Source organism: Dipteris shenzhenensis, chromosome 23 (genome assembly GCF_047967505.1).
Source record: "Dipteris shenzhenensis isolate YYH24624 ecotype China chromosome 23, Dip_SZ_1.0, whole genome shotgun sequence".
Taxonomy (NCBI): Eukaryota; Viridiplantae; Streptophyta; class Polypodiopsida; order Gleicheniales; family Dipteridaceae; genus Dipteris; species Dipteris shenzhenensis.
The window spans coordinates 27,257,413-27,329,501 of record NC_141618.1 but is presented as its reverse complement, the minus strand read 5'-3'; the positions used below and the strand labels follow the sequence as shown (position 1 = coordinate 27,329,501).

General features: G+C 42.2%; 1 protein-coding gene across 2 annotated transcripts; it reads left to right on the top strand.

Moving 5' to 3' along the window:
* The first annotated feature begins 16,847 nt into the window (after positions 1-16,847).
* Positions 16,848-54,580, top strand: LOC147887194 (uncharacterized). Of its 2 annotated transcripts, XM_087394532.1 has the most exons (8): positions 16,848-17,138; positions 26,412-26,544; positions 31,642-31,745; positions 36,359-36,530; positions 36,645-36,785; positions 36,867-37,019; positions 53,531-53,965; positions 54,071-54,580. In XM_087394532.1, exons 1-8 carry the CDS (start codon positions 17,095-17,097, stop codon positions 54,410-54,412), a joined length of 1,524 nt encoding a protein of 507 aa, XP_087250658.1. In that variant the 5' UTR covers positions 16,848-17,094; the 3' UTR covers positions 54,413-54,580. The 2 variants fall into 2 exon arrangements, with proteins under 2 accessions (XP_087250658.1, XP_087250657.1); XM_087394531.1 differs by having other exon boundaries at positions 53,531-54,580.
* The last annotated feature ends 17,509 nt before the right edge of the window (positions 54,581-72,089 follow it).

The following is a 72,089-nucleotide window of genomic DNA, read 5'->3' as shown; positions in this document are numbered from 1 at the left end:
ATACATCGGGCAGATCTGTGATTTCTGGTAGGTCTTCAATCATTTCACTTTTATGCATCTCCTTTAAAGAACTAAGGTTTAGATGACCAAACTTCTCATGCCACACTAAGAGTTCATAGATGTTGTTGCGTCGTGTATCTTTACCAATGACCTTCCCTTGAAGATCCAAAATCTGTGCGCCATTCTTATCGAAGTGAACTTTGAGGTCCTGATCCGTGATCACAGAAATAGACAACAAGTTTCTCTTGATATCTGGCACATAAAGAACATCCGACAACTATTTTACAACTCCATCTAACTTGAGAGCAATCATACCTTTTTCTTTTGCTTTACATTTTGCATCATTGCTGACTACTACTAGGATGTCATTCCCTACTAGATGTAGAGAGGTATACCAATCCTTCCAACTGGTCATGTGACGTGATGCACCACTATCAATAATCCAAGGTTCCGTAGGTACACGAACTGCCTCCATGCAAATCTCCTCAATTGCTACGAATAGCTCTACTGGTACTGCCTGCGCACTGTTGCTAGACTCTTTCTTTACTCCATTCTTCTCATCTGCAATCTTCTTCCAACACTCATTCTACTTGTGCCCTGCCTTGTTGCAATAGAAGCACTTGATCTTCTTCTTTCTCATTTTATCATCAGAAGAAGATGGGTTACCAAAGTCCTTACCCTTACCTTTCTTTGATCTAGCCGAGAAAGCTGAATCTTTTCCAGTCCTCATCTTTTGCTTGTCTTTTGACACATCTCCTCTAGAAGCATTGCACTGAAATCCTCAAAGTTGAGGGGTGGATTTCTGTTCTGCGTATTCAGCACCGTAACAAGACTGTCATACTTTCATGGAAGAATCCGTATGCACCTTCGTGCTAGATTCTCACTGGTGATGGTGATGCCAATTGCAGTCATCTGATTGTGCAGGTTCTTCACCCTAGTGATGAACTTCTCTGCCGTTTCAGACTCAAATAGTTTCTCGTTCGTGAGTTGAATCTCCAGATTTTGAATCCGTGTCGGATTCGTGGTCTCGTACTGAATTTTTCAAGACCGTCCATGCCTCCTCTGCTATGGTGACATGTTGAATTAATGCCATGACATAATCACTTACACTGTAGACAATAGAACACAGCGCATCTACATTTCTTCTTATCCATGCAAGAATCTGATCCGCAGTTGGTACTATCTATTATCCTACATTGGCTAGATTCGATCTTGCAAATGGCTTCACATCCACCCCAATAGCAGTATCCCAAAGCTTGTATGTGCTTAGGATGGTCTTCATCTTGAACTTCTAGAGTGGATAGTTAGTGCCGTCCAACTTTTCGCTTTCGTCGAATGATGGGATTCGCAATCTTGCGGGCTGGGCCATCTCTCACAATCTGCTCGCAAACAAAAACACACTACCAAATCTTCTTACTAGAGCCCTAGCTCTGATACCATGTAAGAAAATAATAATACATCTATGCTCAACAAATAATAGGATCTCGTATGCAAGAGAGAAAAGCAGATAGTATGGAGAATCAAAAATTTGATTACTATAAAACTGATACAATAGATGGTGCTGCCTCCCAGCCGTGCACTCCTATGTGCGAAGCTTTGATGGTGTGCTAGAAACAGTAGAGGGGGAAGACAAGAAAATAAGGAATCAGGGTTGTTGTAGCCAGTGATGATGATGGGCTTCACGGGCTTGCTCTTATATAGCCACCAGTCATAGTCGGTTAGACCCAATTAGGAGACCAACCCAGTCGGCCCAAAACGGTCGATTGGAGATCGGTCCCGAAATAGGCCACTGACCACACATTAGAACCATGGTGCAGAATAAAGCAACCAACCTATGTTCGCCGTTTAGCCCTAAGCCATCCAGGATCATCTGGGGCTGCCCCGGGAAATGCTCTGTCTACCCTTAGTGCGGTCAGTCATGGGACGCCTTCCCGCACTTGCATGTAGCCTAGTTGGCATTGTGCCAACTCTATCTGAAGCCGTCCAGCCATCAGGCCACACATGGCCCCCATCTGGTGTCCAAACCAGGACCTACCGGATAACCAAGCTACTCAAATGCCTTCTCCTCATATGGGGGGCTTACAAGGAGAGTTAGCTGGTTCTCGCGTAGTAACATGAAAGTGGAGCATTGATATCTAACAAAAGAGAAGGAAATAAGAAGGGAAGAGAGGAAAAGATAGGAAAAGAGAGAAGGAAAGAGAGGAAAAGAGAGAAGGAAAGATAAGAAAAGAGAGGGGGAAAGATGGAAGGAAAGAGAGGAAAAGAGAGGGGAAAAGAGAGGAGGAAAGGAGAGGAGGAAAGAGAGGAACAAAGAGGGGAAAGAGACAGCTAGTTAGTATATGCCGATGTCCATACCGATGAAATAGGGGTTTTCTAGGGGTTTAGGATTTAGGGTTTGAGGAATTGGGTGTTTGGGTGTTTGACTTGTCTTGGGGGGATGGTTGTGGATGTGTGCAAGTGGAGAGGATGAGTAGTGACAGCTCATCAGATAGGGGGCCACTTCTCAGGAGTTTGGAGTGGCTTCATGAGAGATTGCCTTGTCCTTGCATGCATTGCAGGCTAGAGGTTCATCATCAATGAGAGGAAAATGAGGGGCAAGGACAAGAAGGCAAGAGGAAAATTTGAAGGGCAAAAGGGCAAGGGAAAGAGGGCAAGTGGGCAAGGGCAAGAGGGCAAGAGGAAAATGAAGACCAAGGCAAGAGGGTTGCATATATTGTTTAAGAAGAGGAAATTTTGAAGGGTAGGCTACACGCAACACATATAATGCACCACTTGACTTGTAACATAAGCATTCTAATTGGCTGAGTGTCATTTTGTGACTGCAAATAATTGACACTATTAGTGACTCTCATAGTTCCTCAATTTCAAAATTTTAAAATGTGCATTGTTTAATGACTCTTTTTTATTTTTTAACAAACCAATCATGATCTAGCATCATTTTGAGCCCAATTTGTAGTATTTAGTCTAGTGGACATCAATATATTAGGTGGAGACAAAAGTTGTGTCCAGGAAAATGGTAGCATAGAGTCTATTATACACTTTTCCACCCCTCAAACTCCCCTCAAACATATACAAGATGAAAAAGTATACAACTATTAGACATGTAAATGACACTAAAGAGGTGAGTTTTGACCTTGTTTCATAGTTTAAATCTTTTTCAAATTGGTAGAAATTGGTTTCTACCAATTAAAACTTGTCCAGGATAATGGTAGCATAGAGTCTATTATACACTTTTCCACCCCTCAAACTCCCCTCAAACATATACAAGATGAAAAAGTATACAACTATTAGACATGTAAATGACACTAAAGAGATGAGTTTTGACCTTGTTTCATAGTTTAAATCTTTTTCGAAATGGTAGAAATTGGTTTCTACCAATTAAAAGTGTAGCTCCTTAGAATGCTTATACCATCACAACTCTTTGCATTGTCTATGACAATCTTTTGCCAAAATACTTGGTATGTAAACCCTAGATTTTCTTGAATTCTTTGAATCCATGGAGCTATGAAAGGACTCTTTTTTGAGTTCATCACATTCCTTAATTTAATATTTATCCATCCATAAGAAACATTTGTACATCCTATTCTATGTGAGAGTTGAAGAATACTATGGTTGTCTACAAGGCCTTATAAGTAGGAGACTTGAAAGTCACACCATAAAACATGATGCAATTCAATGCATCTTGCATGTCTATGTTGTCCACCATACTCAATGAACAACCAAGGGACAACTAAAAAGAAAGACTTAATTGACCAAGAATGTATTAATAATCTCCAAGTCTTGGATCCAAATGCTCTTTCTAATTGATGGTTGCCTCATGCTTTGAATTCCACTTCCAGTAGCAACTTTAATTCTGCACAATGGAAACATGTGTATTTCTTGATTCTACGCAATGTAAACATATGTATTTCTTGATTCTACATTGAGATGCGCTTGCACTAATACTATAGAAATAGGCTTGGATAGCCTCACTATTTGTGTGAAGTTATTTGGAGATTGGGTTTGAATGATGGGAGATGGCATGTTAGAACTATCGCTCATAACTTCCCAAATCTCTACTTTATCTTTTAATTATTGTGCAGCTGTATTTGCTGTTAGCACATAGCAAAGTATAGTAAATTTAATAAGGAAACCAAGTAGGTCACTCCTTATATGAGGGCTCTCCTAGGTTTCTCCTCATAATAAATTTGCATTTTCATTCAAAATATTTATGCAAATTGATTGTAAACTCTAATTCTAGCCCAACAGGCTTATGCTTTTCACCTACACTATTCTTTATTATCCAGTGTGGTACTTGTCAAGAAGCCCTCAACAAAGGCTCAAGCTGTTCCTTGACTAGAACTCTCATGAGAATAATAAAGGATATGAGCAAACAAGACCTCTATTTTTTTTAGCTACATTTATAACTTGCATCCTACTTTAAGTAGCTCGTTCCATTGCTACGAATGGCTCTTTTGTTATACTTTAGTACCAACACAATTTATCTAGATCCTATTAGCTCATTACATGAATATAAAGCATGGTGCATGCAAGTCACATCCGGAGTTAGACCTAATCAAAAGGAAAAATACAAATTCTTGGCAATCTCGTTACCTACCTCTACCTTGCTCTCACCTATAATGTTAATGTCATTCACTGGATTGTGATTATTGTATGCCTTGCTCCAATACGATCAATCTTGGAGTAGTCAACCCTTCTACAACCACTATTAATACTCTCTCCCTCACCTTTGTTGTATCAGCCCTCAAATGTGGTCCACCTTACCCCATCATGCTAGTATGAAAGGCTATGGAGTACTCATGAAATGAACAGCACTAGTAGCTCTTGCAAGACTCTGTAAAGTAAGAAATTGGTGGAAAACATAGAATATTACTATCAATAAGAGTCACATTACTAGTGGTATTATTGGTAGTAATGAAGGTACTATTATTATTATTATCGATGGTAATATTTCAATAGACTACCAGTACGACGCCAGTACGAACCATATTACCACCAATTCTGAGGCCTTCTCTCTCTCTCTCTCTCTCCATACCACACACATGCATGCATGCACACATGCACACATGCACGAATGCACATGCACATGCACATGCACGTGCACACACACACGCACGCACGCACAAGCAGATGTAAATGCAGGTGCAGATGTAGATGTAGATGTAGATGTAGACTCACAAGCACATGCACATGCATGTATGCATGCACATACATACACACGAACACACACATATAGATGCACACTACCACAATACAAAACATGTCCCACCGACTACACAACAACACACATACACAAGCACATCTTCCTTTTTTGCACTTACCCTCCTTGGGCTAGAACATCCCTATAGGGATGGTTAAGTTATGGACCATAACAATAAAGCTGGCCCATCTCTTATAAGTAATGTGTGCTAGTAATTAACTATAAGTTGTGTAACCTATAAGTTGTTAGTGACCATTTTCATTAAGAGTATTTTGATAATAGTCCTTGTTACTCCCCCTTATTTTGATTTTTGAAGTTTACTTACTTACCCCCATCTCCCCTTATATTCTTTTAAAGGTGGTTATTCTAACTTAATGAATGATCTTCTATCTAATCCTAACTTTCCATAATTGATTACATGTATGTTTCTCCCATCAAACCTAGTTACTACTATTTCTAAAACTCCTAAGACTCAACCAAACCCATAAATACTATAACTATACTAAAATCACCCCAATTATACTCTAAACCCTGAGTCACCTTACCTTTGCCACCACCCATGTTTAGTATGGTGTGCTTCTTGTATTACAAATTCTCTCCCCCCTGTGCTTTACATACTTCGCTTCATGGGCATCTGTATGATGGTTGCATGCCTAGCTATGATAGCAACAGAGGTGAGGCACTCCATTTACTCTGCTTTTGGCCATGATAGCATTAGCAAGCTCTCAAGTTGAGGGTGTCTTCCTTTCATGCTTTTTTGCTCATATACTTACACTGTGAGATGGTTCCCTCGCAGTTTCATGGTAGCATTAGCTCATTGATGTAATGTGCCTCGCTTCTTTTGTCACATTTCTTCTTGCTTGGCCTTCATGAGAGATCTTCTTACGGTTACTGCCCCAGATCTATGATTGTTTGTCACGATTTTGGCTCAGTGACTAGTCATGCCTCCTTTCCTCTGTCACATCCCAGCTTGCAGTATTGTTTTGATATCTGAAATGGAAGCCAAACATGGCCATGGAAAACTGGCATCTTGGGTGATTAAGACGATAAATGGACCCTAAAACAATGCCCATAGGTTTTAAAACTTCACAACCCATTTCATGCTATCATCTTACCCACTTTGTGAAGACCTGGAACAGGGATTTGCATGTAAATTTTGAGATTAAATCAAAAAATCCCAAAAGATTATGTAAACTCATTTGCAACGCTTTTAGCAACGCTAATATCGATGCTATGGGAACTAAAACCCAATCCTGAATCACATCACTTTCATTCTTCTCTCCTTCACTGGTCCCTCTACAACTCGTTCGGACCTCCACAACTTGGACGCACCTCTCTGCAACTAGGGATGACCACCACACCTTGGAAGCATCCATTTCTACCACATACATGTGTTGATTCTCTTTGGTTTCCTCAAGTTTTTATTTCCTTTCCCCTTCCGCTTTCCCTTTCCCTTTCTTTCACTTTCCCTTTCCATACCTTTTCCTTTCCCTTTCCCTTCCCTTTCCTTCCCTTTTCCTTTCCCTTCCCTTCCCTTTCCCTTAGATTGAGGCCCACGAAAAATATCATGGCCATCAAATCCCATTTGCATGGTCAAGAATTAACATTTCCATGTTTTTGTCCATGCATCCCCTCTTCTTATTCAAAATAATGCATCCCTTCTTTTGGTGCAAAATAATTCCTCTGTGGTATTCCACTCATGCAAATGGATCCCGATGGCCATGATACTTTGTGAGGGACTTAAACTCACCAAGATTGAGGCCTGTACAAAACATCATGGCATTGTATCCCATTTGGATGGTCAAGAACAAACATTTCCATGTTTTTGCCCATGCATCCCCTCTTCTAGTTCAAAAAAATGCCTTTGTGGTATTCTAGTCATGCAAATGGGATACTATGTCCAAAATATTTACGTGGGACTTAAAATCACTTATATTAAGGCCCATACAAAATATCATGGCCATCAAATCCCATTTGCATGGTCAAGAACGAACATTTCCATGTTTTTGCCTGTGCATCCCCTCTTCTAGTTCAAATTATGCCTTGACGGTATTCTAGTCATGTAAATGGAATCCGATGGCCATGATGCTTTGAGAGGAACTTAAAGTCACCTATATTGATGCCGATGCAAAATATTATAGCCATCAAATCCCATTTAAATGTCAAGAATGAACATTTCCATGTTTTGGCCATGCATCCCCTCTTTTGCTTCCAAATAATGCCTCAATGTTATTCTATTCATGCAAATGGGATTAAATGACCACAATACTTTGTGAGGAACTTAATATCACCTATATTGAGGCCTGTACAAAACATCATGGCCATCAAATCCCATTTGCATGGTCAAGAACAAACAATTCCATGTTTTTGCCCATGTATCCCCTCTCTAGTTCAAAAAATGCACCAATGGTATTCTAGTCATGCAAATGGGACCCGATGGCCATGATACTTTGTAAAGAACTTAAAATAACCTAGTTTGAGGCCCATGAAAAATATCATGGCCATAAAATTCCATTTGCATGGTAAAGAATGAACATTTCCATGTTTTTGCCATGCATCCCCTCTTCTGGTTCAAAAAAATGCCTCGGTGGTATTCTAGTCATGAAAATGAGACCCAATGGACATGATACTTTGCAATAAACTTAAATTCACATATATTGAGTCCCTTTCAAAATATCATGGCCATCAAATCCCATTTGCATGGTCAAGAATAAACAGTTTCATGTTTTTGCCCTTGAATCCCCTCTTCTGGTTCAAAATAATGCCTCGGTGATATTCTAGCCATGCAAATGGGATACAATGGCCATGATACTTTTTAAGGGACTTAAAATCACCTCTACTGAGGCCCATGCAAAATATCATGGCGATCGGATCCCATTTACATGGCCAAGAATGAACATTTCCATGTTTGTGCCCATGCATCCCCTCTTCTGGTTCAAAATAATGCCTCAGTGATATTCTAGCCATACAAATGGGGTACAATGGTCACGATACTTTTCAAATGGATAGAAAGAATAGAGCATCGTCCCAAGTAGGCTTGAAGCCTAAACACTCAATGATAGACCACACAAGAATCCACAAAACAACAATACATGGCTTTTCTATTACTCTTGACTCCCTTTGCCCTGTAGCTCTTTGGTACCCCACAAAAAATTGTGGGAAAGGATAGAAAAGGTAAATTCAAATACCTAAAGAATTGAGAGCTCCTGGAGCACACAACAAAGTTAAGATGCAAGAAACAAAGTACGAGCATCTCTGCATTCCAAACGAGAAGACAAAGGGAACATTGTCTTCTCTACTTCTAGAACATAGTGTGTCCACATGTCTTCCTTTAGCCATGTAGCTAGCTTTTGAAACAAAGGCTTGCTCACCAAGAAGAAAAACATAGGCCTCTTGTTCATCGTATGCACGAAAATCAATATGGAGGAATGCATTTACATTCAAGACAAGAAACAGATTTAGAAGCTAAGGACGATGGATATTACACATTTCATAGTCATAGGCATATGCTCTCGATTTTCTTTAGTAAACCCGTATTGTATCTTGTTATGAGTAATAACACGCATTGCCACCTCCAAGCCTTGCACCTAAACATAATGTTCCAACCAAGTCAAGCAAGGTTCTACAAATTCATGGCAAGAAATTCCAAAAGCAAAGCATCGGAACCCATTTGAATGGTCGAGAATAAACATTTCCATGTTTTTGCCCATGCAACCCCTCTTCTCATTCAAAAAAATGTTTCCGTGGTATTCTAGTCATGCAAATGGGACCTGATGGCCACGACATTTTGTGAGGGATTTAAATTTGCATTGCGCAATCACACAATCACACACGACTCATTGATAAAGATTTGCACTTCTAGTCTTTTCTTCGGACTTAGATGAGCTTATCTACAAAGGTCACACACGATCATTAAAATACCATAATCAATACATGAGAACACAACATGCCAAAAAGTGAACCCATCTTGTTTAATCATTGACCGTTCTCTATTCCGTCAAAATTTTTGTTAAAAAATGTTTTAGAAAATTTACCATAGTCGATATTTTGGTCGTTGATATCAACATCGAAAAAAGTGTCAAAAATGTTCTTTATAGACAGGACATTGAGCACTGGATTTTAAAATCCAAAAAAAAATTAATCTACAGAGATACCATTGAACGATGAGGTAGAAGTCATGTTTTAGCTTCTTTATGAGTGAATTCATTAAATTCATTTCATGAACTAACCTGCCGTGCTTCTATGCGACTTATGTGAGACAATTAACTAAATTATATTCATGCAGGGAGATGAAATTGTTTTGGGAAGTTTGAGAGCACATGCCTTGCACAATCATCCTCAAGAGTCGATGTTGACCCACAGATATCAAAACACTCTAAGGAAAGACAAAGAGCTACAAGAGCAACATATTAGAAGTAGTGAAGAGTGAAATGCCCTGAATGAGGACGAAATGATGCAGGACATGATAAACACTTACTTTGATGCTCCTTCACCCCAAATGAGAGAGATGAAGATGTGGAATTGAATAGGGAGGATAATGTGAGTCTTGAAGAGGAGATCTTATGACGTGAAGCAAGCACCATGTTGTATGAAGGGGCAAGCCATTCTCTTCTTGCCTCCATTCTCTTGATCTTGAATTTACAAGCAACTTATGGATGGTCAAACATTAGCGTTATGTCCCTTCTTCGGTAACAGTTTTGATGTAGTCTAAACTATAGTTCAATGCATGTACTTTCAAAGTGTTGCTTCAAATTTATTGAATGGGTCAATGTCCCAGGTTACTCCAAAAACTACTTTCAAAAGGAAATACAATGCTCGACTCAAGAAAGGATGCAAAGAAGATGCTGGCATCATTAGGAATGGATTACAAGTCAAATCATGCATGTCCCAATGATTGCATCCTTTATAGAGGAACATAGAAGCACTCTACAAGTTGTCCACAATGTGATGCATCTCGATACTGATAGGACACACAAGGAGACAAGATTCCGAGAAAGGTACTATGACACATGCTAATTCTAACATGAATAGCACACTTGTTTCATTGTGGATCATTAGCTGGACTTATGGGGGACTTATGGATTGGCATTCTCACAACCGCTTGATGGATGGAATATTGCGGATTCTGTAGATGGAAAGGCTTGGAGACACATAGAGAAGAGGTGGCGAAAGTTTGGGCTTGAGCCTCATCATTTGCATCTTGGCTATGGACGGTGTTAATCCCTTTGGACATTAGTCCACATCGTGGTGCGTGTGGCCACTAGTAGTAGTCACAATATACAATATTGTCACGTGGCCAGTAGTAGTCACAATATACAATATTCCTCCTTGGATGACCATAAAGAAGGGACATTTTATGTTGGCATTCATTGTGCAGGGCAAGCACAAGGTGAAAGACATGGATGTGTATCTAGCCCCTTTGGTGGACTAGTTGCAAATTTTATGGAATGGCATGTAAGTTTAAAGCCTTTGGGTCAACATCATTTTCAAATTAAAGGCATTCTGATGTGGACCATGCATGATTATTATGGGTTGCATGATTGTTCAGGTATTGAATTTCTATTCCTCTCAATTCTCGTCTACCTATTCAAATGCAAGATGTAACTTCTATCGATGCTCTTTGCTTCAGTGGTCTTTTATGTCTACAAGATGTAACTTGTGTCCTTGCATTTTAATAGGTCTCCAAGTGTCTGGATACTTTGCATGTCCAAATTGTGGATACAATTTGTGCAGTCGGCACTCAAAAGATCTAAACAAGGTGGTATATGAGAAGCACAGGTGGTTTCTTCCTATGGACCATCCGTATTGTGTGGCTCCATCTTTTGGGGAGCCAGAATTAGCTCTCATTCCTCAGGCCATCAATTATGGAGATTGGGAGCGACTTTGGCATGATCCAAAATTCGAAACACCTCCACCTGGCATGTAATGTCTCTCCATATTTTATACTCTCCTTGCTGGAGACAACACAAAGTCACATATCTTTTGGACCCAATGCATATATTCAAAAATGTGTCAAGGTTTGTGGAAACATATGATTGGGGATAGAGACAACCCAAAGGCATGAGCTAACTTGAAAGTGATGAAAACCAAAAGAGCCTTCTACCCGAGAGAAAATTGTGCTGGCAAGGTGATTTTACCAAAGACACCCTGGGTTTTGACAAATGCAGAGGAGACCTAGGTGAAGAGCGTTATCACGGGTATGAAAACCCTAACCGCGTACATGCATAGCTTAAAGGGTGCCTTTACTTCCTCCAGAAAACTAAGTGGTCTAAAGTTGCATGATTGGCACAAAATGATTCAAGTAACATTGCTTCCACTTCAGTTCGATCCATTTTTGACCTCTTGTTTGAATTTGATTGACAGAACATTTTTTCTATAGTATGTACTTCCAATTGCTTTGCGGGGATGTAGTACTAAAGATGCATTGCAGGCCATCAACAAGCTCAGTGTATTCGTAAGGTGTGTTAGAGGCTATACAAATGCATGCCTAATTTTTGTGATCATTGTTGCAAAAGCAAGTTCCATTGCTTACCAACATGTAAATGCAAGTGGATCTCATCAAAAGAGATCAAGAAATCATCCATTTCGCAAATGAGACTTCTCACAATAAAAGCCATATGTTTGATTGAAAAGGCATTTCCAACGAGTATCATGGACATCCAATTGCATTTGCTTGTGCACTTGGTAGATGAAGTGGCATATGCAAGCACTTTGCATTGCCAATGGATATTTTTCTTGGAATGGTTTATGAAGGTGTTGAAAGGGTATGCAAGAAAAAAAGCTAGACCAGAGGGAAGCATGGTGGCAAAAGACTAGCTGGTGCGAGTCAATGTTTTACATTATGGAGTTTCTTGTACAACTCATGCCAACCATGCATGAACTTTGAGATGATAGCGATGGCCCACGTGTTGTAGGAGAGATCATACAAGGGAAGGGAAAGCAAAAGAAAATGAGTATTGCCTTGCAACAAAAAGTGAACACCTTTTGCCTTGACAATTGTGGACAAATGGAGAAATGGTTCATACAATATGAAGAAGAAAGACCTAAAAGAGAGCAAGATAGAAAAGCTTGGCTAAGGTCCAATAGAGGTAAGAAGTATCCCATAGAGTTATCAGACATGCCAAACTAAATGCACGATTGATTGGTTGGAAGTCGCTCTTGAAGTTGCTAGTCAAAGAGGGGAGATTGTGATAGACACTTGGAGGAGAAATTTGCATGAAGTTGTGATCTCAAGATCATTTTGCTTTTATTTGCATTCATCTATAACCTTTTTGTAAAAGCTAACGAGAATCCATTACCTTTGCAGTGCCATTCGTTCAATGCAATGTGGGCATATGGTAATCAATACTGAGTAGAGAAAATTGATGTAAGGCGTTGAAATGTGGTCTTTGACTGCCAATGTGGTCTTTGATATCTCCTAGGCTAAGCTATAGTCTCTCAAGCGAAGAGAAATAGAATAGAGATTGTACCTCTCTCTCTCTCTCTCTCTCTCTCTCTCCCCAAAAAAGGAAATAGAAATCTCTCTTATAGGAAACAACTCTCTTCAAAGAGAAATCCAAAATCTCTCTCATAGAAAAACAACACTCAACATTAGAATTCTCTCTCTCAAATCCCAAGGAAGGAGCAGGACTTTCAAGAAATCTCTTTTAAAAAATGAAGAGAATGAATAGAAATGTAAGGATGGAAATATTTCACATGATCAATAAATTCTCTCGCCACAACAAAATGAAAGAATGATTTCAATCTCTCAATTGTATCTAAACTTATTCTCTTCGGAAATGCTCAATGTTAGAATTCTCTCTCTCAAATCCAAAGGAAGGAATGGGACTCTCAAAGAAATCTCTCAAAAAGAATGAAGAGGACGGAAATATTTCACATGATCAAAAATTCTCTCACCACAATGAAATGAAAGAATGCTTTCAATCTCTAAACTATATAACTTACTAATCTAGGAGAGCTAGACCTAAGCTCTAATACCATGTGAAAACAATACCAATTTGAGCTCTCCTAGTGGCAAGGCAATCATCTAATCTAACACTAATCTAAGGCAGATGAAACCTAACTACACACATGATGAAGAGCTAAACTACATAAGCACAGACTATAGTTCAATTAGGTTACAAGATTGAGACTTATACTCAAAAAGAGGCTTGAGACCTTGCTTGATGTTATTACTTGAAATGAACCTCCCTAGGGTAGGTACATACTTGCATATATGCTTGCTCACATGTTGGATAACTCCATGCCATGTGGCAACATGCCCTAGCCCCTTGCTTCATACCTTGCTCTACTTATGTGCTCATGGCACCACAATTCTCAACAGTGCCAGATTAGGAACCTAGATTGAGCAACCATGGAAAAGGAATTCCTCAACACTGAAGAAGGTACTCTAGTGTATGACAAAAACACAAAATTTGTGAAGACAAACAATTCGACGAACGACCCACCAAATCATTCCAAAAATCCTCATAAGCACATTGAATAAGAAGAAATGCTTTGCTAATAAACCACCGATGTGTAATCTTCCTATTAGAAGTCACACTCAAAGGCCAGAAATTGATCCTAGCTCAAGCATGGAAAGAGCCCTCCCAGTAAAGAATAAGTAACACATTCTCTCGCCAGCTTCTTGAGTTCCAATCTAACTTGGTCTAGCCAGATTTTGTATGTAACCAAATGTCATCTTCCAATTTTTTTCCATTCATTATGCTCAACCTCCTTGGTTCTATGAGCCACATCAGCTCGAAGGAGGCTTTATGCTTCATCCTTGGACAATGGGGAGAACCCCCCTTGCAATTTCTTGATACTGTCTCTGCATATGAGTGAGGATCAGCCTTCTTGTCTTTATCACCATTCAAGAAATCATCTTGTGCCGATTGTCCTACTTGAGATTCAGTCTCCTCCAGATCAAGTCTAACTTGGTCCCAACTGGATCTCGTAGTGACCAAATGAGCACAGCCGCCTATGATCTTATCCAACATCAAGCCCCAAATCAAAACAAGATTTCAACCAAGAACGACATGTGAGATGGAAAGTTTCCATGCTCGTAGTACTGTCGATACATTGTAATGGTTGTATTTCTAGTTGAGAGATGTGTTGTTCTTTGAACATCTTACTTTTTATGTAGAGAGGAATGTCATGCTAGTGAATAAGATTCTAGATTTTTCTTTACCACCACTGAGTGAACCTTTGAGCATGGATTCACTTATTTTACAATAACATTAGTTTCCATTTTTTAAATTTGTTTTTATTATAGAGTTTACAATTGAGTGAATTTTGAATTCTCTTTATTTTGAAAGTGAAGTTTAAATTCTCATGTGGTTTTATGGTATTTAGTTCCTGTAATTGTTAATCTGAGTTTGTTGGTTGTATGGCAAGTTGAGTTTTTGTATTCACTTGAAGGATGAAGCTAATGTAAATTATTGGCTGCAACTGTATCTTTCAGACCATCACAAATGAGTTGTAATTACAAGATTCTGAATTCATCTTTACACTCAATTCACCTTTGGATTGTGAATTTACTTATATGAAATTACATCATTTTGATTGAGAGTTGTATTTAACTTTGAAGAACATACTTTTCATGTAAGGAGCCTTTTTGTGAGACAGAAGGGCATTTCATGAAATGAATAAGTTTCTCAATTTGTCTTTATCATAGAGTTTATTTTTTGAAAATTTTAAATCCTCTCTTATTTGGAAAGGGAGTTTTAAATTGTTCTTGTGCTTTTCATGCTATTTATTTCTCACAAGTGAACATCTTGCTTGTTGAACAATTAGTTGAATTTTTACTCAATTGAAGGGTGGAGACAATGTGAATTACTAGTTGGAGTTATATCTTTCAATCCAATAGAGAATAGTGTTAGTACATACACACATATTGTATCCATACTCAATTGAAGGGTGGAGATAATGTGAATTACCCGTGAATTACTAGTTGGAGCTATATCTTTCAATCCAATAGAGAATAGTGTTAGTACATACTCAGATATTATATCCATACTTGTTGCACTTTTGTGTGAACATGTTCAGCTTTGTTTTCCTTTATAGTTTCTTTCCATTGCTTATGCTCATCATCCCTCGGTCCTCCCTTGTTCTACAAGCCACATTAGCTCGAAGCAAGCTTTGTGCTTCATCTTCGAACAACGGGAGAATACTCCTTGAAATTTCTTGATGACCATCTGCACATACGAGGGAGAAGCAGCCTTCTCGTCTTCATCAACACTTGAGGCACCATCTTCTGCAACCTGTCCTGCTTTGAATGCTGTCTCCTCCCTATGACTCTTCACTCATCGACGAAGCCTTAGAAGCCACACAACCTCACTCACCTCCCCCTTATGTCTCTTTAGCCCTTTGCTACCCAAAGACCCCCCATCACATGCAAAGGTGGCAAGCATGCACAAGGGCTCAAACTCGCAGTTCTCTATTCTTCTAGTCAAGAAGTAGAAAGATAAACCAACCGACCTCAAATTACACTTGAGGAGAAAGAATGATCCTCTTGTTTTGGGTGTGGCTACCAAACACTTTTTGGGAGGATGGTTGCTCTTGAGTGATGTTTGTAGATGATGGCACATTTCGCTACCTTGTTGTTGCAACATGCAAACCATTGGATGCCAATTCTTTAGATTTGATGGAGGGAGGATGGCTGGTGCTTGGGGGGGGTGACTATTAGATATACCTTCCTTCTGTTGGCCACATCTGTGAATGAGTTGTCTTTTGGCTCATCGATCAAGGCCCCTTTTGCTTTTGGCATTTGTCCGTGTATGAGCCTGGCCTTATTGACAAGTCGGAGTGAAAGTGGTCCTTTTAAGAAATCGTTCCCACTTGGCACTCAAGGAATATACATGAGCAACATTTGTTATTGATGTGGTTCCCATGAATGCTAGCTCCTGCAAACCAATTGTCAGTGACCAAAAACCTCATCACTGATTAAAATCTTGCAATAGGCCAAATATCAACTGATATATGATAATGGACTAGCTATAAATGGTTTGGGCATCGAAATGCCCAATGGGAGAGAGCAAAATCTCGTCTCTAGTAGGACGGTGCGACACTCGCTGCAAGCGAGCATGGCGTGGGAACATTGGTAGCATTGGCATTTTGTGGTAGTCCCACTCACATAGCCACTGTGAGTGTAGAGCTCATTGTTGCTCATGTAGTCATGAGCAGGTGCAGGTGTGAGCGGGAACAAGCTCTAAGGCTAGGTGAGTTGTAGAGTTCGTTGTTGCTCATGTAGGCGTGAGCAAGAACAAACTCTAAGGCTAGGTGTAGGCAACCCACCCGACCATCCTTTCAAAATGTGGCTTGGCTGTAGTCTGGGTGTTGCAAACCATGTTGATTCGTGGAGGCAAGGCTCTCACGGAGTAGGGAAAGTGAGGAAGGAGGCCTTCCACCTCCTCAGAAAACCATTTTCCGAGGGGAAAGGCCGACTTCCTCAGCTTTCCTGGCTTGGGGAGAATGACAGGTGTCGACGGGAAGCTGAATGTTAATGTCGGGCAGGTGAGAGGCGATTACCATTCTGCACGATTTGTGATCGAACGGCCAAGGTTCATGTTCCGGGTGATGAGAAGTCCCATTGGAGGAGGAGAAATTGAGACAAGTCTTAAAAGACTTATGAAGGGTAAGGCGGTAGTCCTAACGGGAATAACGGGAATAAGCTCCCAACGTTCATTTTGATATTTCCTGTAGATGTAGATGTATCCTTAGTTCTCTGTCTCCGTCCTCATCGCCATCGCCATAGCCAACCCCTTTTCCCCTCGATCTCATTCATCATCTGTCTCTCTTCTTGGATTTGCTCCTTCCTCATTGATCCCCTCCTCTCCAGCTCCAAATTGCTCTTCTGCCCCTCCGTTTCGCTTCCCAGCAAACATCTTCGAGGAAGCATCTCTGCTCCTGCAACCATGTTCGACTCCGTCTTCGGCAAGTCTTTCAACGCCGGAAAATGGTAACTTTTATGCATCCCTGCTTTTCCTACACCGAATTTCAAAATTAACTCCGTCAAATTTACTTTTTGGACGGTCACACATCTGCCTGCTTCCTAGCGTCGTGATCCGTCGCTATTATTTTCACCGATCTTGCACTTATCGTTCGAGTTTGAGCCTTGTTACCGACTTTGAATGTAGTTTCCCCTCTCTACCTTTAGTCGCATCCATGAATATTGCGGAAGCTTCGCACCGAGTTTTACTTCATGTTGTTGCGTCCATAGGGCATTTCGTTCTTTTCCCAGTATTTAAAATGCATTGGTATGAAAGATGCAAGTGTGGTTTAAAAGATGAATTGTCTTGGTCAGCTTAAGTAACAGCAACCGTGTGGTGGATGTGAAAAAAGTGCTTGAACACTATTGCAGTTGATAATTAGGTCAAACTAGCCAGAGGGAGTCCAGCTGGAAGTTGCCTGTTACATGCGTTCGACTTTTACAGTCAGGGGCGTTCAATGAACGCAAATGCAGTCGGGAAGGTTACCATCAAACCGTAGTCTGCAGAAATTGTGAAGAACTGGGAGGCCCCTAGGACACTTGTGGAAATCCCTTCCCAAGAGCTTGGTCCAAGTAATGGAAAGTCGTCAACAGCTTGCAATACTTTCTGTTCAAGTCTACTCTTGGGGTAAAGGCACATTGCCACCCCTTTATTAAAGATATGACACCTATGACTGTCTTAAGACAGTCATAGGGTAAAACCTAATCCTAATAAAACATAAGAGTTTGTGGTGTGGCTCATCACTTCACACCCGCACATTTGGAGTCTCTCTCTCTCTCACTCTCTCCCCGTTGTTCTTCTTCTCCCTTCCTTCCCCTTCAACTGGTATCAGAGCCTCTTCTCCCTCTACCCTTGCCTACCCAACCCCTCGACCTCTACCTATCCTCTGCTAGGGCAGCAGATCGGTGCAGCGCACCGGCAGCCAGCTGCAGCTGCAGGGCAGCGCGGGCCAGCGGGACATCGCGGGCAGGAGCGCAAGGCGAGCTGCAGCAGGGCGGCGTGGGCGCAGGTAGCGCGTGGGTGTAGGCATCGCGTGCGTGGGCGCAGGGAGCGCGCGGGCATCAGTTGGGCTTCGAGCCCATTCGTCGTACAGTCGCGTTCGGACGTACGGTCGTCCGTACAGACGTACGTCGACCGTACTGTCGATCGTACTGTACGGACCACCGTACAGACTGCGACAGTAAGGTGCCCTCTTTCGATTGGGAGCAGCGTCAGGGATCTGCGTCAAGGAAGGCTTGTTTTTTCGAAGAAAAAAAAATTTGTACCTTGCACAAGTACACAGGTACAGCAGGTACTACAGTGCTGTCAGTACAAAGGTACAAAAGTACAGCAGGTACAGCGAGGAGATTTGGACTTTTCTCGAGGTGCATTGTATTGCGTGAAGTACAGCAAGTACTTTCTCTTTTATTTCCCTCTTGCTTGGAGGAGGAATTTTGCACAGATATCGGGATTTATGCATCTGACAGTGGATATATGCTTTTACTGGGTTTGAATCTCAGTTTACGGGTGAGCAGATCATAGGGCTTTTGCCTGGCAGTTGATGCTTTGTATGCCTTGAGGTAGTGTGGTGCCAGAGTGCACACATTTGTCTCGATTTCCGCAATGTGGAGGTGACATTTTCTTGCAGGTCACATTTCTTGTGCAACACTCAGAGAACCTCAGTTGAGCCACACTTGGCCAGGGCGCATCGAGTTTACTCGGTCCCTAACTGTCCATCGTTGACAGTGCTCAAAAGGTTCCTCATTGAGTGTTTGTACGTTGGGATCTGTGTATGCCACTTTTAGACAGGGCAGTATTTGCATTTCACTGTTAGTTGATTTTGTCAGAGAGATTTGCACATTGTATGCCTTATCCCTCATTTTTGAGGTTGTTTTCACTTGGTACAAGTGTCAGATCAAGGGGCTTTTGCCCAGATTTTGCTTGAGAGCACTTGGGTTACTGTCAAAGATCTTCAGATGCCTTTTATCCCCTTGGCAGAAGGGTGATTGCTTGGGATTTATCCCATTTTCTGTTGCAGGTTTTGTGACAGGTTGAAGTGTCTGAACTTTTTTTTTCAGTAAAGTGTATGCCAAGTGGTTTATGCATATTAAATCAGTGCAATACCTCATCTGAGGTGGGAGAAGTGATCAGGACAGCAGTGTTTTGTGCTTTGTCAGCTGATGATGCACTGTTAAAGCACTTGTGGAGCAACTGCAGCATTCTGAAATTACTGTTTTTTCTGAGAAATCAGAATTTTATGCCTATTTGAGCACGGTACAGTGTGTCAGAAGGTACAGTAACTGGAGGAAATTTACTGTTTTGCTGCAGATTCTTTTGACAGTAAAAAACAGCACTATTGTGAGTGCTTCTGGCTCTTGATAGAGCAGGTTTTTTCTGAGAAATCAGAATTTTATTCAGTCAAATACTTTCCTTGTCTGATATGGCATCAGGGGGAAGTGAATCATCAATTCTGAACATAAAGAAATTGGAAGGAGCACACAATTATGCATTATGGGCAGAACAGTGTTTGAATGTACTTCTGTTAAAGAAGATTTCTAAGCCCATAAGGGTGAAGGGTGTCAAGCCATCTGACATGGCAGATGATGAATGGGAAGAGCTTGATTTGTCGGCAAGGGCAGCTATCATGCTCACTATTTCTGATACTCTTGTGTTCAATGTTCAGGCTGAAAAGACCTCTTATGGCTATGGCAGAGGCTAGCAGAGTTGTATGCCCAAAAGAGTTCAGCCAGTAAGGTTTATTGGTTGAAGAAGCTGGTTGATCTTCGCATGAAGGAAGGTACAACTATGACCTCACACTTGAGTGAGTTCAATGCCATCTTTACACAGCTGATTGCACAGGGGTTGAACCTTGATGATTTCAAGGCTACTTTCTTGTTGTGTACCCTCCCTGAGAGTTGGGACACTTTCAAGACCACCCTGTCAAATTCAAATATCATTCTTATGTATGCTGATGTGGAGAGCTCTCTCCTTATGGAGGAGATGAGCAGGAAAAATAATATGGGCAGCAAGTCTTCAAATGCTTTGCAGGTACAGGATAGAGGCAGGACTCAGCAGAAGGGGAGATCTGCTAATAAGTCCAAATCCCGCAGTCAGTCCCGTGGCAAAAAGGATATTGAATGCTTTTATTGTGGCAAGAAGGGACATGTGAAGTCTAAGTGCTTCAAGTTCATACGGGATCAGAAAGCCAAGAAGGCTGAAACAAAGGATGCAGGCAGTGGAAGCAAAGGCAAAGGCAAGGCCAAGGCAGATGACTTGGATGCAATGAATGTTGCAGCAGAGGATAGTGACAGTGACAGAGACAGACATGATGTTTTATGCTCTTCTGCTGTAATTGCACATACTTTGGTTATTGATGGCCATGACATGCACACCTGGCTCTTGGATTCAGGTGCTTCTTTTCATGTTACTCCTCATAGGGAGTGGTTTACTTCCTACACAGGTACTCATGGAGTTGTTCATCTTGGGAACAACTATGCATGTCAGATTGCAGGGATTGGCAGTATACAGATAGTATTCCCTGATGGACGCATATTTATGCTTGATGGTGTCCGCCATGTGCCGCAAATCAAGAAAAATCTGATTAGCACTGACTTGTTGGATGACAGTGGTTACCACACCACATTTGGGGATTCCAAATGGGTGATTACTGATGGCCAGGTTGTAGTGGCTGAGGGTTATAAGAGTGATACCTTGTACCCTCTTTATGTTTCCAGTGTGGGTAATCATGTTGTTGCCATAACCAAGCTGCCAAAGGTTTCATTGTGGCATAGCCGGTTGGGACACATGTCTGTTAAAGGAATGCAAGAACTGTCACGTTTGGGTTATCTGCCATCTCTTTCTTTTTCAGATTTGCCTACTTGTGATCATTGCATATTTGGCAAGCATTCTGTGACTCCTCATAAGAGGAGAACTCCCCTGAATAGAGCACCGCTTGATCTAGTGCACACTGATTTGTGTGAGATGCCACAGTTATCACTAGGGGGTGCAAAGTATTTTATTACTTTTATTGATGATGCCACACGCAAAGTGTGGGTCTATTTCTTGAAGCATAAGGGCGATGCCTTAGATGCTTTCAAGAAGTTTGTCGCTCAGGTTGAGAATCGGACAGGTCGTAGGCTGAAATGCCTCAGATCCGATAGTGGGGGTGAGTATGTGTCACATGCTTTTGTACAGTTTTGTGAAGCTAAGGGCATCAAACAGGAACTCACAGCCCCTCATAATGCATCTCAAAATGGTGTAAGTGAGCGGATGAATCGAACTATTCAGGAGAAGGTTCGGTGTATGTTGTCTTATGCTGCATTGCCCCATGGCTTTTGGGCAGAAGCCGTGCAAACAGCAGTTCACATTATTAACAGGTCGCCAAACAAGGCTTTGGAGTTGAAAGTGCCAGAGGAGGTGTGGTCTGGCAAGCCACCTTCATATAAGCACTTACGTGTGTTTGGCTGCGAGTGCTTTGCTCATGTACGCAAAGAACTGCGCACCAAACTGGAGCCAAAGTCTTTCAGATGCATCTTTATGGGTTATGGTGACGAAGGTGAAATGGGGTACAGGTTATGGGATCCCGTTAAACGGAAGATTATACGCAGCAATGATGTCATCTTTAAAGAGGATAGTGTACACAAGGAACCCGTGCAACCTGTGGAATACAGGAGGGTTATTTATGATGATGTTGGACAGCAAAGAATGCCCATTTATATGCAGCAGCAGGCTGCTGCAGATAACCCTGTTCAAGAGGGTATACAGGCTGAAAATCAGCCAGATAATTTTGCCAATGATGCACCACTGGATATGCCAGCAGATGGGGCTGTAGAACAGCCAGATATGGTGGTACAGCCACCCGTCATGCATGAAGAACAGGCTGGACAGCAGCCTAATCCGGAACATTTTGTTAGGAGGAGCACCCGTGTACAACGGCCTCCTACCAGGTTTGTTCCAGGAGCCAATAATGTGGCTGATTTTATCATGCTGACAGATTGTGGTGAGCCTTCCAGCTTCAAGGAAGCTATGGGAAGAACAGAGAAAAGGAAGTGGGAGAAAGCCATGCAGTCAGAAATGGACTCCCTACTTCAAAATGATACATGGGACTTGGTGCAGCTACCTGCAAGCAGAAAGGTTTTGCCATGCAAGTGGGTTTACAAAGTCAAAGTGGATTCAAATGCTTTACCGAGGTATAAGGCCAGATTGGTTGCCAAGGGATTTAAGCAGGAGAAGGGCATTGATTTTGATGAGATCTTTTCCCCTGTAGTCAAGATGACTACTTTGAGAGCAGTGTTAGCTCTTGTTGCTCATGAGGACATGGATTTATGTCAGATGGATGTGAAGACTGCTTTTCTTCACGGAGATCTCCATGATGAGATCTATATGAGTCAGCCAGAGGGATATGCTGTTAAAGGGAAAGAGCAGCTTGTGTGTAAGCTCAAGAGGAGCTTGTATGGACTCAAGCAGGCACCAAGAGAATGGTACAAGAAGTTTGATGCCTTCATGCAGTCCCAAGGGTATCATAGGTGTGAGACCGATCATTGCTTGTACACCAAACGGGCAAAAGATGGCAGTTTGATGCTACTCATTCTATATGTGGATGACATGCTGATTGCCAGTAAATCTCAGCATGAGATTAGTGCTTTGAAGAAACAACTGCATAAGTCTTTTGACATGAAAGACTTGGGTGATGCAAACCATATTCTTGGCATGCGGATTACTCGTGACAGGTCCAAGGGACTTTTGTTTCTGTCACAGAAGGAGTACATTGATAAAGTACTGCAGAGGTTTAAAATGGAGGGGGGGAAGTCTATTAGTACCCCGTTGCCTCCACATTTAAAACTCAGCAGTAAGGACAGCCCCAGATCAGATGATGATAGGCTGAAATGGCCAAGGTTCCGTATGCATCTGCAGTTGGTTCTTTGATGTATGCCATGGTTGCCACTCGTCCGGATATTGCTTTTGCGGTGGGAGTCATCAGCAGGTATATGGCAAATCCAGGCAAGCGGCACTGGGAAGCAGTGAAAGGTGTCTTGAGGTATCTCAGGGGTACCAAAGACTTGTGCATATGCTATGGTAGGCAAGATGCATTGGTGCATGGTTTTACAGATTCAGACTATGCAGGGAATGCAGATAACCGGAAGTCTACTACCGGTTATATTTTCACATTTGCAGGAGGTGCTATATCATGGGTGTCGGGGTTGCAGAAATGCGTTGCACTGTCAACTACTGAAGCTGAATATGTTGCAGCCACTGAGGCTTGCAAGGAAGCAATATGGCTTACTCGGCTGGTGGGAGATTTGGGCATTACAGGAGATATGCCAGTTTTGCATTGTGATAGTCAGAGTGCTATCATGTTGGCAAAGAATCCGGTCTTTCATCAAAAGACCAAGCACATAGATGTGAAATATCATTTCATCAGGGAGGTACTGGAAGACAAGCGACTTGAGCTTGTGAAAGTGCACACTGATGATAATCCTGCAGATTTGCTCACTAAGAGCTTGCCTACAGAGCGGTTTGCACATTGCCGCCACATCATGGGATTAGGATGAGACCATTCTTATTTTATGGTCTTGTATACAGTAACTGTATATTGCTGTAATTTTTATTCTTTTCTCCCCTTTAGGCACATTGGCCTTTAGGTGGGAGGTTGTTGGGGTAAAGGCACATTGCCACTCCTTTATTAAAGATATGACACCTATGACTGTCTTAAGACAGTCATAGGGTAAAACCTAATCCTAATAAAACATAAGAGTTTGTGGTGTGGCTCATCACTTCACACCCGCACATTTGGAGTCTCTCTCTCTCTCACTCTCTCCCCGTTGTTCTTCTTCTCCCTTCCTTCCCCTTCATCTACATCATCAAGGGAAGAATGGATGGCAAAGTAGAGGCTATGGACTAAGGCTATAGGCTTTTACTTTCTTAGGATTTGATTCTTATCCATGACAGTTAATATCAGGGTCCTTCGTGGGATGTGAGAGACAACACAGTCACCCCCTTTGCCCTTACTTTTGGTTATGTGAGGTAGAAGGATCAAGTAGGTCGGCATGATCCTTTGGGAAGACCACATCCCTTGAGGGATGCCCCTTGCAGTGCACTATCTGATAGTTCACTATGTCCAGCATTGCTTGCTGCTTTCCTGCTCCCTATTCCGTTTGTAGACAAAGAGGATTGTATTTGGTTGGGTAGCCCAGAGTTCTACTCCTGCTATGTGTCGCATTGTCCATCCTTGTATTTGAAGCCCACAACATATATCCATCTGTTTTATGGATTTTAAACATTTGCTACCTTTGGTTCCTACCATACAATCACCTCTACACGGGTCTCTTGTATCTATCAAGGAGGAGCCTAAAAGACATTTGGCATTCCCACAACTTGATCATACTTTTTTCCTTTTCTGATGCAGAGCATACCAAACTCTTTTTCCTTGTATTCACCCCCCTTGTGACTTCTGAGCCTTGAACTCTTTGACAGTTGGAAGGCTCTCAATTTTGCTCGAAAAAGTATATCTAAATTTTCTACGATAGGGAAGCATTTTCTATGATAGGCAAGACATGCTTCCCGAAGAGAGAAGGTGTCCACGTGTCAAACAAGTGAAGATCAAGTGGGACATAAATGGGTGAGCTGGATTCAAGGCATCTGACATATTGATTCTTTGAAACACACAATGACTCTTCTCGCGTAGGATAGTCATATCCCAAGACATGTGCGACAAATTGTGGCTGTAAGTAGACACCACTATCATGAAGCGAATGTACAACCTGAGCTAATTGCTCTTCCATAGGCGCTGCTACTTACAAATGTTCGTAAAGGGACATTTTGATAGATCAGTACTTTTTTGTGACACATTTGAGGTATCCCAGACTGCATGTTCATACCTTGATTATCTTGCATTCTTTTTTGTAGTGTATTCCCCAATAATGTGATTCCCCTTTTTATAGCTTGCAAGACTTTGATCGCACTGCTATTTACAAATGTTCGTTAAGAGACGTTTTGATGGATCAGTACTTTTTTGTGACACATTTGAGGTATCCCAGACTGCATGTTCATGTTGTTTTCTTACCTTGATTATCTTGCATTCTTTTTTGTAGTGTATTCCCCAATAATGCAATTTCCCCTTTTTATAGCTTGCAAGACTTTGATCACACTATGGGTGCGTTGCCACTGCTGCCTGGGTGCTGCCTTAACCTGTGTTAGAAACAGGCTTGCACATGAATATGTCTCTATCTTGGCTGTGAGACACAAAAGCACGATGATTGCCATCATACTTTCCCATGTTTTGCATCAACTGCTCTTCTTGGTACAGAATACAAATTATTTTTGGTTCTTTGCATTGCAAACTTGGCTTTTATATCGAAGCTGAAAAATGATGCTTCCATAATGAAGTGCCAAAGAGTATAGAATGATAAGGATATGTTTCTAATCTTCTTTTGTCTCCTTTGTCACAACCAAATATCTCTCTGAGCTTGGTGAGATAAGTAAAGGAGGAATCTGCCTTTAACAATCTTCCAATGAGCTTTTGCTATTCAACATCGTGACTATGAACTTTCACATAGCATACGATATGCTTTTTAGCTTCTCGTTCACATGAGACATACCATTGTTTGAGGCCATACTTGCAAGGAAAATCCTACCCTTATTCTTACTAATGAAATAAATGCAGCATCACAATTGACAATGTAAACATGAATTAATTGCAAACATAGTACAATACAAAGAAATGTAGGGTTTTGTAATGAAACCTTAAAACGTAATCTAGATTAAATTTAGAATGATGTGGCATAATCTAGTAGTATCGCCAAGCAACATATACTAGAGGACCTTGGACCCTATGTACCTTAGCTTAAGTAATTTTAGATAATGAGCTATGAGATTTTAAAGGTTACTTGCACATCTCTAAGTCCTAATGACAAAAGTAAACTAGTGTTAACAGTTGAGTAAATGATTACAACCAAAATATGGCATTATCTCAACATAGTGTGAGTTCAGTTTAGTGCAATTGTGCCATTTGTTCAAGGTTGTAGATTTTCAAGGAGTGGGCTTCAGTAGGAGTTGGACGAGCGTTTACATGTTATGTGAGCATAAATTTGAATGCTTTACAAATTTTTATAGAAGGATGAGATAGGTTCATTAAATTCTTGTGTGGGACATATGTGATTTAAATCAATGATTATCCTTTTCTTTTTTTGTTTTTGGTAGTGTTTTTCCAGCTCCACATTTCTATCGATAATTGTTTTACTCTTCTATATGGATGGGTTTTGTAGTAAAACTTTGTTGAGACTCGCAATGTCACGTATCAAGTTGTTAAGGAACAAGAGGGACATACAGCTGAAACAAATGAAGAGAGACTTGGCGCAGCTAATGCAGAGTAATCAAGAAGCAAGTGCGCGCATTCGGGTAAAATGAAAACCTTGCATTCTCGAGAGGATTTTATTTTATTGTTTTTGTTGCAGCTCACATTACAAACATTCATATGTAGGTATCATATGGACATACGTAGATACAGACTCTCTTTCTTCTCCCCCCCCCCCGCCCCGGCTCTTTCTTCCCTTCTTTTTCTTTTCCTATCTTATCTAGATTTGTTGTTTTCTAGCTTTTTGCCCTTTGAAAGCCATTGATCTGCTAGAGGATATATATTAATTCTGTGAAGATATATTATATGCATGCATGTATTCATTTATGTGTTAGAAATGGTTAGTAGTAAACCTCGTGGGAGTCCTTTGTCTTTGTAGACATGTGGCTTCTATGCATGGCAATCTAGACGTGGTCATCCTCTAGTCGGTTGTCTGGAGCGTCGCTTTTCTTTCTCTCCTACTCTCAATGCACCTTTCCATGAGAGTCGGGGCTAGCGGCAGCCAGAAGGTGACCTTTGGCATCATAGTTGGCTGGTCGTGATATTGGAAGTGTTGCCGACATAATATGATAGGTGGACAGTACATGATGGTGGATGTTCTTGCAGGTGGATACTATAATTTGCAAGAGGTGCTCTTGTTTCGATTTATCATGTGAAGAGCCTATGCAGTTCTCGTCTTTGGAGAGAGAGTCTTGTAGTGAGCTTGTGTGGCTTCTAGCTGAGGTCGACTTGTGTGGTTGTCTCCTTCATTGCACATTGCTTAGTTTCGTGCTTGGAGATATCCCATACCATGAGTCTGCCCCATTGTAAAGGTTACCCAGCTAGTTTGAATACAAGAAGCTCCTGCTCACTTGTCCCCTTGGTGTTGAGTTTGCATGCTTCCACAGGGAACCTCGGGCATAGTATTATTTCCATCAAACTCTGGCCATGGTTCTATTGAAGTGTTGTATTCTTGTTCTTCTTCATCCAACTCTCTCTCTCTCACACGTTCCAACTGTCACTTTTGTCAATGAAAAGCAAGGAAGTAGAGAAGCCTCGTATATTGTTCCTGCTATACTGAGAAGGGAAAAAGCAAACCAGAAGTCAAATTTTGACCACTTTGGGCCATTTTGGACATTTTAAGTCTAGTAAGAAAACCAACTCTTCAAAGGGTCTTGTATAAAAGGCTAAAGTCTTGATGTTTGGTCTTCATCCTCATTTGAAAGGAATACAAGCTCTCTACTTTCCTTCTACGTATGTTGTGGATTGTGAATGCTTTACTTCCTCCTCTTTGTTGTTACTATGTCTGTGAACATATCATCAATCCTGGGCTGTTGTCCGTAGCCAACTCTATACTGAAATGTAGAGCCACTCGTCTGATGCACGAGCTGTTTATGTTTGTAAGTACTCACCAAAAGCGCAATGGGAGCATGAATCCCAAACTACGTATCCTTGCAAAATGCGTCTCAATGCTAGGACTGCATACTAGAAGGCTGAGAGGAGGCTGACATCTCTCCTCCCTTTGCTGTAGACTGCCATGTGAACCCGAAACAAATCCAGGCATGCTGGCATGATAATAGGACTAACTTTGCTCACTTCTCTACCTTCTCCACCTTTTCGTGCTGAGGGCAGCGACCAAGGCGGTGGATGCTATAGGAGGAGGGTAGTACAAGCAATTCAGCAGATGAGCATTATGTGTGCCAGACAATCTGTCCTTGAAGCCTGCGTGCTTATGCATGTGTCTATTTGCACATGACTTGCACTTGTCTCAAACAAGTCAGCTACAAATTTGTCGATGTGCCTAACGTTGCCCTTGCTATATGTTAGCATGCCACTTTAATGCATAATAAAGGATGAGAGGGGGAGAGCAACGGTGCTAGAGGTAGCTTTGATACTAATGCAGAAAGGGTTAGGGAAAATTAGAGAGAAGAGAGAGAAGGAGCGGAAGGGAGACAAGTAGTAGGAGGAAGGAGGAGAGTAGGATAGGATTAGATGTCAGATCCAATAAGTGCTACATGAGTGGTGGGTTTCGACTCATATAGTGCCCCCTCCGCTATCCCCTCCAAATCTCATTTAAGTACCCCTAAATTAGACCCTTTTTCGAAGTACAAGCCTTTATATACTAGACACACACACACACACTCTAGTACCAAGTGCATATGGGATAACTCCCATGTTGACACATGGCACTCACACATGAACCACTACTAGATCTCCTAGTACAACACATCACACACACTCTCATCACACACTCCCTCCCTTCAAATCAAAGAGTGTGAGACCCAACATGTAAGGAGGAGAACGATCCCCCCTCCACTGCAATACTGCAAAGAGCAAGTCCAACTATCCAACACCTCCCTCGTGATAGTGACTTCTCAGTCTGCTTATGACCGGCAAGGGTAGAATCATCACTCATCACCCCCCCCTAGGTGGTCAATGCCATCATACCAAAGACAATCATTTTTGGGGACAACCTAGGGCAGAGTACCCATATTGACTCCAAATAAATTCGTTTTGGAGGGACTACTCAAGGCTGAGAACCTTTATTGACCCAACACAAAAAAAAACTAGTACCACTAATCATCGTCTACTGCCTCAGAGAGGGATAGATCATGCAATATAGCAGATAAAGCTTGCTCCTCAGGTCTAGTAGATGTGGCGAAAAGATTCTCGAGCTTGTCCAACGTCTCCTTGGCTGAACTATTGAGGTCAAGATGATGGAGTAGATTGTTAGCCAGCCTCAAACCAATAAGCACCAGTGCCTTGCCATTTTTCTGATCCCAAGCTATGACTTCTGCTGATTGATCTTCACCATGAGGACGAGGCTCCATGTGTGCAAGCTGAGGTAACAAACTCGTAGCATCAAATGAAGAACCAGCAAGTATGGCGGCTGATCTGGGATTCCAAAACGCAATAGTAGACTCCTCGTGTGCAAGAGGGCAGATATAGGTAGCTGGTCCATGGCTATAGGTGCTCCAAATGCAAACCTAATCAAAATGCAGCAAGAGGATGCTCCGAAATGCAGAACTGAACTAGAAAAGGAGCTCTTGTGGTCGTTGTAACTGCTCGAAGTGGTGCAGCAAGTCCGAAAGGTGCAAGGCGGCTCAGCATGACAGCTCCTAAATGCAAAGGCAGGTCACTTATGTGAAAATTGGCCAATATTGATGTGCTGGAAGCTTCAAAACAGCTCAGAAATGGCTCTGTTGAAGGCATCTATGCTGCAGCAGCACATAAAACGTGATGAAATGCTCCAAAAATGTCTACGTGTGCAAAAAAAGCCTTGGGAAGTGAGCTGACCAGCAAGCAGGGAGGCTGCCAAGAGCACCTAGAATACTCGAATGGAGGCGGCCTTTTGAAGGCAGGCTGTGGAGAGGCCCTAGCTGATGTAAATGGCTGAGAGAAGGAGGTGGCAAAAGAGAAGCAAATGGCCGCAAGAGGAGAGGCGAAATGAGGCAGCTGCATAGGAGAGAGCTGAGCAAAGTTAGGGGTAGGGCTTGAAGATGATGATGATGTGGCAAGGGGGATTAGGGCAGGGCTGACCTGCTTTGATAACATGAAGGAAACATGGTGAGAAAGAAAGAAAGAAAGTTTATTAAAGTCTTGGAAAGATCGATGGCTCTATGAGACTATGAAAAATCCTGATGCAAACAAGCTGTGTGGGTGGAGCTACTAAACGAGCATCCACTCCAATGCATAATGCAAATGATAAGTGCTGAGTGCTACATAGTCAGAATGATGATCGTCTACACAACACTAACATCCTCATCATCAGAGTGTCGAGGAGGATGAGGTAGTGAGGGCATAACGTCATAGATAGCGTGCTGGCGGCTGCCCGCGGATGTGGTCCTATGCCGTCTCGTGGTCGTAGCTCTGCGTTTTATAAGGGCTACATTGACCCATGTCGGTGGAGCCCCAACTGTGAACATGGAAGGAGTATCCCCAAGTGTAATCTGTGCATCAACCCTCTGTTTGAGCTGTTGTGTCGCTAGCTCTGTGTCACGATTGTGGGTGGGGGGAAGAGAGAGAGAGAGAGAGACTCAAATGAAGACATCATGAAAGGCTTTCATTCATTCACAAAGTATCATCAAGCATGATATGACAAGTGAAGTACAAGCCTTTATAGGGTAGACACACATACTCTAGTACCAAGTGCATGTGGGATAACTCCCATGGTGACATGTGGCACTCACACATGAACCACTACTAGATCTCCTAGTATAACACATCACACACACTCTTTGGCTACGATTTCTCCAACAACAAAAGGGCAATTTGGTATGTATCAAGGAGTATGAATAAGGACAATGGAAGTATGGAAATACTTTCACCTATATATTTTTGATTTGTGGAGATTTGCGTGTATCATCTCATCTAATTTATTAAGCGGGGAAAAGCTTGCTTGCCTAGTCATGGAACATGTTCTAAAACAAATACAATCATTCGCTATCCAATAGGAAAAATCTATTTGCACTATCATGGCATGCATAAATATGAGATTAGTTGTAGCTATTGGAGTTGTCACTTGCATCCATCACTAGCGACCATTTATCCAAGGATTAACACATTGTCACCTTCTTGTGCAGTTATGATGAACGAATAAATCATCTCCTTTTATGCAGAGCAAGGGCTATTAATCCTTCTTGTAAAGATCTAATTATGTAGGAATTGTAGCTAATATAGAAGTTCTTTTTTTCAAGAAAAAGCTAATATACACACTAATTATGCTGAATCTTTCTCTTGAAGAATGATAGAATAAAGCCTTTTCAAGATATGAATGATCTAAGAATGTAGAGGGAGATGGAGCTACTATAAGTGATTGCACAAAGAGACATAGAAGGGTGAATTTGTTGGGAATTGGAATGCATGTAATCAATTTTTCTGTGGGTTTACATAAGTTCTTGAATATTGAAAGTGCGGGTGTATGGTTCAATACATAAAAGGGGAACAAAAGGTGTGAGTACAAGAATTTTTGAAAGAAGAGAAATTGCAAGAAGGACATCATATGTAGAGATTTGAAAAGTTTGGGAGTAAATCTAAGCTCTTCTTTAATATGGGGGTTCTTTAGGAGAATATAGTGTTGATTTAGAACACTAAGAGGGCTCTTGTTTTCTAAAAAAAGGTTTTGGATTAGATACCACAGCTAATAATATTCTTTTGGACAGGTTGAACATGTATTCCGGGAGCAAAATATCATGGCAGCATATGAAATCATTGAACTCTTCTGTGAACTAATTGTTGTCCGCCTTCCCATTATTGAGTCACAAAGGTTTGGATGCTTGCACTTGGAATTTAAGTACTTTTAACTGTTTTGTTGACCTTAACTTGTACTTCTAACAAAAAAAGAAGCAGCTTAAATAGACCTAGCAAAACTTTTGAAATGTAGCAGCTAACATAGAGAACGTTAAAAGATGTATGTTAGCTTAGGGGTTAATTTAAATGAGTCACATGCTACATTGCATGTAGAGGATGCTAAAAGTTGAGGAAACAAGCTTGTGTTTTGACCTTTTGTGGCTAAATAATGAACATCATGACATTGATTCTAAAAAGATACACAAAGGTCGTAAGAGTTGAAGATGCTTGCTCTTGGATAGAGTTTCTTTTAGATAATCTTTACATCACAATAGCCTTCTCCTTTAGTGCTAGCCTTCATCATGGCTGAGTCTGCCCTTCACCTCTGGAGTGCCAACAGAAACTCAGTACGAAGACTTTGTATAAATGGATGCTCAAGTATGTGTGGGTGTGTGGATTTGTATGTGTGAGAGCATATTTTTATACTATGGTCTACACCCACTGTTGGGCGCTGATGACGTCAGTGGGGATGTCATAGTAGCTAGTCCCTGCTATGCATGATGGAGTTTATGGTTTTCAACCTTGTGAGTGACTATCATGAGATTGAAACTGCACTATGTTGTGTTTTTAGAGGATGAGTTTGGGAATGTTCTTAGATTCATCTAGGTATATTTACATCACGATAGGTGATGCTTTGTTTCAACAAATTATGGGAATCCCTATGGGCACTAATTGTGCTGTATTTTTAGCAAACTTTAATCTCTTCACTTATAAATTCGAGTTTAGGCAACGTCTTATCAATACATGCGTTATCATTTTACATAAGCTAAGCCAAATTAGGCGTTTTATTAGATGATTTATTTGTATCAGATGGTCTTGACTTTCAAGACTGTATGTGCAAGGAGGCTTGTATGCTGTAGGGTTAGAGTTTGATATATATGACAAACATCAACACCCTGAATATAGTGATTTACACATTAAAAAATACCTCACATTGACTCAAACACTTCTGATTTGGCAAAATATGGAGTCGTTTCTTCCCAATTCCATAGATTTTCCTGCCTTTGTACAACTAAGGAATCTTTTATCACTCAATGTAGTAATTTGATCACTTTGCTAATACACAAGAGGTATAATCCAAGAAAAATAATGGAAAAAGTACACACAATTTTAGCAATAAAGTCTTTTATCCACTGTGTGTTGGCCTTAGGCATGTTTAGTAGAACTATTGAACATAAGCTGAAAACAAAAAGCGGGGAGCTGAACAGCCCGTCTTTCTTTTAGTTTAAAAAAAGGAAAGAAAGAAAGAAAGAAAGTTTATTAATGTCCACTGGAGACCTAAAAAGGTCTATGGGACAAAAGAGACCTGCTTATACATTAGTACAGAGAGGGCCATAGGCAACCTCCCTCTCCAAAAAAACAAAACACATAGAACATAAAACATAAAAGGAACTAAGTACTAGGCTATGGAGTGACCATTACATCAGTTAAAGACTGAGGGGCTTTAGATTTTGTCTTAAATTCTCTAATCACTGCAAGACCGTCACGATATACTGCCCATTTTCCTACTTCCCTGGCTGCCTGAACCTTAGCAAGCTCGGTAGCTTTGTTCTTCAGTTGGGTTCTTGTAAGCTCCTCAGCAATCCATATCTTTGTCCCCTTGAGCTTATAGGATTGTCGTAGAATCCTCTTCCTGAGTGTCTTCGAGTTGAAGGTGATGACAACGTGTCCATTCCTAGGCGATAAATAAACTAGGGAAGACTCCTCTTCATCATCATTCTTGTCATCAGTTGGGCTTGCTGACCAATCAATGGCCGGGATTGCTGTCTTGATTTTGTTAATTGCCTCCTCGAAAGTGTCATCCTCGTGCTGCCAATCGGGTATTCCCCCTATTCGAATCTTCATAGCATTCTCTTTCCGAAGGTGATGTTCTTGGATCTCTGTTTGGATGTCAACCTTGGGTTCAGCTGTCACTTTCACCTGGATGAGCTCTCTAATCGTGGAAATCAGCTGTGATGTTGGGGGCTCAGCTTTACATGTTTGTCGGCTGCTGCAATAATCTCCTGCTTCCCTGGGCCTTCCAAAGCTGCAATACGAGCTAGGGCTTGGGTGAGCTGGGACCTCAGGTCTCGCACTTCTTGCTGGAGATGGTAAATCTGCTCTTGCGGCTTGGTCGGCATCGGGGGAGGTTGACTTATATCTAGAGTACGTCCTGTCGAAGGGAGCAGGGATTGTGGCTACCATGGCGGAGTAAAGCTTGGGGGGATGAGGGGAGGATGGGCTGGCCATATCGACTATCCCCCTTTTGGCTGGACTAACCCCTTGGCTGGGCCTGGGGTACAGCCCAGCCAAGAGTGGGGAGAGGAAGTGGGGAAGTGAAGAGCGGCGGGCTGGGCAACGACGAGCTGAGCGACGAGGGGAGCGACGGGGCTGAGCTAAATTGAGTATGCATGTGCTTATTAAGTAAGGAATTTAGTTTTGTATCATCGTAGGAAGAGGGACGTAAGTGTAAGTCGTTCCTTCAGTTTTTTATGTTTTAAATAATTCATTCATTCTCTCAGTCTTTCTTTCATTCATACACATGTGTGTGTGTGTGTGTGTGTGTGTGTGTGTGTGAGAGAGAGAGAGAGAGAGAGAGAGAGAGAGAGAGAGTATTCCTTTTTTTTGGTCTCTTTTGTTTCTTCTCTTGCGTTCTCTCTTTTATTTTCTTTGTAGAATTTTGTACTTTAGACCAACCAAAACCTGAATTTGTACGATTGGATATATTCTAGTCTACAAAGTTGTGCTCTCGCGTGCACGCACGTAGAGTCTCCATGTCATGACATATCGATCAAGTAGATAACGATGTAGAACTAATCATGAAGAACTGATCATGAAGATGGATCATCAAGAAAGTGGACCGAATTTGTGTCCCTCCTAGAAAAGCCAATGATATCATCCATGAATCTCATGCATTTGAACACACATCTCACACTTTGGCTAGTATTTTGGACACACACTGTACGCACTGTGATGGCCATTTGGTTGGCATGCAAGGATCTTCTCGAGCGGCCTCTTTCAAGAGGATGACCTTCTTCACGAAGCGGAGAGGCTCTCCTTTCTCTTGGAGTCCACCATAGGTTTGAGGTGGCATTTTCAGCCTCAGCCTTTGAGCTTTATTGGCTCTTCTTGGTGAGGTTGTTTTGGACCCACTTAGGGTATTCTGTTTTCCATGTATGCAGGATGTACTCTTGCAATGCGCACATGCTCTTGGGCTAATAGAAGTCTTTTCATGGGGGGAAATAAAAGAATGACCCAAATGTGCCAAGGCTTACACTTATATAGGCACAGGGTCTCTTAGGTATCAAACCTAAGACTACCCTAACTATACCAAGCAAACCTCATGTCCTAACCTGTCCCATGGTTAGGTGACATGATCCTAGGTTTAAATTGACTTGCATACCACTAGCCATGTTATGTCCAGACGTGGACATAACATGGTAGCCCTTGCATACCTATGTGAGTGAGGAGGCATACCTTACATGCCAGAAGAAATATGATGCTGCTCCTTCGGAGTCCTTTCTCTAGGCAGTACGTCTTGAGTTTTCCTGCGGGATAGTGTCCTATCGGATTTTAGCATGCTTGTTTACTAGAGAGAGAGAGAGGGGGGGGGGGGGTGTAAGTAGAGGGGATCACCAAGGTCCCATTTTTCTTAATTAAGTTCTTGGAGAACCTACAATGATCAAGTGGCGCTAACCTCTAGGAAGATCTCTACCTTTACAATATGAAGCCAATATCTTTGGAAATGCAGTTGGATGATTATTTATGAGCAATTTTTTTAAACTTCAATTTTACTGCTTTGTTGGCCTACTTGATGCATTCGCCTCATGGTTGATATGCTTTCTACAAGCAGAGTTTGAAGAGGTAGCAGTCTAAAAAGAGATCAAGTTTTGAAAGGAGGATTCTTGGATTTCGGGATGTGGATGTTATTGTGAATTTGCCTCCAGGATCTATATCTAACACACAGGATCTGATAATTCCTTTTGAAAAGTTTTGAATGCTACTTATGAGCTGGAAAACCGCCTTGGCAAAGGAATATGCCTAAATGCTGGAACTGTTTGTTATTTAGTATTGAAAGTAGAGGGGATCACCCAGATTCCTTAAGATTCTTTGAGAACCTACAATGATTAAGTGACGCTAACCTACAGGAAGATTTCTATCTTTAGAATATGAAGCCAATATATTTTGAAGTGCAGTTGTAGGATTATTTATGAACAATTATTTGTAACTTCAATTTCACTGCTTTGTTGGCCTACTTGATGCATTCACCTCATGTTCCATATGCTTTCTACAAGCAGAGATTCTGAATTCCCCTCTAGGATCTATATTCAACATGCAGCATCTGATAAATGCTTTTGAAAGGTTTTGAATACTACTAATGAGCTGGAAAACCGCCCTGGCAAACATAACCAGAGGAGTATGCCTAAATGCTGTAACTGTTTGTTTTTTAGTATTGACAAGCCCTTGGAATTCTTTCTTTTAGTCTGGTAGCTGTGGTTCCTTTTCAGCTTTGATAGGCACAACACCACCAATTCTTTATTGGTATTGCAGACAGTGTCCAATTGACCTCCGTGAAGCAGTGGCAAGTTTAGTCTTTGCTGCTCCAAGGTGCGCTGATTTGCCTGAGTTGCAGCAAATTCGCAATCTTTTTGCCGTGAAATATGGGAAAGAATTTGTAGCTGGAGCAGCTGAGCTGCGACCGGATTGTGGTGTCAATAGACTGGTAAGATAAGGATGAGTAAGTGGTAGCTTACTGATTTTTAAATTAGTTGCACAGCTTGAAATGTAGGAAGAAATTGTCCTCTAATATCATTTTCTTTTTGTTTTTCATGGTCAGATTATTGAAAAGCTGTCTGTCAAAGCGCCTTCTGGAGAAGTGAAATTAAAGTTGATGAAGGAAATAGCTGCAGAACAGAATATGGACTGGGATCCAACAGCATCTGAGTCAGAGCTTCTTAAGGCTCCTGAAGATTTGCTTGTAAGTACCACCACATTGGCATATTTGTGAAAAGTTCTTTCACTCTGTGGAAGTGCCTTCGATTTTCATGTCCTGTTTCAGGAGGGTTCAAGCCGATTTTTGGGAGCTAGTCAAATGTCTTTACAAAGGCCTCCTGAAGACCCGAGTACGAAAGAATTTATATCAGAGCAACATGCGGATCAGGTTGTGGCAGAATCAGATACAGACATGAGCAGACTTCCTGATGTTCCATTGGTAATTGATATATTCCTGTTGTTCATGTGCGTTTTTGGTTTGGGATACTCCAGAAAAGATTTCATCATGTATGCAGCGAGCCCAAGTTGCGGCCTGCTGGTATTGTGATAATTCTTTCTATCTTAAATGGTGCGTTGCCCTATCAGCTAGATTTAGATTTAGATGCTTGTCGGGGAGAGACTAAAATGAAAACGTTTATAGACTTCACAAGCAGTTGTAGCTTGAATGAAGAGATTTTGGACTACCTTTTGATTAGCCTTCTCCTTCAGTGCTAGCCTTCGTCATGGCTGAGTCTGCCCTTCACCTCCGGAGTGCCGACAGAAACTCAATACGAAGACTTTGTATAAATGGATGCTCAAGTATGTGTGGGTGTGTGGATTTGTATGTGTGAGAGCATATTTTTATACTATGGTCTACACCCACTGTTGGGCGCTGATGATGTCAGTGGGGATGTCATAGTAGCTAGTCCCTGCTATGCATGATGGAGTTTATGGTTTTCAACCTTGTGAGTGACTATAATGAGATGGAAACTGCACTGTGTTGTGTTTTTAGAGGATGAGTTTGGGAATGTTCCTGGATTCATCTAGGTACATGCTTCTGCCGTATTAGCGGACATGCAAATTTCACCTTGTGAAGTTTTTGTCCAAGTTGCGGCCTGCTGGTATTGTGATAATTCTTTCTATCTTAAATGGTGTGTTGCCCTATCAGCTACGGGGAGAGACTAAAATGAAAACATTTATAGACTTCACAAGCAGTTGTAGCTTGAATGAAGAGATTTTGGACTACCTTTTGATTAGCCTTCTCCTTTAGTGCTAGCCTTCGTCATGGCTGAGTCTGCCCTTCACCTCCGGAGTGCCGACAGAAACTCAGTACGAAGACTTTGTATAGCCCTTTACCTCCGGAGTGCCAACAGAAACTCAGTACGAAGACTTTGTATAAATGGATGCTCAAGTATGTGTGGGTGTGTGGATTTGTATGTGTGAGAGCATATTTTTATACTATGGTCTACACCCACTGTTAGGCGCTGATGACGTCAGTGGGGATGTCATAGTAGCTAGTCCCTGCTATGCATGATGGAGTTTATGGTTTTCAACCTTGTGAGTGACTATCATGAGATTGAAATTGCACTATGTTGTGTTTTTAGAGGATGAGTTTGGGAATGTTCCTGGATTCATCTAGGTATATGCTTCTACCGTATTAGCGGACATGCAAATTGTGAAGTTTTCGTCCAAGTTGCGGCCTGCTGGTATTGTGATAATTCTTTCTATCTTAAATGGTGCGTTGCCCTATCAGCTAGATTTAGATTTAGATGCTCGTTGGGGAGAGACTAAAATGAAAACATTTATAGACTTCACAAGCAGTTGTAGCTTGAATGAAGAGATTTTGGACTACCTTTTGATTAGCCTTCTCCTTTAGTGCTAGCCTTCGTCATGGCTGAGTCTGCCCTTCACCTCCGGAGTGCCGACAGAAACTCAGTACGAAGACTTTGTATAAATGGATGCTCAAGTATGTGTGGGTGTGTGGATTTGTATGTGTGAGAGCATATTTTTATACTATGGTCTACACCCACTGTTGGGCGCTAATGATGTCAGTGGGGATGTCATAGTAGCTAGTCCCTGCTATGCATGATGGAGTTTATGGTTTTCAACCTTGTGAGTGACTATCATGAGATTGAAACTGCACTATGTTGTGTTTTTAGAGGATGAGTTTGGGAATGTTCTTGTATTCATCTAGGTATATTCATCATGTATGCAGCGAGCCCTTTTTATCCTAGACCTGAAGAGGGCAAGTGACTAGCCATATCATTTTGTAATATGTTCAATGAATTTGCGTGTAATATTGATCTTAGATGAATGTTCTTTGTGCAAGCTTTAACTGTGGCATTCAGGTTTTACCAAACTTTAGTACCATTGGCAAAGCAATGTAGCGGGAGATAGACTGACTCACCCTCTCTCCTGCTCAACATTAACTGAACGGTTAGAATGATGCACTCAATACACAAGTGATGCTGTGGATGTGAGTAAGAGAATCAAAGGGAGAGAATATAGCTGGCCTCCGCAGAGGGAAAGTATATATAAACAATGTTTGGCCCAGAGGGCTGAATAGGACTGTATGAAGAGAAGAATCCCTCACTACAAAACTGTAAGGAACAGTACCATCCCTGTAGGCTACCCTGCAGGGGCTCTCTGGTTGCTAGTGCTGGGCTGTTGAAGGTTTAGGATGGAATGAAGAATGAGGGCCAAGGGGCTGCCTTTTATAGGCCCCCTTGGGCCGTGAAAATGGCCAACTGATGCACCTACTCACCCGACTGGCAGACTGCCATCGATGTGCTGTTCTGCGTCGACCTCCTGACATGGCAGTCGTGCTGACTGCTGACATCATCACCTGCTCCTGCGCTTGCTACCGCCCTTGTACTTGCATTTGCATTGGACTGTACAACAGCCCACGTGGTTGCCTACGTGGCTGCTGTGCTGGAAATTAGTCAGCATGGCCACAGGATGTGGATGCCCGTGACATCCCCTTTTGCTGAAACTCAAACTAGGTTAGGGAAAAGGCCGCCTTGTACGCTGCAAGGAGGTCTAGATAATCTGTGAAAAAATACTCTTCCACCCATGGTACTTCGTGGGAGCCCTGTGTTTGAACTTGACTGCATACAAGCGTTGTCGATTGCCGGTCCCTCTTTTGAACCGATGAAGTAAAATCTGCTCAGGTTCAACGACCTCGGCCTCATCAACAATTTTAGGCAGCTCTACATTTGGTAGTGTTGTAAGTTGCGGACTCACATATGGGTTGACGATGACACATGAAAAATTGGAAGCATGGTCCATGTCAAAGCTAACTGTAACTTCATGGCCACATCATTCACTGTTGCTGTTCCAGGGTTTCCTAAGCCTTCAGATCAGTCGATTGCTTCCCAAAAGATCTCCTACTGCCTTATAATGTTTAGATCCTATTGCTTTGTTGCAGCTGGCCTTTCTGTGTGCTAGGAACAGCCAGGGTTGGTTGTTTTGCTGGTCTTTGTCCTGCTAGGACTCCCTTGAAGGATACCGGAGCTGCCAAGATAGAGTTGGCTGATTTCTTTCCTTCATTTCTTAATCATACAGAAGTTCCAACCAGGACCCCCAAACAGAAAGCTTTGCTTCAATAGTACTAGGACATTTTCCTCACATCGAGCCTTCCTCTAGATTTACCACTGAGTTGACCAGAGGACCATCGTATTGAGCTCGTTCCTGGATCATCACCCCCCACCAAGCATCCTTATCGCATGGCTTCATCTGCCCCAATAATTCACCGTATGCAGCTGCGATCCTTTTTCGTCAAAAAGAAGGACAACTCACTTGGATGTGTGTGGATTACCGTGCACTGAATAAGCTAACCATCAAGAGCTGGTTCCCCATGCCGAGGATTGACTACATCTTGGAACGCATGAATGGAGCCAAGATGTTCTCAAAGATTAGAGTGGGTACTACCAGATCCGGATTCAGGATCCGGATAAAAAGAAGACGGCCTTCCGCACACAAAAAGCCCAGTATGAGTTCGTGGTGATGCCCTTCCGTCTCATAGGGCACCCACATCCTTCAACCGTATGATGCTTTGGATCTTCAAATCTTTGATTGGTAAGAGTGACTTTGTGTTTCTAGATGACATCCTGATTTTGTCAGAAATCAATTTCTTATTGGAGGAAGTACATTACTTAGGATACATAATCACTCCAATAGGTGTTTGCCTAGACCCAGCCAAGGTGCAAGATATAGTGGAGTGGGAGGTGCCTACCACAGCTCAGGAGCTGCGGATGTTTATGGGCATTTGCCAAGCATACAAGAAGCATATCAAGGACTTGGCAAAAATTAACCTAACCTCATCTAACCAAGTTTAAGCTAACCTAATCCAATCCTTGTGCTCCATCGCCTTGCCTGACAAAAACGAGCTACTATAATGAATTGCTGCAAAACTGAGAGTGGAGGCTCAAGAGGACATAACAAAACCCTAGGGCTAAGTGCCTAATTGGACTAGGTATCCTAACTGTCCTAAGTGGTACATGTACTAATTGTACCAACTGACCTAACTGACTGTAACTAGGCCTACAAGGCACATACCAAGGAGTAAGTTGCACCTATGGATATCCCATGACTGTAACTAGGCCTACAAGGCACATACCAAGGAATGAGTGGCACCTATGGATAGCCCATAGAATGGCCTACAAACCCCCTCCATAGTATGGGTTGAAGTATCCTGGACACATCTCAGATGCCTGAATATCTATGTTATGGCTGCACATGCTCATCCTATAGGGATATAGCAAGCTATGACTGTATAGAGTACAACAGATCAAGTCACAAATGGTACTAAGTTTAAAGCTTGCCGAAAAGCTTCAACCTTAGGTCGAGGTAGAGCCTTCATAAAAAGATCTGCCAAGTTGTCTTCAGTGGGTAAGTACATAAGACAACTGAATATCACCTGTTGATAATCTCTCTCTGACATAGTGATATTGAACCTAAAAATGCTTTGTGCGAGCATGGAAAACGGGATTCCGTGCAACAACCAATGACTATCAATGAAGATGACGTTAGGAGCAGCTAGAAGTAGCAAATGTTGTCTGCTTCTTGCTAAACTAAGAGATGCATGAAGTACCAAGCATAAAACAGTTGCCACTATGTGACACAGGTGTGTACGAACAGCCTGCCAAATCACTATCAGTGAATCCATGCATAACAAGTGAAGAATCAGCCTCAGAAAGGAGGCCCAAATGCTGAGTGCCTTTGAGATACTTGAAGACACGCTTCACAGCCTGCCAATGGTGCATAGAGGGACTATGCACATATCTGCTCAACTGTGAGACAACATACTGAAGATCGGTCTCGTATGGCATTAATAAATGAAACAACCGATTGCTTGTTGATAGAGAGTGACATCACATGCACCGTTGCCATCCTCAGAAGAGAAGTGAAAACCAAGCTCTAATGGTGTGGATACTGGCTTGCAATAACTGAAAACGCTGTAAAAGCTGTCCAATATACTTGGATTGTGACATCAAAAATGCCCCCCCTCACTGCTAACAAATTGAATGCCCAGATAGTAATGCAAAAGACCAAGATCAGATATAGCAAATGTCTTCTGCAAGTCAAGCTTAGAAGCTGCAATTTGCTCCCCCTGTGTCCCAGTCACAAACATGTCATCCATAGAGTACTAAAATCAACAAATCTGTCCCACTCTTGCGGATGTAAAGGGTAGCCTCAGTAGGGCTGTTCTGAAGACCAAGTGTGAGCAAATGAGCATGTATCTTGGAATACAAGCCCGAGGTGTCTGCTTCAATCCATAGAGGGCTTTCTTTAAGCGGAATACCTTGCTTTCATAACCTTCAACCTTGAAGGCATATGCATTTTGGGAAGATCAACAACCATACCATCCTTTTGTAACTTCACCAAAGCTCCAAAGTTAAAATGTCCAAACCTCTAATGCCACAAATGGGTATTTGCCATGGTAGAAGAATCAAGAGCAAAGTTCATGGTAGAAGCATCAAGAGCAAAGTTGAGGTGTCCAAACCTCTCATGCCACAGATGGGTATCTGCCATGGTAGAAGAATCAAGAGCAAAGGCATTTGCATCTGGAAATCCAGCATCATCCAAGCATCTGTCATAGGCATCAAGTCTATACAGTCCTCTAGTCAATGTCCCAATCAAGACCATGGTAAAGGCATGTGTAGCATCATACACTGCACACCGAACAAAATAAAAAGAACCTGATAGCCACAAGTAGCTATGGCTGAAATAGAGATGAGGCTCTTGCGAATGCTTGGACATAAAGTACATTCTCTAGAGTGACAAGACCACTAGAAACAGAAGTAAGTAACTTGCCCAATGCCTTCACTGCATATGATGCATTATTGGCACATGTGACGGTCCCCCCCTTAGATGCATGCTCAAGTGGGCTGAATAACTTCCTGTAGGAGGTAATGTGCTTGCTAACACCACTATCAAAGTACCAAGCATCGGATACATCAGAAACTGTCATGCATGCATCATAAACATCAGGATTATAGTGACATGTAGCCAAGAAATCCCAATGCTGGTCTTGCGCAAAATTAGCTGACTCATGTCGATCTTTTGGACTAGGAGAACCAGATACTGCAAGACCGGACTCTTTCTTCTTCTTTTCAAATGCAATTCTCTTCCTGCATTCAGAAACTTCCTGCAATAGCTGCATCTCTTCTTCTTCTTGTTATCCCCCAAAGAAGAGGCACCATGGGAGTGACCAGCATGTGAATGAGGGGGTTTATCGGCTGAAACTTTGCCTTTGCCTTTGTTTTTATGCCTAGAAGCATTGCGATTGGTACAGCGTTGTTCCTCTTGAAGTAGAAGATCAACCAACCTCACTGTAGTAGCAAAGCCTTGATAAGAGTCGGCAACCCATTAAGGGTATTAGAAACAAGCTGAGAATCAGGCACCACCTCATCAATGTTAGCCAATTGCTCTTTCAAATCTTTCACATAGGTAAGATAGGCATCCATGTTATCACCCTCTTCAAGCTTCAAGTCCTTCAACTGCTTATGGAGATAGGCAACCCTCGCCTCCTTCCACACCTGATATAAGAACGCAAGCTGATCCCATGCAGCAAAGGCTTTAGCCGTAGAAGCATTGCGATTGGTACGGCTTTGTTCCTCTTGAAGTAGAAGATCAACCAACCTCACTGTAGTAGCAAAGCCGTGATAAGAGTCGGCAACCCATCAAGGGTATTAGAAACAAGCTGAGAATCAAGCACCACCTCATCAATGTTAGCCAATTGCTCTTTCAAATCCTTCACATAGGTAAGATAGGCATCCATGTTATCAGCCTCTTCAAGCTTCAAGTCCTTTAACTGCTTATGGAGATATGCAACCCTCGCCTCCTTCCGCACCTGATATAAGAATGCAAGCTGATCCCACGCTTGCTTTGCTATCTTGCAAGACCGGATATGAGGGATAATGACATTTTTAACTAAAAGAGCAATCAAGGCATGTGCTTTGGCATCATGACCATCCCATTGAATCTGCTCCTGTGTAGGAGGCAAAGTACTTGTAGTAGAGGAGGCAGCTGCTCAAGAAGTAGCATCACGACCATCCCACTAAATCTGCTCCTGTGTAGGAGGCAAATTACCTATAGTAGAAGAGGCAGCTGCTCCAGAAGTAGCATTAGACCCATAACTTGATGAGCCGGAAGTAGTACCTGTAGCACCAGAGGCGGTAGGTGTAGCACCAAAAGCTGCATTGCGTTTAGGTTTGGCCTCAGAGCTTGATTTAATGTGCCATAAATTCTTGGCAACCAATACATGCCCCATCATGTATGCCCACATGGGGTAATTTGTGCCATCAAGCTATGTAGCACCAGCAGCTGCATTCCATGTAGGCCTGGCCTCAGAGCTTGAAACAATGTAACACAAATTCTTGGCGTCCAAGCCCCATCATGTATGACCACATGGGGTAATTTGTGCCATCAAGCTTGTTCTCAGCCCCAAGCATCTTAAACAATTCATCCTTGCTGCTAGTCATGGTCCTTACTACTCCGCAGGTGCATTAATGCACCGTACGAATGTCCGTACAGTGTCAGCAATGCATTAAATGCAGCGCAGCTGGTCCGTACAGTCCGTATGGCTGTATGGATTCACACATGTGAGGTGTCTGCAGCAAAAAATGCAGGAAAATGGCTTGAATTCTGCATTACTTCACAGTCTTCCGCAAAAAAACACTCCTAAATGCTGTTTTCCCGTGCCAGAAACGGAGTTCTCGCGATGGAAATGCTTGAGGAGGCCATAGGTGCTCACGGTGTGTAGAAAACCAGCAAACCAGCAGAAATGAGGTGTCAAACAGCTTGGAAAAGCTGTCAATGGCTGAGGGAATGGATTCTCGACCTGCTCTGACACCACTGTAGGCTAGGGCAAGATATGAAGAGGAGAAGACAAAAACGAGCTGCTCTAATGAATTGTTGCAAAACTGAGAGTGTGGAGGCTCAAGAGAGAGCCAACATAACAAAACCCTAGGGCTAAGTACCCTAACTAGACTAAGTGTCCTAACTGTCCTAAGTGGTACATGTACTAATTGTACCAACTGATCTAACTGATTGTAACTAGGCCTACAAGGCACATACCAAGGAATGAGTGGCACCTATGCATAGCCCATAGAATGGCCTACACGGATGGACTTGGAATTGGTGCCTCCATCGGGCTCCCAAGATGATGTACGTTGCTCGAGTTGGTGCTACCTTGAAAGTATGGGTATTTGCCCATCCTCCTATCTTTAGAGTGGCTGCTGAGGCCGTCTTATTACTCTCCACCTGTTGTCTTGTGAATGCCCCATTCGTATTTGAGGGGGTGAGAGGCAACCTGGCTCGTTGAGCGGCTGTGGTAGAAATGCTGTCCTGAATTTGCAAGAATAAGGACTTTCTGGCTGTCGATCTGGCCATAGAATGGGAACGTAGTGGGAAACAGTTGACAGACTACAGACCCTCTCCTACTGATCTTCAATCTCCTCTATAACCATTGAGATAGTCTTGGCCAGAGTCAAAGCTGTAGAACAAGCACTTGACGTGGCTCCCTCCGCATTCTTAAAATGCAGGCAATCCTACTTCTTGTGCCCCTGCTCATGGCAAAAGAAGCAGCAGTTTTCTTGTCATAGTTGTTGAATCCAAGAAAACTCCACGGCCATTGCTGTCTTTTGTCGTCCAAGTTTTTTGCTGCTGCCCCGTGCCGGATTTCTTCTCACCTTCAAGAGCAATGGAATCCGGGGGCTTCTTAATGTTGACGTGTTTGGTCCTTGACCCTTGTGCATGAGCTCAAAGTTGTGAGCAAAGCTTGTATGCACACTTATAATCCCACGGCCAAAAACTACAGATGTACCACTGGATGTCTGAACGCAGCCCACGAAGGAACGTGCACAACTTCTGATTTTCCTCCAGTTGCAGTTGTACGAACACTTGAGTGAATCTGTTGATTGGCATAATGATTTACCGATTTGGTGTACCCTTGGTGTAGCTCGTAGAATTGACTTTGGAGCCTGTCTAGGTACCGGGGGTGGCAGGAACCGTGATCGGAGGTTTTTCATGAATTCCGTCCATCTGTAAAGATGTGTCTCCTCCTCTGCATCATAGTGGTCCTTCTGTTGGAGATATCATAGTCAAAGGTGTGTTGGTGTGAAGTGTTGATGTGTAGTACTAGGTGATCTAGTACTAGTCTATGTGTGCGAGTCATGTGAGTGCCATGTGTCATCATGGGACTTATCCCATATACACTAGGTGCTAGTATGTGAGTGAGTAGCCTACATAGGGCTTGTACTTCACTTGTCTTGTCATACTTGATGGATGAATGAAAGCCTTCTTCATGTCTTCATTGGAGCATTATTTCCTCACACTCTCTCTCTCTCTCTCTCTCTCTCTCTCTCTCTCTCTCTCTCTCTCTCTCTCTCTCTCCACCATGTTTTTAACACCTTCTGCCACTTGAGCCACCAGGTGACCGCCTCGCATGTAAGGTGCATGGATGCTTGGATACACCGCTTCTTGTCGTTCGTAGGCATCACTGAAAAATAACTTTCGAACTGATTGAGCCAAGTAAACACTAAGGGTTCTTGCCTACCGTCATACTAGCGTGAAGTCGAGGAAAAGAAGGCTTGACAAAAAAATTTACTACATGTACATAAATATAAAGATGTTAGGAGTTTGCATGATCCACCTGTAGTGGGTCCTGCAAACTCTTACCACGATCACTATGCGTGTGTGTGTTTTGGTGTGCATGTATAGATGTGTGTACGTTTGTTGCGTGCACTTATGCATATATGTATGTGTGTGGTAGTCCAAGAGCGTGCGGTAGAGTAGTCCAAGAGCGTGTGGTAGTTCATAAGTCCATAAAAGTCCAAAAGTCCAAGGATGGTAAACCAAGAGATAGTGATAGTGGAAGAGTCCAAGGTTGGCATGTGGCAAAGTCCAAGTGCCCTTGGTAGTCTATGAGTTAAAGGGTGGTAGTCCAAGAGAGTGTGGTACTTCAAGAGTCAAAGGGTGGTTGTCCATGAGCTTGTACGGTGGTCTATGAGTCCAAAGGTGGTAGTCTAAGAGCGAGTCCAATTGTGGTAATCCAAGAGGTAGGCATAGTCAAGAGTCCAAGGATGGCACGTGGCAACATTTCGTGAGCTCTTCTCTTCCAAGCTACCACGCGTAAAAGTTGAAGTATCAATTTAAAAGTTCAAATTTCATAGCATTATCAACATCTAATTGACAGCCCCGATAGCTAGTTGCCACCTTCTACAAGGATTGAAAGTTCAAGCTTCAAGGTGGCAAGTCAAGGACTCTCAGAAACTTCATGATGGTTAGAACAATTTTAATGGAGCCTTGATTCCTTTGCTCCCAAACCAAGGCCAAGATGTAGACAATGTCTTGTCATATGTTAACTATGTGGCTCTTGGTTGAGTTTGCTGCTCCTCATGATGAGGTGGCACCTACCTTGTAGACATTTCCGATTGCGTGTTGCATGGGGATCGGAGTAGTTTGTGTGAACTTCGTGGCTCTCGATTTAGTCACCACTCTCTTTGTAAGTTGTGGAGCTTGCCTCTGCTGCAAACGTGAATCACAAACAAAAAGTAATTCGTATCTTTTGTTGCATGGATGTAAGCACTGCTGAATTAACTCTTGAATACATGTTGTGTACTTGTATCTCTTTCAATGTGCTTAAGCTGCCTCAAACGTGCACCGCCAACCTAAAGAAGTAGGAGATCTTGTATGGCATAAGCAATACCGAACTTACTCTTGAACACATGTTGTGTAGGTATGACATGTACTGTCTTTACCTATCTACCCAAGCAATAGAGCAATGGAAGGGTGTAAGCACTGCTGAATTAACTCTTGAATACATGTTGTGTACTTGTATCTCTTTCAATGTGCTTAAGCTGCCTCAAACGTGCACCGCCAACCTAAAGAAGTAGGAGATCTTGTATGGCATAAGCAATACCGAACTTACTCTTGAACACATGTTGTGTAGGTATGACATGTACTGTCTTTACCTATCTACCCAAGCAATAGAGCAATGGAAGGCCCTTGTATGCCACCAACTTCTATGGCTGGTGGTAGTCTAGAGCGGTATCCAAATAGAGAGGTGGTGGATTAGGATCTTTCACAGAGCAAGTGTGTCTATAGATAGTGTTGATAGAGAGGTAGGTAGGTACATGGGGTGGTTTGGCAATGCGTGTAGTCTAGGATAAGAAGGGTGCTAACTTAGACTACTGTGTTTGCTCATGTTCAACTACTCTTCATGGTCCACTATAGCTCCCAAAGAGAGGGGCGTGTAGCTAAGAGTTGCCACCAGAGTATCTCTTGATAGTATTGACAAAGTGGTAGCTAGCTACATGGGGTTGTGTGGCAATGTAGGTGGTCTAGAGGAGAAGGGCTCTAGCTTAGATTGTTGTCTTTGCTCATGTTCAACTACTCTCCATGGTCCACTGCACCTTCTAAAGAGGTTGGAGAGTCACCACTAAATTGATGGAGCAATGGGGAGGGAGGCCCTCATGTGCTGCCAACTTTGGTGGTTGGTCACTAACTAGAGTCATGTCCAAAATCTAGAGAGGAAGTTGATCAAGACATGTTGCTAGAGCCAGTCTTTCTTTTGATAGTGTCCATACAGATGCAGGTAGTGTGGCAGGGTCGTTTGTCCATACAGATGCAGGTAGTGTGGCAAGGTCGTTTGTCAATGCCAATGGTCCAAGAGAAGGGCGTTGGGTCAGATTGGCTTCTCATGTCCAACCTCTCTTCCGGTGTGTTACTGCACCTCCCAAGGGATGGACCCTACATGTCGTGCATGGGGAGCTGAGCTATCTAACATCCTACTCCTTAGAGGTCTCACAGACTACTGAGCTCGCCCTTAGCTGACGAGTATGCAAGGTGTTTCAATGTGTGAATGATTTGGCTAGGCCATTTGTCCCATTATGCCCAATAATTGTACGCTTAGATTCCCAGTACAACATCCTCTAGTCCCTATCGTGAAGAAAATCTTTTAAAGAGATGCAAAAGTACCATCCAGTTTTAAGGTGAACCCGGGGACCCTAGCTGGAAAGAATTGTCCCACCCATGAGACTATGGTCCTCATGTGCCTGGCATAGTCCCTCCTACCAAGTGTTGAGGATAGGGGCATCAATCTTAGCAATCTGATGTCTTGCACCTCCCTATGGTGTGACAGAGAGCTAGCAAACAGTGCAAGAATGTTCAAGGGTCTGAAGGATTTGATTGTCTAAAATCCAAATAACAAGAAGCAAGGCAAGTGGCCACTACCCAAATAAACACAAAATACGGAAGGTCGAAAATCAATGATGGATTAATAGTCATAGCTATCATGGTTGAAATCTGATACATCATAGAACAAACATCAAGATGATAACTCGGATGAAGGTCTCAAGCCACATTCAAAAGTGAGCCTTTTTTTTAACCCCACCCACTCTTACGCACGTCTTCAGACTTGTTTAGTTTCTAATATGTCTCTAGTGTGTAACCCTTAAGATAGACGGGCGATTCTTAGCATTCTTTGTAGAAAATTTCAATTTCATTTTAGAGGGGACAACTATTGTCGTTGATGTGGTGATAGCAATATCGTGAGAAGGCGTAGAAACATTTCTATCCTTTGCCAACCAAGGGGGTTCGCAAGCATAAAAGCTCAAAGCAATATTTAGTGCCATCCAACTATTAATAGATGAAAATAGACACGATGAAATCCAGAAGAAATCCCTAGATGAATTCATGTATCCATCCTCGAATTTCTTTGGATTCAACACGTCCTCAGCACTAAAAACCAAGCCTCACAATTCTTATTGCTCCCCATGATAAATCTCAAAGCAACATAACATGCTCTTTGACTTGCGAAGTATGCGCCTCAACGATTATGCTTGCAAAAATATTACGATGTCCGCAATTGTTGACCTTTTCAGAATATAGCTGTGTCATTCCTTTTGGAAGTTGGACGTCTTTGCTCTGCTGATGTCAACTCTTCAAGCATTTGTCCTTCCTCTCTAAGAATGTTTAGAGTCCTTTGTCACGTAGATAGGTCAACTCTTCAAGCATATGTCCTTCCTCTCAAAGAATGTTTAGAGTCCTTTGTCAACTCTTCAAGCATATGCCCTTCCTCTCTAAGAATGTTTAGAGTCCTTTGTCACGTAGATAGGTTAGCATGGGAGTGACTTGAACCTCCATGCCAAAGCATCAATCTTTTGTGAGCGCTGTTGTCAAACCTTTGCAAATGAGATAGGTTAGCAATCCCCAAAAAATTTCCTCTGCCCACACTTTTGTTTTGTTTTTTTTTTTTTTGGGCGGGGGAAAGGGCTCAAGAAATGTAAATGCTGTAAGGTCATGCCTGATCACGGGTTATACAAAGCACATTCCAAACAGAATGGGTATGGAGAAGGCACGATGTTGATGTTGACCAATACTTCCGATTGTTAGAAAACAAAGGTGGAGATTGCTTGCTACGGCCATTGCTCCCCACAGTGGAAGATACTGAAAACGTATGCAAGAAAAACCACACATTACTACTTCAAATCACACTTCTCTGATATCCTTGAATGGTGCAACAGTAGAGTAGGACAGTATATCATGTATTTATAGATTGCTCTTAAGCAAATGGACAAAACCTGATACAAATGAATTGTTTAATGTGCCACTGTCTAGCAGCAGACAGGGTGCTGCCTACAGGTTGACCCCTGACAACCCAAAACTGTCGTCTACCTCCTGCTGGCACCTTCAATCTTTGTCAGCTCTCCTACAGATTCAGTGGGCTGCGTAGTGGTGTGCTCATGGACACTCCTTGCTGCTGCTTTTCCTGATATGAAGACCTGCAGACCAAATGCTCCACCAATCTCAGATCTGTTTGCTGTTCTGGAACTGCAGCCAATCTGAGAACCTGTAAACCTGAAGTGCAGGGTACTTCTCTTCACCTCTAGGTGATCTGCAGACTGTACGGCCCAGCCTCTAGATGATCCTTGGCCTCTCTGCTGTCCTGGTAGACAGCCGGTAGTAGGGGCTTTGTAAAATGGATAAGTGCCAGGGCCAGGGGCCGTTTTATAGGGTTGGAGTCCATGACCCAGTACTGTAGAGTGGCCATACCCAGTACTTCGAATTGTTAGAAAACAAAGATGGAGATTGCTTACTACAGCCATCGCTCCCCACAGTGGAAGATAATGAAAGCTTATGCCCAGAAACCACACATTGCGAATCCAAATTACACTCTCATATCTTTGAGCAGTGCAACAGTAGAGTAGGACAGTATATCATGTATTAATAGATTGCTCTGAAGCAAAATGGAAAAAACCTGATATAAATGAATGTGTTTAGTGTGCCATCATCTAGCAGCAGACAGGGTGCTGCCTAGATGTTGACCCCTGACCACCCAAGACTGTCATCTACCTCCTGCCGACACCCGTAATCGTCGTCAGCCTGCGTGCTCTCCTAGATTTTCAGTGGTCTGCGTAGTGTGCTCATGGACACTCCTTGCTGCTGCTCTTCCTGATGAAGACATGTAGACTGAATGCTCCACCATCTCAGATCTGTTTGCTCTTCTAGAACTGTAGCCAATCTGAGAACCTGTAAACCCAAAGTGCAGGGTACTGCTCTTCACCTGTAGGTGACCTGCACACTGTTCTGCTCAACCTCTAGATGATCTTTGGCCTCTCTGCTGTCCTGGTAGACAGCCAGTAGGGGCTTTGTAAAATGGATAGGCAGCAGGGCTAGGGGCCCTTTTATAGGGCTGGAGTACGAGACCCAGTACTACTGCCCGGCTCCTGTGCACAAGAACCTCTCGAGGTCTCAACGGAGCAATGATCTTAGAATCACTCAGTGAACTGATACTGTTCATTAGCTGAACTCTGGAAAAAGAATCTAAAGCCTCAACATCAGCATGAGGCAACACTATGTTGATTAATAAAGCTCTCAAGGTTACCAATCAAATCCAGGGGTGTATCCAATCAAGAAACTAAATATTAATAGGGCACATTCTATAGTGAAATGAACTAAAAATATCTTAAGTAATGGGTTTGATGCACAAGCTTAAATCTTAAGCAAGTGCTTGGACCATGTAATTTTACAAAATTGTGTTTGATTCCCTCTTGTTCTGCCCTGACCAGCCTCTGTCTTCTGCGCAGAAAGTTGCTGCTGGTCACAGTCCTATTTGCAGGTCCAACCCTGCCTGCCTTCCAGCAGCCTTGCTGCTGGCCCTTGTCATAGTTTTTGCCCCATGTGTGGGTCCTTCTGCCCACCATTCAGGGCTTTTGCTGCCTTCCAACAGCAGACTGGTATCTGCATATTCCCTCAGATCTGCCTCTCTGGCATCCCATTTCTCTGCCACGTGGCACCATGCTGCTGGTACACCTCCCCCATGTTCTCCTCATTTGGGGGCTGACCCAGAAACTGAACACCATTACCCACACCTCACATGCGGCACTAAAGGTGTGGTACAAAAATTAAAAATCTGTATTTCCCCCCATATCTCTGAGTAGAAAATTACAAAACAACATGTAGCGAATTCATAGGATACAAGTAGAAGCAAAGACACACATCATACTTATATTAATTAGTTAGCACCTGATGTAAAACCTCATTTGGGGCCTCACTGGGTGGGAGGTGACCCAGATAAACCCAACACCAATACCCGCACTTCACATACAGCCGTTGGTACTAAAGGTTTGGTACAAAGTTTTAAAAATCCATATTTCTTCCCAATATCTCTGAATAGAAAATTACAAAGAATCATGTTGTAACAAATTCATAGAATACAAGTAGAAGCAAAGAGACATCATACTTCTATTGATTAGCAGCACATGATGTAAAACTACTATTAACTTTTGATTGCAGTAAGAATAGGTCAAGACCCAAGGTGATGAAAGGGTAGTTGTCAAATTGTAGCCTGAAAGTGGACGAGACAGAGTCTGTGCTTGAATGAAAAAGTTTTTGTGCTTCGTTAATGGGTAGCAAAGAATATACAGCTTCGGAGTTTCTGATTTTTCTGCTCCCTGTAGCATAGGGTTTGAAGGATTGGCTTAGGATTTGAATAATTCAATATTGTGTCTGCTGTGATTTTAGTTTTTGCAATTTAAAAAGCGAGTAGAGATTTGTTGGGATTTGTACTAGAATGTTATAGTCGTCCTCTTGACAAACCTTCAAAAGGATAGATTCCTCTGGTTCAGTTTTCTGTTGCATGCATGTATTTTTTGAATATTTTGTGCAACTTCCTTCTGTCAATGCAGTATGTACTCCAAAAAGTTGCCTGTTATCTGAACTTGTAACCGCAACCACCAACTTTTCCAGGTTACTAAGTACAGATAACAGACAATGCTTAAGGGAAAAGAAAGAAAGATCATTGTCGATTATTGATGACTCATTACAAGTAAATGATGTGAAGGGTTAAAAAATGTTATTTGTGTGATTGAATCTCCTGATTGTACAAGTAAATGATGTAAAGTGTGAAAAAATATCAATTGTGTGATTGAATCTCCTGATTGAATTGAAAACTTGGATTTTCAGGGTGAAAAGCAGTTTATTCCCTTTATTTCACCATTACCAGGAGATGCCATATTGAGCCAATCAACTCCCACAGATGTCAAGGTTAAATCTCAAAGAGGCAGCTATGATCCATTGATGCGTGCACAATCATCCAGTTTTGGACGCCAAGACACAAGTTTCAACAATGAAGAGCTTAGAGATGATGCTCACTACATGAACGAGAGGGAGGAAAATTTCACAGATGTAGCTGCTGCTGCTCGAGCAGCAGCAGAATCTGCAGAGCGTGCTGCTGCTGCCGCCCGAGCTGCAGCCTTACTGGCAAACGGGAAATCTACAACGATGGGATCAAGTAGAAAATTTGACAAGAGCACACCAGAATCCAGTTCAAGTAGTGATGAAGATGACATTGATGATGTAAAGAGATCTGGGGCAGGACGAACGGAAGAGTACTTCAAGGTACGGACAGATTCATTTGAGCACCATATTACTCATGGAAAACCTGTTTTTGATGATGACGAGGATCAATCAGATTTGCCCATTGAATATTTTTCACCGTCTCAGTCCGGATCTAGACAGCAGAACAGTGATGTGTCTCACGCGGACAGCAGAAAATATAGGTATTCTTCAAATAGGCAGGAGGACCTAAGTCTTTCTTCAAAGAACTGGCAGTCTCAGGCTAATGATTTGAAGTCCCAATCTGTCAATAGTAGAATCGCAGATGCATCTTCCCCTAGCCTCTTTCAAAGGCAACAAAGCAATTCTGAGCCACCTCAGCGGTGCCCACCAGATCTTCCAGCAGAAGACCAGATAGCAGTTGCGAAACCTGTGTATGTCCATCCAAAACTGCCTGATTATGATGATTTGTCTGCCCGATTTGAAGCCTTGAGATCATCAAGGCGATAATTCTTATCTTGCCACAACTTGTAAGGTGGGTGGATTGATGCTGTTAGGTATTGGCTTATTCTTTATCCGGATGCAGAAACTGCCTTTAAAGGCATTGTAATATTATTTCTCCAAACACTTTTTTGTGTGATGTATGTTGAGATGGAGTGGATTGGTGACTCAGAATGCATGGCCAAAATATAGTTGTGTCTTTGATCTGGAGTTTATTTTTGAAGTTTTCATGCGTAATGTTTTGCCACTTGAATATCAATTTTCACTGTTTGATTGCATGGTTGTCTTCTAGTAGTGCTCCTGCTTGATTGCTGCTTTTGTCGGCCTTAGATCTACATTAGATCTACAAATGCTTAAAAAACTCGATTTTCATGCCCTGTTCAGGCATAACAATGTACAAAGACTAGGGCGTGAAAGGGAAGCTTTGTCTAGATTTAGAGCATTAGCTGATTGTTATTGTGAGCTGAAACTCAGAGAATAATATGGTATCCCTTGAGTAAGTTTAGTAGTGGTGTGAAATGTACCAAACAATATTTTTTGGAATTCAGGTCAATGCGGACATATGTCTCTGTGCTGGTCCATGTGAGGTAATGTCTTTGATTATGACTCTTTTTTTACAAATATAACTGGGTTGCGTCGGGTGCACACAATTAGTATGTTATTGAAAGATACTAAGAAGAAGATAACTTGTTGTTAAGCTTATTAAACATGCAGCATGGCCAATATCATCCATGTTTCATGATTAGTCAACTACGCAATTGTGAAATTTTTGTCTCAAGATTGCAACTACTTTTTTTTGTCCTTGGGAAATTATTGGAAGTTTGTGAAACGTTGGTTGCGCTTTGAAAGAAGACATCACGTGGCCACCTTAATAGAACGATTGATGCCCGTGAACTTCAACCATTTCTAGATTCAATGTGAGAATAGTTTTAGAACTGTTTGCAGGACAAAAAAACCTCTTGATCAAAAATTTGTATACAATGTTCTACTATTGGTTGATCAAGAGGATTTCTTGTCATATTAGATGCAAGATCGATCACCTAATAATGGTTTTTTAAGGGTGCATACGCAATAGCTTGTCATGGACCAAGGAAAGTTCGCATGTTGTCAACACTAAAGTCTGTGGTCAAAGTAGGTTCATTTGGTGATCTTTGGCAAATTGATTTATCGTACTGACACCAGCTCCAACATGGAAATAATATGGTAGGAAGTCATTTGTATTACAAGACATTGTAGCACAAATGCTTTTAGTAGCATTTTTGAGTGCCTATGGGAATTGAAGTGTATTTTTGTGTTATCTATAAGGTCCACCATGTGTAATGTTGGCAAGTGCTAGAATTGATGGCTTTTCCTTGGGTTAGAGGTCAAGGTAGACTATGAAAACAATGATTGAAGGGACGTCAAGGTAGACTATGAAAATAATGATTGATGTGTTCCTATGGGAATTCAAGTGTATATTTGTGTCATCCAAAAGCTCTAATATGTTGAAGCCCTTATGACATATTGATCTTGTTGATGATTTTGGAAATTTGATATTGATTTAAGGAGCATGTGAATTGTTGGCAGGAGCTAGAATTGATGGATTGTCCTTAGGTTAGAGGCTGAGATAGACTACAAAAACAATGATTGATGGAAATTTTAGCGAGAATTAAAATGACATGGACTTGGAGAATGATGGAAGCGATGTGTATGAAATTTCCACAATATTGAAATTTGCTACATGTATTTCTTATATAATTCTCCATGCATTCATAGTTTACTGGTTTTCTCCATATAGGCTAGACATTTCAATACTCCATTAATTCACGCAATGATAATCACTTGGTGTTCAGGAGAATTTCTACCAGATTTTGGCACATGTTTTTGTTAGTAGCATTTTGGCTATCCTGCACATTCATTTTGAGCTTTGCATAGTGTTTGAGGTCCATGGTGGACCTCCAAAGCTATATCTTGGTAGAAAGGCTTGAAAGTCTTATTGACTATATATCCAACTCCAAACCTAAGTGCCTAGAGGATGGGCTCTAAGAGCACATGATTGATTACACGAAATAGAGCATGTATTAACAACATACAAAGAGATTGAGAGTGCCTCAACATGCATAAGAGGACAAACAATGGCAAAAGCATTTGGTGCTTAATGTGAACTCACTAAGCTCTAAATCTCATCATTTGCAAGACAACACTTATACCGACTTCATTCTCCAATGCAACATTTACCAATCCACCAATTGCAAAGCACTCATTGTAGAGCTTCACTTGATTACTTGTCGTATAACTAGCAATTGTACACAGCCTACAATTTACATATTCCAACTCTTCCATCAAGTTTCTACCCCAATAACCAAGTGCGTACTTGAGTTTCACTAATTTTCAAAAGTTTCATCATCATTTTACTCACCACAATTTTATTATAGGCCAAGGTCTTGACTTAGCCTACAAGGAGACTTATCTTAAGGGAAGCCTAAACCAAATTTAGTTTAAGATAACCTCAAGGCCTTAATTCAATATTTCAAGTTTTGCCTAATCCTATTGACAGAAGTGGCAAAAGGTGTGGGAAGGAGGAGGATGGACATAGCCACCATAGTATAAATAACCCTATCGTGAAAACCCTAATAGGAATTTTATATCCAATCTTTACATGTGGGACATGCCCATTTTTACCATTCTTGTATACACATTACCCCTAATGTGATTTGCATCCTCAAGACCCCTTCTTAAAACTACCCTCCAAAGTACACTTGCTACATTTGAATTGTTGTATTTTATAGAATTTCTTGATGTGATGACACATCTATGGTTAAGAGAAAAAATCTTCCAACTTTGATATCTCTAGCAATCAATTTATGTTCAACATTTGTCTTTCAATAATGAGACTCCTCTTTTGTTGAATAGCACATCATAATCATTGTCTACCATCTAGCCAACTAATTTGAGTCAAATTTTGCACATGTAGAAATTGTTTTATAACCATCTTTAGACTCAAAAGACTTTAGTTAAAACTAAACATGTTACTTGCACCTTGTATGGAGATCCATTCACTATGAACATATGGTCTTTTGAATTTTTGTTCTTTTGCAAAGATGTAAACCATTCTTCATGGCTTGCCATGAAAATACTTTGAAAATACAAATGTGAATGCTTGGTTGACCATGCAAATCATATCTGATGGACACAATACTTTTCACAGGCCTCTATTTAGGTGGTATTGTTTCTTGTATATTCTGTTCGGATAGCATCACATGCCTTTTGGGTTCTAGAATTGTGTGTTAATTCACTACAATGCTTTCTCTCCAAGCACTCTAAGAGCATTTCACAGGTGACTTGAATGATCCCTTTGTTCATTTCAATCTATCACTACAAAATGCCCTATAGAGACCCAAATGCGAAACACGAAAATCTTGAATAAGGATGCTTTAGAATGAAGGGTGCCTTAGACTATGTGACAAAATGGAGTTACACAAAGGGAACCTTTAGAGAGAGGTGGTAGCTTCTTTGAGCATGCCATTACTCACTGCACTACTTTGATATTTTCATTTTTGAATTTCAATGTTTCATTTTAAAAAACCAAGAAAATATTTTTTTATGTGCTCTCTATTTATGCAATGCATTTAAGGAAGGGGTGTTAAGGTGTAAATTGCATCATCAACTAAGGTCAAGAGAGGATCCTAAAGGCAGATACAGGAAAATCAACCTAAACTAACATAACCCTAAGGAGTAGAGTAATATGTAAGAACATTTGGTCTTCATTTTTCAATAAAGTTGCACATTGTAGGTTCATATGATGTACTTTCTCACTCACACTATCCCTGTCTTTTCTCCAATTTTACATTATGTAACTGGCTTAAAATGTGAACAATTTTTGCATCGCCCTCTTCAAGGACTCCTTTTTTATATAAGCTTCTTGTTTTGTTTTCCCTTTTCCTTCTACATTTTCAAAAAGGAAGAATTCAACCTATTATGCAAGGCTTGTACTCCTTGTGCATTGAGATGGAATATACCTTACAATCAAAAGCACAGTGACTACGCAATGGAAGTCTATATAGGAAGTATAGCATCATTTCCCTCTCTAGTTATAACCTGTTGTTGGAAGAGTGAAATTTGATGAGGAAAGGTGGCCTTGTTGGAGATTCCAGCAATGGGCTATCCCTCTCCTTTGTAAATGAAACCTAAATGAAATAGCATAAAAAGCTTTTTGGAAGAAAATTTATAAAGTTGAGAATATTCAGGCTAAACCATTGTGTCTATAGAGTTTCATTGTTGATTTTGTCTTCCTCCTAAATCAATTATCTTCATTTGATTAAGAAGCATTTTTTGACTTCGTTTGAATGGATATTGAAATGTCTCTTGAACTTGAAGATTGAACTATGTCCATGAATTGTCACTAATGACCTGACTTGGTTGGTGTCGTATTAGACTATTGCTATGTGATCACATAAGAGTGTGTCACCATAGAAATAGAGTGTGCAATTTGGAGGGTTTTCCATAATGATTGCTTGATAAAGAAAATAAGCTTTAAAAAATTTTGTTGGTACTCGAAATATTTTTTATGTTTTAGGGTGTGGTGGTTGACTTTCTTTGAATGATATTCTTTGTGAAAGCTAATATAATGTTGGATTTTCTTGTCATGTTATTTTATTATAGTTTATTGCATGGGAGCAAAGGTAGCTATTGATGTTGATATTCTTTGTGAAAGCTGATCTAATGGTGATTGCTTGTAGCTAATTGCACGGGAGCAAAGGTAGCTATTGACATTGATGCACATTGATGTTTTGCGTGGTTATTTCCATCAAATGTCAATGCACTGTCTCTTTGAGATTGGCACTTTTAAAATTAATGAGCATACGTCTTTGCATTGAATTTCACTATTATCTTGGCTTGCATCTTGTTCAGATTCTACATTTGTCTTTACATGAATGTCACAAATTTTGAGATTGTGATGAATAAATTATTGATGTATTCACACCTAGAGTTGAACTTTGATGATTTGTTGTCTAATGACCAAGTTTATTGAGTGACTTGTATCTTGATGATGCACAATATTGCACATTCTGTGCAAGTTGTGAAATCTACTCTCATCCCTTTGCATAGAGTTCATTTCCATAAACTGTTATGAAATTACCATATGATGATAGAATTACCATAATTGAATCATATCGTGCCAAGTTTGTCTTGCAAATTTGGATCATAAAGTGGATTTGTAAGAAAATAATACAACGTCTGTGCTCAACAGATAATAGGATCTCGTACGCAAGAGAGAAAAAAAGATAGTATGGAGAATCAAAATTTTGATTACTGTAGAACTGATACAATAGATGGCGCTGCCTCCCAACCATGCGCTCCTGTGAAAGAAGCTTCGATGGCATGCTGGAAACAGTAGAAGACGGAGGCTGGATGCTAAGGAATCAGGGTTGCTGTAGCAGTGATCAAATGGGCTTCACGGGCTTGCTCTTATATAACCACCAGTCGTAGTCGGTTAGGCTCAATCGGGTGACCGACCCAGTTCGCCCAAAACGATCGACTGGGGGTCGGTCCCGAAATAGGCCACCGACCATACGATAGAACCGCTGCGCAAAACAGAGCCATCCAAGATCATATGAGGCTCCAAACGCGCCCCGCAACCCGAGAGTGGGCTGCCCCGGGAAACGCTCCGTCTACCCTCAGTGCGGTCAATCAAGGGATGCCTTCCTGCACTTGCATGTAGCCTAGTTAGCGGTGTGTCAACTCTATCTGAAGCCATCCAGCCATCAGGCCACACATGGCCCCCATCTAGTGTCCAAACCAGGACCTACTGGATAACCGAGCTACTCAAATGCCTTCTCCTCATATGGGAGGGCTTACAAGTAGAGTTAGCTGGTTCTCGCGTAGTTACACGAGAGTGGAGCATTGATATCTAACACCCCCCCTCAATGTCCACTTGCAAGTGAACTTACTTTTTCGGCCCAATGCCAAGTCGATGAAGATGCCTCTCTACCAAGTCTCTTCCAAGAGCCTTCGTGAAGATGTCCGCAGCATTCTGTGTAGTTGGACAGTACACCAAGTCACCCTCTCCATCCATGATCAGCTTGTGTACAAAGTGATATTGAATCTCAATGTGTTTTGTGCGAGCGTGGAACACCGGGTTCTTTGCAATCGCCATGCAACTCTGATTGTCACATGATAACTACGTAGGCTTGTTCTGCACTGTATCCATGTCTCCCAAAATCCTCCTCAACCACACTGCCTCGCAAGAAGCAAAGCATGCAGATTTGTACTTGGCCTCGATAGAAGAAAGAGCAAATGTGGGTTGCTTCTTACTGACCTATGACACAACTCCAGATCCAAGTGAGAAACAGTACCCTGTCACTGATCTCCTGCTGTCCACGTCTCCTTCCCAATCCGAGTCACAAAATCCGGTCAAGATGTTGCCCTTGGTATAGGTGATGCCATAATCAAGTGTGCCTTTGATGTATTTCAACACCTGCATCCCTGCCCTCCAATGGTTCTCCCGGGGCTTATTGGAAAACCTGCTAAGTACATCAGTTGCAAAGCTGATATCCGGCCGTGTGTTGCACAGGTAAATCAAGCTGCCCACAAGCCTTCTGTACTTCGCTTTGTCCACCAGCAGTGATGAATCCTTGTTTGAGAGCTTCACGTCAACCTCCATAGGGGTACCAACTGTCTTGCACTCAGCCATGCCAAATGCCTTCAGTATCTCTCCAGCATAATTTAGCTGTGAAATGATGATCTGTTTCGGCTCCTGCCAAACTTCAATCCCCAAACAAAAATGCATCAGTCCAAGGTCTATCATTTCAAACTCTCTTCCTAGCAAATGCTTCATCTGTGAGATCTTCTCTTCATGGTTCCCTGTTATGACAAGGTCGTCCACATAAAGGACCACGATCATACACCTACCTCCTCCTCTGAAAATATACAAATTTGCATCAGATGGGCTCCTCTTAAACCCGTTTTGCAGAAAGTAGGCATCAATTCGCTGGTACCACGCTCGTGGGGCCTATTTCAACTCGTAAAGTGCCTTCTTCAGTTTGCAGACTTTACCTTCTGAACCGGGGATCTCAAAACCTGGTGGTTGTTCCACGTATACCTCCTCCTTGAGATCTCCATTCAAAAAGGCGGATTTCACATCCATCTGAAACACGGGCCGACTTCCTTGGGCAGCTACAGCCAAAACATTGCGAATTATGGTTAGTCGAGCTGTGGGAGCAAAAGTATCTTGATAATCAAAACCATGTACCTGTGCAAATCCTTTTGCCATGAGCCGAGCCTTGTACTTATCCAACATGCCGTCGGACTTGTACTTAGTCTTGTACACCCACTTGGTTCCGATTACCTTGCGTTTTGGTGGTTGATCCACAAGGTCCCAAGTGTTCTTCTTCATTATGGAGCCATACTCCGACTGCATAGCCTCCATTCACCTATCATCGCCCTGTGCCTCTTCAAGACACTTGGGTTCTTCAGCATGGATCACTTCTGTCATCAAAGCATAGTTGACCAAGTGTTCCTACGCCCTTCTTTGCTCCTCTAATCTCTTGGACCGGCAGTGTTCGGATGGTTCCTCCTCAATGGTTGGAGGTTCTCTGCCGTCCAAAAGCTGCTCAACCCACTTCAGGAATGGCCGTTGCCGTTGTGGTTCTGTAGGCTCTTCTTTATCTTCTTTGTCTTGAATCCTCCCAAGCACCGTTGGGGGAGTTCGGTCTACTGTTGGTGGCAGTACTGAATGGATATCCTGGTCCTGGTTGTCTGGGAAGGAAGCATCCTCCTCCAATTGATGCGGCTATTCTGAGAAGACCACATCGCGACTTACAATTACTTTGCAAAAATGTCTTGAGTCATTCTCAAATTTTTAATCAAAATCACTAAGGACTTCCATGTTTGGAAAACAATTACTTTGTTGTTGGTGCCGAATCATAACTTTCAGCCGTCTTACATTTGATTAATTGTCAAATTTCCAATGCAATATCGATCTAAGGTTGAATTGTCATAATTAGCATGATGTGAGGGTTTTTCATTGAGAATGATCAATATTGTCAATGTTTCATTATTTGAAATTAGATCATAATGATTTAAAGAATTTGATTGAGTATTGCATACTAATGCAATATTAGTGATTGATGTTGTCTTGCTATCCTTTGATTTGGAATCATTTTTTTGATGTGAATCCCATTGCTATGACTAAAAGATTGATTGTTTCTTATGAATAGTTTTGATTTGCTAGAAATTCTAGTCGTTCACATAATGCTTAATAATGTCCCACAAAATCTCTTAATAGTTGATAAAGATATGGGTGTCGAAATAAGGTTTTTTCCATTTCATAAGTGTATGTTTGTTGTGCTAGAAACTTTTACTCTAGAAAACCTTCCCATATGTTGTCAAAGTTTGATTCTTGATAGAAATATAGAAACTCTACCTATTCCATATGTTGTTATAATCTTGTTTTTCTTAGTATTGGCACTTCATATGTACCTGAATTTTGAATTGGGATATCATCTATTATCAATGATGCCCAACCATTTATTGTAACCCTCTTTGCAAGAGTATTTTCCTACATGACCTAATGTTGCTTGCTATTGAAGGCTTATCCAAAAAATTGGTGATAAGAGTGCTCACACATGGCAGCTTACCCATTTGATTACTGGAGGTGTTCACTATTGTTAGAGTCATTCTTTGGCTAAAATTGCTAGTGATAACTAGAGGCTTACCTAACTTGATAATTGTGGTTATCCCTTAGAGAGGCTTAACAAAAACCTTCTTGTGAAAATGCTTACCCATGTTCATACAAGTGCTCATACACTAACATTGGTAGTTTGGCCAACATTAGATGAAAGTGTAAGGTAGCTTGGCCTTAAAGGGTAGTTGCCAAGACATAGGAATAGTTCATCACTAGCATGCCTAGTTTCTTATTTGTAAACTAATGTTGAGTCTAGGAAGAAAAAATATTCGCTTAGGCTACTATGCATCCCAAATAGCACATTTTTAGGGATAATTTGTAGTAGGCTGGGCATGAGACATCTTGCATAACATTTTATCTAGGTGGTATGCACTCTACAAAGGTTTGATAACCATTTCTTCTGTTCATAAGAGACAGGACAGAACTGTTACAAAAACCCCATGACTACAAAGGTTTGATAACCATTTCTTCTGTTCAAAATAGACAAAAAGAGGACGGTTACAAAACTGAAAATAGGATACTGTTTCGAAGTAAAATGTTGGGGTTGCTATATATACCTACCCAAGCAACCGAAGTCCCAAAACAGACAACACTTTAAAAAAAATTAAAACTGAGACATCAACACAGGAGAAAGAGGAGAGGTTTGTAGCAGCAGACAGATACTTTTACCAGACTGCACATCTATGACTTTAAAACTGTCATAGTATATGAAAACACACTCACACTACACATCAAAAGAAAGGCATGCTAAATGGAAAAGACTAACTCCAAATAACTCTAATACGTTCCGAAAATAGATACAAAGGTCTACGTATGATAGAGCAAACAGAGGAACAAGTGTACTGCACAAAAGGGACATATGACGAAGAACAAAAAGACTAAAGATTGCATGAAAAGAACTGATAGGGACTAAGGTCGCAGAGGCACAAACCTTTACAATCAGCCATGTCGATATCAGACTCTAGTAAGGGCAAACTGGTAGAAAACATATGCAGAGTGACAGATTTGTGAAAGCCTTCAAAGCACACGCAGTTTTATAGATGAATGGACTTAAAGAAAATGAGAAACCCATGAGTACACAAGATACACGCGGCACACACAACCTAATGTCATATAGAACAACTATAGGCTGTGCTACACAACATACCCCCGTTTTATTACATTTAAACCTTCAATCGTCTCAGCAAAAGCAAGAATGCTGCCAGACAACGAAGGTATAACCTAACTACTGTTATAATGCAGAGCACAAAACATAGAAATTCTAAAACCGCTTGTCTCTTTCTCGAATAGAACCAGGAATTAGTTGCATATTTATGACAAAAATTCACAGAATCTTGCACTGTTAAAACCGTCGCCATGCACTAAACAGATTCGGTGGAGAGCCTCGCAGCATTCTTAAACATGCAAGGCCCACTGTGTGGAGGAAAGCAGAGCAATCGCTACATGGCCATCGTGGCACAACAGCAACTGCTAGACCGCCTCTACATAGCACCAGATTATGTACAGCTTTGATTGCACACGGGACAGAGAACAGCAACCAACTACTGCATGGCACAACAAAAGCGCAGCATTCAGTTTCCTCAGAGGTCCATTCGTCGTTTAGTACAACTAACCAGCCGAAAATCGACACTGAGCATGAACAGAGCAGCAGAGCTGCCGCACCAACAAAGATGAACATGAAAACTTCAAAAGGCAGGGAGTGCTAGTTGAATCGCAGGACTAGCATGTGGCTGAGACGTCGGGGATGGAGAGCAGCATGCAGCTCGGCCGCCAGGGAAGGAGAGCAGCATGCGGCGGGGATGGAGAAGAGCAGCAACAGCGGAGAGAAGTAGAATCGGGGATGCAGAGCAGCATGCCGTGGGGATCGAGAGCAGCATGTAGCAGAGAGAAGAAGAACCAGGGATGGAGAAGAGCAGCAGTAGAGAGCAGTATGCGGCTCGGCCGCCAGGGATGAAGAGAGACGAAGGAGATGAAGAGGAGAGGCAACAAACAAGAGCGGAGGCCGACAGGAGAGAAGGTAAGATACTAACCTAAAAACTAAAAAAGACTTTGAAATAGAAAAGTAAACCTAAATTAACCTAACCACAAATAACTAACTAAACCTCATTGCACTAACTCACCCTAACTCGGTCAAATGACCAAAAACACTAACTCACTAACTATGAACCTTGCTACCCACCTCACACCATAGGACCCTTTGTAGGGCCCAAAAAAGGACTTGCAGAGAAATTTCTAGCAAAAAGGATTGGCCCGTATGGAGTCTGACACTCAGTCAGAAAAATGACAGCAAGACGAAGCTTACATTGTCCGCATCAAACCTTTACATGCATGGGAGGTTTATGTTTCAAGGGAGAGTAGATGTGGCGATCTTCATTCAACATCAAATCAGTCACCAGCTCAGCCATGAGCTATCTCAAGGAATGCACCACAGTTGCCAGCTCAGCTTTGGTCTAGGTGGCCATCTTTCCAGCACAGACGCACCCTAACGGAAATTTAAATGTTGCATTTGACCACTCAAGTTGCTTCTTCACTTTTTTCACAAGTGAATTGAGCTGAAGTTCAAGATGGCAAGCTAGTTGCCATCATACGTGTTTGGCCATAACTATGTTGCTTCCATATTTGGGCAGCTGCCTCATGTGGGCTAGTGATTGCAAAGAAAAATGCAATTGTGCTATCTCCTTATGGTTGAGTGGGTTTAAATAGAAACACTTCTCCTCAAAGGATACATTAGCACGTGTCTTGCCTCTCATTTACTTTGATTTTGTAGTTATGTTGCTCGGTTTTGGGAATCCTCCTAAAGAACGACTCCTCACCTTCCTCCACTCTCAAGTGGACTGGTTTCTTAGTTACAACGTCATGCCAATTTTGGGATCTACTATTGCCACCTAATAACCCCTTCCGTGTTTAAGCTCCTTGTTTTATTTAACTCAAGAACTCCCTTTGCCTCCTAGCATTTTGAACAAGGAAGCATTTCAACTTGCTATGCAAGGTTTGTAATCCCTTTGCATTAAAATGGAATGCCCCTTACAATCAAGGTTAAAACATGACTACAATACAATGTATAATCAGACTGACTGTGAAAGACAGCTATAGAACGGGATTTATGTTCTCAAAACTCTCCCTCACTCCCTCTCTCTGGAGATGCACTAGGGCCCAGGACAAATTGTCGGGCTGGACCCCCCCGAAGGTCTTTATTCATTCCAGAAAAACTGTTACAGAAGTTCAGCATAGAGCTGTCTCGTAAGTCTCTCCTTTCAAAACGTGAAAAATCCTTACTTTTACAAGAGCTTCAAGCTCCATTCAAATTGGCAACATGCCACTTGTCTAAAATCTAGACTAAATCCTATTACAAGCCACTAAGGGCCATTCTGGAGTCTTCAAAGCTCTCGGTCACACGAACCGTCTCCTGGATGCTTGTCAGGCTCCCATTTCGCTTAGGAAAAATAATCCTTCCTAGTACCTGCAACAATTAATTAAAGCGCACCACCATGGTACCCATTAATTGTTAGCGCTTTGCATGCAAATAACACACTGTGGACTAATCCTAGTCACGGTGGGCGTCCCCACTGAACACATGTGCACATCTAAACAAATATATATACAAATAAACATATATATATTTTCTCTGGTTGACTGGGGTCAACACTCTTGATTATAATTAAAGAGCTTTGACTAAGGGTCAAGGCGCCTTAATTATAGCCAAGTCTCTCCAACCGAAGTTGGCACATCTTGGTTAACCGGGGTTAACCCTCTTGGCGCATGCCAAGTCTTGTTGACCGAAGTCAACATTCTCTGACCGCAGTCAAGTTTACTTGACTGAAGTCAAGTATCTTTGACCGTAGTCAATCCTTTGACCATTAAAATAACTCTTTGACCATAATTAACATATACAAAACTCTTTAATTATGATCAAATAAATGGTCAACTGTACTTTGACTTAGGATATTTACATTGTGGTGACATCCCCTCGGCTTCTATTCAGTTGACCTCAACTGAAAAGCTTCCTTGTAGACATCCAAAAGCTGTGGATGATCGGATAACATGTCTTCGTCCATCCACTTGGCATCTGCTTACCCTAAGGGCCTTTACGTACAATAAGGTACACAATTTGCTCTGGCTGAAGGACTTCCTCCAGCTCATCCACTTCTGGTGGATCTTCTGATACTGGTTCTGTAGGCTCTGGTCCCTGAAATTTCTTTAGAAGACTCACATGGAATGCATTGTGAATCCTCCAATGCTCTGGCAATGTTAATCTGTATGCAACCTCATTTATTCTTTCTGTAACCCTGAAAGGGCCATAGTATCTGGGAGATAACTTTGCATACACTTTCTGTTTGCCTTTAAACTTGCGGAGCCTAGCTTTTTCAAACTTCAAAAGTACCCAGTCCCCTTCCTTGAGATCTAACTGTCTCCTATGCTTATCTGCAGCTCTTTTATGTTTCTCTTGAGACCTTTCAATTGCTGTCCGGACTTGGCTGTAAGCTGTCTGGAGGTCTCTAACAAACTGATCAGCTGCAAATATTTCATCTTTAGTCCTTAATATAGGTGGCAAAATCACCTTCCCATATATGACTTCAAAAGGGGCTTTCCCTGTAGAGCTATGTACTGTATTATTGTAAGCAAACTCTACTAACGGTAGGTACTTTTCCCAGTCTGAACTTTGGTCACCCACGTAGCATTTCAGCATATCCAAAATGGTAGAATTTGCTACTTCACTTTGACCATCTGTCTGGGGATGGAAAGAAGAAGAAAAATTCAGATTTGTCCCCATGTTATCAAATAAAGCTCTCCAGAATAGACTGGTCATTCTGGGATCTCGATCACTAACAATGGACTTAGGCATACCATGATGTTTAAAGATTTGTGCCATGAACAGCTTAGCCATATGATCTGCTTTTATGGTTTTGCGAACCGGAAGGAAATGAGCTTGCTTGCTGAATCTGTCTATGATAGTCCAAATCCCATTATTCCCTGGCTTTGATCTCGGCAAATCAAAAATAAAGTCCATTGTAATACTTTCCCATGGTGCCTGAGGCACGGGAAGAGGCATAAGTAGGCCAGGTGCCTTCCGTCTATCGTACCTTATTTTCTGACACGTAAGGCATTCAGTAACAAACTGATGTATATCTTTCCGCATTCCTGGCCAAAAGAAATACCTCTCTTTTTTTGCCGAAAAAACAGTGCTAATTATATTACTTCGAGAACAAGATACAAGAGGTCAGCTTATAGCTGACGGGCTGCGTTCACAAACCGGACGCAGCCCAAAAGGTAGCATAACAGATCATACTCTCACGGAGGGATATGCTGAGTGTGAATGAACAGCCATCGGGGTGGTGAGTAGTGCCACCGAAGGCCCTGCGTAGTCTGCTCGAAGAAGAGGCTCTGTGTGTCCCAAGCCTGGAGGAAGCGTCTCCGCTTCTCCTGACCGGCCCGGGAGTCTCCCTCAATCTGGTCCCACTGGCCTCTGAGGGTATGAATAATCTCACTCCAAATCTCCGCCATGATCTGGGCAGTCGATAAGGAGGTGCCACCGAGGATCTGCGCGCAGCGCGAGGTCCAGATGTGCCATCCTGTAATGCTGCTGATAATCTCCCAGACTGGCTGCCGCTCCCGAACTCCTGTATCAGCCTCTGCTAGGTGCTGTGGGATACCCTCGAGCGGCCCCCACGTCCCCTGTGTGATAAGGAAAGTGGGGTCCTGCTGGCATGCCTCGAACAAGTGATGAAGACCAGGTGCGGTGCTGCACCAACAGAACGCGCCCCAAGTGATCACTCCTAGCTCTGGTGCTGCACGAGCAAGAAGCCCGAAAGTCCACCTCCACACTTCCTGGGCGCGCGTGCAGCTCCACAGGCAGTGTTTTGGTGACTCCTCATCCGCATGGCAAATCTGACAGCAACCGTCCTGGCCTATCTGCCTCAACCAGCTCCCCACTGGGAGACCTTTGTGGGTAAGAAGCCACAGGAAGTATGAGATCTTCCGCGGCCGCCAGCTCTCCCACAAGGCCTTCCAGAATGCCTGCAAAAAGAACCTGGAAATACCCTGTGCGTACCAGCTAGGACGCTGGGTGGGGGGGCGGCTCTGCATCCTCCCGAGAACTCGCCTGCCCAGAGTCGTGCTGTAAGCGAAGAAGGAAGTCGGCCCCTGTCCTGTCACAATCTCTGGCCACCACCACTCTCCTGGGTCCCACTCAAGTTCTGACAAGGCCCGCCCCTCCCAGAGCCAAAGACGCCAAAGCTGCAACTGGTCCTGCTCGATACTAGGGTCGGTATGCCAGACCTTCCCCAGAAGGCCTACGACCCTAACCCTCTGCCACGGGAGTAGGGGGTCGATGAGCGTATCCTCTCTCTTGAGTCGTCCATCCCCTGAAACCGCGAAGAAGGCGATAGAGGAGTCATCCAAACGTCCTGCGACCACCAGTGGGATGCCACGGGGGGTGAACTGTAAAGAAATACCTCTCTAGGGCTAGAGTTGTTGCTGTAATTCCTCTATGTCCAGCATAGGGAGGTGCATGGCATTCCCCTAAAATCTTTTTTCTCATCTCCTGGGTGATGCATAGGCAATCATCTTTCATTAAATACCCATCTTTCGGGGAATAGTGACTGGTGGATTGCCCCTCTTGCATTTGCTGTAAAATTTCACCAAAATCAGAATCATGAGCATATTGTTCCCTCATGCCTTCCAGGTCCTGATGATAAGCAATAGTTACATTATTGACCTGGGGTCTTCGGGACAAGGCATCTGCCACTCTGTTCCGAATTCCTGGAGTATGGACAATCTGAAAATGATACATTGACAGCATGTTTGCCCATTTCATATGCTTCTCTGAAAGCTTGGTCTGAGTCAAAAAGTATCTCAGACTTTGGTGATCTGTTTTGACAGTAAAATCTGCACCCAAAAGATAGTGTTTCCATGTATGGATGGCATGAATCACAGCCAATAACTCTTTCTCATAGATTCCTAAATATCTTTCCGCATCCCGAAGTCGCCTGCTTTCATAGGCTACTACATGACCATTCTGATGCAATGCAGCCCCAACACATTCTCCACAAGCATCACAATCAACATCAAAAGACTGATAAAGATCCGGGACTACCAGAATAGGCTCTGTAGTCAACTTCTCCTTGAGTGTATTGAATGCTTTCTTCTGTGATAATCCCCAGGTGAAGGCTGCATTTTTCTTAGTAAGGTCATGTAATGGAGCTGCGATATCAGCAAAATGTCTGATAAACCTTCTGTAGTAAGAACACAAGCCTAAAAAGCTTCGAACTTCATGCACAGTTTTCAGCTCTGGCCATTCCTGAATGGCACGGATCTTTGCTGGATCCATTTGTATCCCATTCTTGGATATTATATGCCCCAGATAATGGATTTCTTCCAAGAAGAACTCACTTTTCTTGCTGTTTGCATAGAGCTGATGATTCCTCAGCTCTTGAAACACTATAGCAAGATGTTCTCTGTGGTCTTCCTCTGTCTTAGAAAAAACTAAGATATCGTCAAAGAAAGTACCCGTAAAATGCCTGTACTTCCGGAAGATACGATCCATCATTCTATTGAATGTGGCTGGAGCATTTGTCAACCCAAATGGCATTACTAAGTATTCATACAACCCGAATGTAGTGCGGAATGCTGTCTTGTGCACATCCTGAGGTTGTATCCTCACTTGGTGGTAGCCACTCTTTAAGTCTATCCTGCTGAAAACTGAAGCTCCATTTAACTGATCCAGGACATCATCAATGCACGGAATAGGGAATCTATTCTTGATGGTCATTTTGTTCAGTGCGCGATAATCGACGCACATACGGAATGAACCATCTTTCTTCTGTGCTAACAGTACAGGGGAACAAAAAGGAGACGAGCTGGGCTGAATCAACCCTTTGGACAGCAAGTCCTGTACCTGAGCCATAATCTCCTCTCTCTGAGTCGCACTGACTCTATAAGGGGGTCTGTTTGGTGGCTCACTACCAGGCATTAACTCTATCTGATGATCTTCTGGTCTCTCTGGGGGTAACTCCCCTGGCAAGGCATCAGAAAAGCAATCTTTAAAGTTTACCAGAAACTGGAACTTATCTTTGTCTGTATCATTCATTTCAGCATGCATATCATCCTCTTTTTCTTTTACAAAAACCATGTACGCAGAAATTGCAAACTTTATTGCTTTACCGCATGAAACATCAGATACAATGGGGATAGTGTCCCCTTTATTCCTGGCAATTAAACGCTGATTTTTCCCCCTATGTACAAACTCCAGCACTCTTTCAGGAAGGGTCAACTTCACTGCCTTGCGGTGAAACCAAGGCATTCCCAAAACTACATCATAATGTTTCAGTGGAGAAATGAAGAAGTCTTCCTGATCCACATAACTCTGAACATGTAGACGGAGCTTCCCTATCAAGGGAGTAACTGGCACAAGATTCCCACAAAACATTTGATCGGCATCCAAAGCCCTGCCTAACTCTTCCGTCTTTATTCCCAGCCTCAGGGCTAGATCCTCTAATATAAAATTATCAGTAGCCCCTGGATCATATAAAATTAGCGCTTGCTGGTCTCTAATTTTGCCCCATGATAGCAGCAATTCTCGTTCTTCTGGGTTCAAAGCATGACCCAGTATATCAGGAATTCCCCCCGCCATTGGCTTTTGCGGTCCTCGTGGCTTCTCTGCCTCTTTTCCCTTCGAAGTTGAAGGCTTTTCTGGGCACTGGGCAGCCACATGCCCCTCTTTACCGCACCTGAAGCATTTCCCATCTCTACGGAATTCCGCTATCTGTTCAGGGGTAAATAGAGATTTGCCCTTATAAGTCTTTGAAAACTGAGTACCCCTCGGCTTCTGAGGCTGAAACCCTTTCTTTTCAGCCTTGGGATACTCTTTCTTTTCTAATTTTGAAAAATCAATTTTCTTTTTATCAGCACGTCCTGCATGCAAGGATGGCACTGTAGATGGATCTTGTAGCGGCACAAGACTCGCTACTGAAGCTGAATGCATAAGATCTTGAATATTCTTTGCCCCCAAAGCATTCACTACTG

What these genes read in the sequence shown, in the direction of transcription:
- LOC147887194 (XM_087394531.1), top strand. Translation starts at nt 17,095, where the DNA reads ATGTTCGACTCCGTCTTCGGCAAGTCTTTCAACGCCGGAAAATG. An exon ending in CCCATTATTGAGTCACAAAG is followed by an intron (nt 31,746 to 36,358) that starts GTTTGGATGCTT and finishes TTGGTATTGCAG; the next exon opens with ACAGTGTCCAATTGACCTCC. An exon ending in GACTTCCTGATGTTCCATTG is followed by an intron (nt 37,020 to 53,530) that starts GTAATTGATATA and finishes TTGGATTTTCAG; the next exon opens with GGTGAAAAGCAGTTTATTCC.